Source organism: Nicotiana tomentosiformis, chromosome 9 (assembly GCF_000390325.3).
Source record: "Nicotiana tomentosiformis chromosome 9, ASM39032v3, whole genome shotgun sequence".
Lineage (NCBI taxonomy): Eukaryota > Viridiplantae > Streptophyta > Magnoliopsida > Solanales > Solanaceae > Nicotiana > Nicotiana tomentosiformis.
Genome location: NC_090820.1, coordinates 8,395,638 through 8,467,726, shown reverse-complemented (window position 1 = coordinate 8,467,726; position 72,089 = coordinate 8,395,638). Strand labels below are relative to the sequence as shown.

Here is a 72,089-nt window from a genome sequence, read left to right as displayed (position 1 = left end):
ACAAACCCGCAACCCGCAGCAGCTTAATCCACAAAACCGCAACAACTTCATCCACAAACCTGCAACCTGCCCCGCCCCACGATGAATTTTAAAAAGAATTATTTTAACCTGCCCCGCCCCGCATAAATATAAACTTGTCCCGCCCCGCACAGCACCATCATATTGCCATTCCTACCAATAACTAAAAAATATTATGCATAGCCATATATAGTTACTTAGCGTGAAAGATATGGTGATAATGTTGCAAGAATTTCAAGTTTCAATTACTAATGGCCGTGACCAATTTCATGAAGATATTGTAGACATATAAAATTTATTGGGTCTAATCCATATAAAATTTAGATTAAATTTAATTGGGTTAAATAATTAATTTGGGCTTTAGATGTTAAATTAGTCCATTTTATTATTTTCGAGCCCAAGGTTCATTTCATCTTAAGGCCGAGACTCATGCCATGTGTCAAGTGACATGGCATATCTAGTCAAACTGCAAGCCAAAAAAATGACGCCACGTGTTAAATGATGTGGCAATCCAAGTCAAAAAGCAAGAACCAACCACAGGTCGCCAAGTGGCTAAAATGACATGGCCCAATCAGAATCAAGCAAGAGAGTTCATATGTAACTAGATTGTCCATCCTATACAACTATAAATAGAGGGGTTACATAACTCTCTCAGGACATTCAGAATTGGGGAAGAACACTCTGCAATTGGTGAAGGCATCCACAGACAAAAAGATCAATCATCAAGTGCATAGCTCTTCAACAAAGGAGTGATCAACGGAGTTCTTCCCGGAGATCAACCCATAACAACAAAGTGTTGCTCGACGTTCTTGGCGATTAAATACATCGCAAGGAGGTCTGCATCGTCCTACATTCGAGAAAGACGTTTCTCAAGCCCTCGAATCACGGAGAATTTTAAAGAGGAGAATCAAGGGATAAATAGAATTGTACTCACAAATATTTATCAATAAAATCTTTTATTCTTCATATTATTTTTGTTGCAGTTTATTTTTCGGACCACGAAAATTTGTTGCGAATAAATTTTGGCACGCCCGGTGGGCATGCTCGGTGGGACTCATTCTGCCCTTCATCTCTTCTTCTTGCAAGTTGAAAACTACGAACTTCAGATCTACTGCTACAATGGCCTTCCGCAAATGTGATGTTTCATGCAAAGATATTACCGATGCCGCATCCGCTGAGCTCGATCATGTTGGCCCAATTACTCGAAGCAAATTCAAAGTTAGTGGCTTGGATGGATCTGAATACCTCGCTTCCTTGGAGATGGCAAAGAAGAGCAGATCTCACATGACGTCTGCAACCACAATCTTTGGGAGCAACACCCCATTCTCGCTATTTGACGAACTTTCTCAAACAACCTCCAACCTTGATGAACTTGAGGATCTGGTGGATTCTCCGGTTTCAACGAAAGTCAACGCCTTAATGACTGACACAACTAACGTGGACGAAAAGTTTGCCATGATGGAACAAACTATAGAAGTCTTGAAGAAATCTGTTGAAGACAAAGACCTTCAAATCGCTCAACTCATGAATAAACTGGAGGCCTATGCACCTGGAGAGTCAAGCCACGTCCCTCCTCGTTCACCTGTCTTCACCTCGCAAAAAACGGCTATTGAGGAATCGCTTGCCAAGATCAGCATTCATAGGGAACAGCAGTCCACTTCGGTTGCAGCATTATCTGTCCAACAATTGCAAGACATGATAACAAACACCATCAGAGCTCAATACGGCGGACCATCACAAAGTTCACTGTACTACTCTAAGCCTTATACTAAGAGGATTGATTGTCTAACTATGCCAACCAATTATCAACCACCAAAGCTGCATCAATTTGATGTCAAAGGAAACCACGACAACATATTGCCCACTTTGTCGAGACTTGTAGCAATGCTGGACCGCATGGTGACCTTTTGGTAAAGCAGTTTGTTTGTTCGCTGAAAGGGAACACATTTGACTGGTATATTGACTTGGAGCCTGAGTCTATCGATAGTTGGGAGCAACTTGAGAAGGAATTCCTCAATCGTTTTTACAGTACCCGAAGAACTATAAGCATGATAGTGTTGACAGGCACCTAGCAAATGAAGGACGAGCACGTGGTGGATTACATCAATCATTGGAGGGCATTAAGTTTGGACTGCAAGGATCACCTTTCAGAAATATCTGCTGTGGAGATGTGCATTCAGGAAATGCACTAGGGACTTTTGTACATCCTACAAGGGATCAAACTGCGAACTTTTGAAGAACTTGCAACGCGAGCTCACGACATGGAGTTAAGCATCGCAAGCCATGGAAATGCATCTCCATTCGCTGATCAGAAAGAGTTCAAGAAAAATGTTGCATCAAAGAACCAAACCAAAGAATCTATGGCGGTGAAAGCAACTTCTGTGAAAGTCACGACTAAGCAAAAGGTTAAGGAGGATAAGACCCCGAGTCAATATCCCAAAGAGGAGAAAATAGTCCAACCTTGAAGAAATTGGAGGCGAAAGTTTATCCGTTTCCAGATTCAGACGTACCCACGATCCTCGATGAATTGTTGACCAAGAAATTCATCAATCTCCCTGAATCAAAAAGGCCTGAGGAAATTGGCAAATTTGACGATCCGAAATACTGCAAGTTTCATCGCGTCATTAGCCATCCTACAAAGAAATGCTTCGTCCAAAAGGATAAAATCATGGCTCTTATAAGTGAAGGAAAAATCATCATAGATATGGATGAAATAGCAGAAGCAAATCATGTAAGTACCGCGCTCAAGGGAAAAAACTGTTCAAGGTTGTAGAACGTGTTAAGCACCGCCTTCTTACATTTTGGAAGTTTCGAGCTCGTTGAAGTTGGTCTTCCAGGGAAAAATCTTGAAGATTCACTAGAGCTGGACACTTAGTCCAACGACAATGACGATGCGGGTTGGACTCTAGTCACTCATAAGAAATGAAGACATCAAGAAGTTTTGAGGCTACCACTTCCTAAGACAAGAGCAAAAATAAGCGATGTGGATAAGCTACAACCACCAGGAATTATCAAATCTTCTATTAGCAAGAAGATTAACGGTGCCTTATCGCCGAAATTCCGAAAGCCCATCACATTGCATGAATTCTTTCCTGGAAAATTACTTCATGGAGGTCATGTTGGTGCAACTCATGTAGTTTCTAGTACTAACGAAATAAAGAAAAGCAACGATGAGCTCGCTCCAATGAAAACACAAGAATATCATGATAACGGAAAAGTTGTCACATGTTGTGCAACAATTTCCTTCACAGATGATGACTTGTTGCTAGGGTCTAGGCTACATAACAGACCTTTGTTCGTTATAGGGGACATTCGGGAACAACATCTCAATCGCACACTTGTTGATGATGGGTTGACTGTCAACATCATGCCAAAGATAGTGCTAAAAAAGCTTGGGATTTCTATCGATGAGCTATCCAAAAGTAACCTAACAATCCAAGGTTTCAGCCAAGGAGGACAACGAGCCATATGTATTGTTACACCCCATGTTTTCGTACGTGGAAGTACGCCATAAGTAAATTGATATAAGCTCCGAAATGAGATGTTACATCCGTACGTTAAAGTTTCGTCGTAAATTAAGCGACATAAGTTCGGGAATGAGATTATTTTGGGATTATAAGTATTACGTTATTTCAAACAAGTGATAAGTAAATTCGTGAATGTGAGAGGGTAAGCAAATCGAAGAAGGTGAGTTTCATCGAAGTTTGGCAATTTGAGATAAAATACGGTCCAAGTTATAATACCCGATATTTATGGACTAGTGCCATACAAGGTACCACATGACCGTGACTATAAGGTGTATAAAGTGTGTTAAAAGTATGTGATATTTTAAGTAATTTGAGATAATTTCTAATAATGTGAATAATTGGATAATTATTGGTTAATGGGGATTAACAAATTAATAAAGTAACTAAGTGGATGAGAATTGTGATAAGGATAAACCCCCTTGTGGCAACCACCACATACCTTAATTTGCCACCTTTTCTAATGACTTAATGAGTCATGATTATCTTATTTTCTCCAGATCATTTGACACAATACAATTCAAAGAGCATTTGGCATATTATTTTGTTTAACGTTTAGATGGGTGTAATGGTTATAGTATTTTTGTCTAAGATCGGTCAATTGAAACTCAAGAAAATTGCCTATGTTGCATCATTTTTTCAGGTTTCAGTCGTATTTCATTTTTTTGCAATTGGTTTCGTTGCTTGCTTTAACGCATGAAAAGAGAATCAGAAGATGCTGGTTTAGCCTTCTATACATTGCAAATTCCTGAAAAATGGTAGGCAACTTAGTAACGTGACATTTCTGCTTCAACAAGAATTCGAGCAAGAATATCATACGGATTTTTTCCTACTCCAGGTATGTTAAGGCTAAGCACTTCCTTCATTTTGGCATGATCCAGTAACTACATGTGTTTGATAACGAGACATAAAGAGAAGTTCTTACTCCCGATTTTATATACATTATCCTAAGTCTCATAAGTTATAGTATTCTCCCTTATCGGGACTTTATATTCAATTGAGTATTGTCCCCTTCCAGTTAAGAGAGAAGAGGTTCTACATACATATATATATATATATATATATATATATATATATATATATATACACACAGACACACACACACAAAATATTTACAGTATTTTCACCACAATCGAGCTATAATCGGTGGGCAGGCCCCTATTGGGCAACCTCTGGTCAGATGGTAAGTTATATACCGAGCGTACTGTGGTCGAACGCCTATGAGCGAGCCTAGCATGGCCGAGATACAGAGCCTAGTATGGCCGAGCGCCTATGAGAGAGCCTACTACGGCAGAGCAGTTGTATATATACCGAGCCTTATAGGGCCGGACAACTATTTTACTTACTATATTGAGAGAGTTGAGTCAGTATCAACAGGTAAGCATATCTTCAGATTATGTTTGACTCCCAGTTACTTTAAGTTATTATATTATCAGTTTAGTTTCAGCTTTCAGTATATTGCCTTACATACTCAGTACATTATTTCGTACTGACGTCCATTTTCTGGGGGCGCTGCATTTCATGCGTGCAGGTTCAGACAGACAGATGGGTAGACCTCCTCATTAGGTGTTGCCCGAGTTTAACTTGATCGGTAAGCTCCATGCCCTTCGGAGTTGTCGGGTCTAGAGCTTTGTGTACATCTTATATATATGTATATATGTTATGAGTAGGTCGGGGTCCTGTTCCGATCACAGTATATCCATCAGTAGAGGCTTGTAGACATATCCTGTCAGTTAGTGCAGTATGTTGGGCTTGTAGGCCTTGTATGTATATTTGGTTGGTTTGTCAGCTGTAGTAGTTATGACGGCCTTGCCGGCCCAACTTTATATTGATGTTTAGTCCGCGTTGGTTTCCATTCAGTTTTATATCTTGCTTCGCAAATTGTCTTGCAATGGCCCATGGCCAAAGTATGACATTATATGTTCAGAGCCCCTTAGTCGCAAGTTGGTACGCAAGGATAAATAAGGCACCGGGTGCCGGTCTCACCCCCCAGGCTCGGGGTGTGACAGAAGTGGTATCAGAGCAGTTCTGTCCTAGGGAGTCTACAAGCCGTGTCTAGTAGAGTCTTGTTTATGGGTGTGTTGTGCACCACACTTATAAGCATGAGGCTACATGGCATTTAGGATTGTCACTCTTTCTTCTTACTCTAGAACGTGTGGTAGAGCTTAGTTGTAAGAACTCAATTTCCTAAACTCTATCTTATTCATAATACGATGATGCCTACATTAGAAAGACAGTTGGTAAGAGATTACATGTGGCTGTGGAAGAGTTAAGCCAGAGGCACTCGATTTTCATCATGCTTATGATGAGTAAATGTAAGGCCTTCAGCAGATCATGTGTGTACTAAGACATGTAAGTCTCTTGATAAGGAGCCTTAAGGGAAGAATATCTATCCACCCATTCGGTAAAAATGAATAAGAGAATCAGAAAGTAGACATAAGTTCGAGTAAGTAAAAGACGCAAGGTGAAAAAGAGTACGAGGTACCCAGTTAATGAAGATTATTGGTATTTTCAACTCAGGCAGAGAGATATAAGCATTTTGAGTTACCTTCAATAGTAACAGAGGTATGTACAATTGGTCATACCCATTCCAGTTATGCCCTATGGGGGTTAACATAAGTAGTTTAAAAAAAAGGACGGGATATTAGGATCCGGCTGGGGATAGAGTAACCCAAAATGGTGGATGAATTATTTGTGTTAGTTGACATTTTCAAAAGATAGTGCAAATATTCTAATATATCTCCTTGTGAGACATCGAGGTGGTGCACTCTAAAATAGTACAGCTAGATATGAGTACTACAAAAATGGGCACTGGAAGCCTGGAAGGGATAAATATTACCTTAGTATGGCTCCCGTCCCTAGTAGAGAGAGAATGTTAGGCAGCTCGAAGAGCCAATGGATGGAGTAAGGGGGCTAAGAGCAGAAGAATATATTGTTCGCATTTTCAGAATAAAGTGATAGACATAAATATTAGTGGGAAATAAGAAAAGAGTTAATGAAGCATTATGAGTAAGATGTGATACATGGATGACAACGGTGAAAAAAAAATGAAATGATACTATTACATAGTCTATAATCGAGGGTAGGAAAGGATGAGAGGTGTCAGGCCTGGAGGCAACAAAAGAGTATATGCCATAAAGTTGTATCCTCATTTCAAAAAATAGGTTCGTGACTATAACGCGATTACCAAGAGGAAAAGTTAGACCCTAGAGTAATAGAAATCAGTATGGGCTGATGAACAAGATAAACTAAACATGAATTAGGGATTGGATGATTTGATAATGGTCGATATCATGAGAATTTCAGATTTCGTTCCGGCGATAATAGAATGGACAACAGGAGAAGATTCATGAGAAACTCAGAGAATGGTCATTCATGAAAACGCTTCTCTAAAGCAAGCAATGTGAGTAAAGTTCAGCTTAAGGGACGGTATGTGCCGGTTACACTAAGTGTCACCCTCGCGAGTAAGGAATTTTGTTATCCTTGGTAAAAAAGGATTACCGTAAAGCGAGTAAGGATCATCAATGATGTGAAAAGACAACAAAGATAAAGAGATAAAACATCTATAGGTAGATCATCGTAGCTCTAGATTTTAGTACTCCCCTAAAGGGGGGAATATGGAGTGACGTGGCATGAAGTCACAATTAAGTGGTTCTAGTAACTACGGAATGGTAAAAGAAGAATGTGATAAAAATGAGAAAGGGATGAGATTGCACGTATTCAAAGCCTACAGATATGCTACGATTCCAGAACATTATGCAGACACGGCGTTAAAGAGAGAAAGTAAGGGTTCCGGCCTAGGATGTTTTTGATAAATAAGGAGCCAGTGCGAATGGTAAGTTAAGACAAAAGAAATAACCCAAGAATGATTACGCGAAATACTGATATGAGATTGGGCCAATGAGTAGTCAGCAGTGGGAAAGGCCTAGTTATGGCTAGACAAGAGGATACAGACAAATCAACGAATCGTGCAAGATAAACATAATGAACCCCAACATGAGGCATTCAGTCTCGCAGATATGACATCATAAACTTGAGAAATATTAAGATAGAAGTTGGGGTAGTAAAGGTACCGTGTGAGGGTTATGAAGATAAAAGAGAGTGCCACTGGGAAGACAATCAAAATATCAGCTCAGAAGCAACCATACGAGCATAAGGGCATGAAGGTAAGTAAGTAAGGATAATTACAAGTAAGAAAGAACATCAAAAAATCTGTCGGATAAAGATGTAATAAGCTCGCAGCCTTACAAGAATCAGAGGGTCCTCACTAAGTACTACAATGAAAGACTAGCTGAGGAAATAAGGAAGAAGGCTTCAACCTAAGCACAATGACCTAAAGAGGAAATGGTCATGTAACAACAGTCTCACAACAAAATTATATACACTCCAAAAGAAAGTGGCACATACCATGGCTAATGAACGAGGAGTAAAAATCAAAAGTAATATTCGAGACCATATGAGTTGCACAAAAATTTTGGCATGTGTGGGAACTAAGATAAGCTAAGTATGTACGCAACAAGGGGGCAGAAAGACCAGGAAAAGTAATTGCCTATGTTTAAAGAAAGCTGAGATGGAACGGAAGGAATTATTCGATCAATGATCCAGAGCTAGTTACATTATGAACGCACTTAAGATTTCAAAGTATTATCCATGCAGCATATATGTTGACAATCATACGGCCGTAGAAGGTTTCGGTATAAGTTAGAAGGAAGAATTGAGCCCGGGTCATAGATAAAGTATTGAATTATTAAAGGATTGTATCATGGATATTCCATAGCGCCCATGAAAGGCTAAAGTAATCACTAATACCAGGAGCCACAGATCGGAAGATAGCTTAAGCCTACATAAAGGCTGATCAGAAGGAAGAGGAAACTAAAGAGTTACGTCAACTAAGTAAATCACGAGTCTGATTATTGGACCTAGAAAATTATAGACATCATGATTGAGAACATTATAGAATCACTTTTAATATCAGATGTACAAGAGAGATAGCACACCAATTATATTCTATAACGGCTCTACGATAGATCCAGTTAGAAAAGTACGAGCCTCATAAGAAGTCAGTATAAATCCCCCACCGGATTGTGCATGCACCAGAGGTGTAAGTATTGTAATAGAGCTTCAAGTCGTGGATGTGAATTATACCTATGTGGAAGAGAAGTCATGAAAGATATAAAAGATGTGATGTAAGACTTTAAGGTAAGTAAGGTAAATGTGGATAACATACGAGATACTCAAAAGCAGAAGGTTGTGAATAATCCATACTTCAGATAGAGAACTAGAAGCGTCGGGATTCAGTATCCAGGAATAATAGCAGTATCATTAGTGACATACCTTCCAGCCCATGGTTTCTAAGTATCTAGAGGTCTAGTTAAGAGAGTAAAGAAGAGTTAGAGACGATACGGATGTTCCAAAATAACATAAGGAAATTTATGGGGCAACCAAGTTGAAAGAAGGTTACGAGTAGTATATATAGATATGTATAGGTCGCAAGCTAAAGTATGGAAAAACGATAAGGTTTTAAGAGGATAGGAGTAAGGATAAGAAAGGGAAAGTAAGAAGGTGACTAGAATGGATAAGTCCTCAGGATTGAGCCTATGTAAAAAAGAGAGCTGATGGTTTCTCTAAGTTGTAGAAAGCTCAGTATAGCCGAATGAACTCAAAGGAGTCTAAGACTAGTAGCATTTAGAAGAGATGGAATGCTGCCCTAGTAATAGAATGAGGGTGTAATTGTGATAAATAAAGGGATTTCAAAAATTGTACAAGATTAAAATACCCACGTAAGTGAATCACATTGGGATGCTATGAAATACGGTTATGGAAGTATAGTATCGTATCGCCCTAGGTGGATCAGAAAAATCACTTCAAATGTTCCATGATGCAACGTTAGCCCTAATGATTACGTAAGAGGTTTCAAGTTATTAGTGGTGGATTGTAGATTAATATTGAGGTGAATCAACAATGGATGGACAAAAGTCACAAAGTATGAGATGAGATTAGGCTATCATTCTTAAGGTGAACAATAATAAGAAAGCATTAAAGGACTTAGACTTATACATATAGGATAAGCAATGAGAGAAACTTGGAGTTTGGAAGCACACCTCAGTAATGATAAATCAAAGTAAGAGTTATGGTATAATATACCCTATCTAGATGCAGTAAAGTCATAGAGATAGATAATTGTGTTTATGAAACAAGATATAGCAACATTCGTGGGTTCAACAAAGTATCGAGCGAAGAACTTCAGTATACCTATAGATGCCCAGAGAGACATCTTGTCAAGATCTATATATGTTTACAAAGTGAGGCCTAAAGATTGGCTAAAAACTGGAGGAAAAAGCTGGAGGGAAGAGTCGCATAGGCGCACATACAAGGAAAAAGTGGTACATGCTTCATGATAGAAGGTAGCAAAAGTTACGAGATTGGGAGAATTCCGACCACAAGTCGTGGTGTGAGAAAGAGGCCTAAAGGGGGGAATGCCCTAGCCTTTGGAGTTATGTGCCGTGCAGTTGCCTAGATGGCAAGAAAGTACTAAAGTATTCGGAAGACATAAGTTATGAAAATAATAATTGCATCAGTCAACATTCGAGGACGAATGTTCCAAAGGGGGGGAATAATGTTACACCCCATATTTTCGTATGTGGAAGTACGCCATAAGTAAATTGATATAAGCTCGGAAATGAGATGTTACATCCGTACGTTAAAGTTTTGTCGTAAGTTAGCGACATAAGTTCAGGAATGAGATTATTTTGGGATTATAAGTATTACATTATTTCAAACAAGTAATAAGTAAATTCGCGAAGGTGGGAGGGTAAGCAAATCGAAGAAGATGAGTTTCGTCGAAGTTTGGCAATTTGAGATAAAATACGGTCCAAGTTATAATACCCGGTATTTATGGACTAGTGCCATACAAGATACCACATGACCGTGACTATAAGGTGTATAAAGTGTGTTAAAAGTATGTGGTATTTTAAGTAATTTGAGATAATTCCTAATAATATGAATAATTGGGTAATTATTGATTAATGGGGATTAACAAATGAATTAAGTAACTAAGTGGATAAGAATTATGATAAGGATAAACCCCCCTTGTGGCAACCACCACATACCTTAATTTGCTACCTTTTCTAATGACTTAATGAGTCATGATTATCTTGTTTTCTCCAGATCATTTGACACAATACAATTCAAAGAGCATTTGGAATATTAATTTGTTTAATGTTTAGATGGGTGTAATGGTTATAGTATTTTTGTCTAAGATCGGTCAATTGAAACTCAAGAAAATTGCCTATGGTGCATCATTTTTCCAGGTTTCAGTCGTATTTCATTTTTTTTGCAATTGGTTTCGTTGCTTGCTTAAACGCATGAAAGAGAATCAGAAGATGCTGGTTTAGCCTTCTATACATTGCAAATTCCTGAAAAATGGTAGGCAACTTAGTAACATGACATTTCTGCTTCAACAAAAATTCGAGCAAGAATATCAAACGGATTTTTTCCTACTCCAGGTATGTTAAGGCTAAGCACTTTCTTCATTTTGGCGTGATCCAGTAACCACATGTGTTTGATAATGAGACATAAAGAGAAGTTCATACTCCCGAATTTATATACATTATCCTAAGTCTCATAAATTACAGTATTCTCCCTTATCGGGACTTTATATTCGATTGAGTATTGTCCCCTTCTAGTCAAGAGAGAAAAAGTTCTCTCTCTCTCTCTCTCTCTCTCTCTATATATATATATATATATATATATATATATATATATATATATACAGTATTACAGTATTTTCACCACCATCGAGCTATAATCGGTGGGCAGGCCCCTATTGGGAAACCTCTAATCAGATGATAAGTTATATACCATGCCTAATGTGGTCGAGCGCCTATGAGCGAGCCTAGCATGGTCGAGATACAGAGCCTAGTATGGCTGAGTGCCTATGAGCGAGCCTACTACGGCAGAGCAGTTGTATATATACCGAGCCTTATAGGGTCGGACAACTATTTTACTTACTATATTGAGAGAGTTGGATCAGTATCAGTAGGTAAGCATATCTTCAGATTATCTTTGACTCCTAGTTGCTTTCAGTTATTATATTATCAGTTCAGTTTCAACTTTCAGTATATTGCCTTACATACTCGGTACATTATTTCGTACTGACGTCATTTTTCTGGAGGCGCTGCCTTTCATGCGTGCAGGATCAGACAGACAGACGGGTAGACCTCCTCATTAGGTGTTGCCCGAGTTCAGATTGATCGGTAAGCTCCATGCCCTTCAGAGTTGTCGGGTCTAGAGCTTTGTGTACATTATATATATATGTTCTGAGTAGGTCGGGGTCCTGTTCCGATCACAGTATATCCATCAGTAGAGGCTTGTAGTCATATCATGTCAGTTAGTGCAGTATGTTGGGCTTGTAGGCCTTGTATGTATATTTGGTTGGTTTGTCAGTTGTAGTACTTATGACGGCCTTGCCGACCCAACTTTATATTGATGTTTAGTCTGTGTTAGTTTCCATTCAGTTTTATATCTTGCTTCGCAAATTGTCTTGCAATGTGGCCCATGGAAAAAGTATGACATTATATGTTCAGAGCCCCTTAGTCGCAAGTTGGTACGCAAGGATAGATGAGGCACCGGGTACCGGTATCGCCACTCCCCCAGGCTCGGGGCGTGACAGGTATGATCTGCGTGGAATTATCCATTGGTGAGATGAAGTCAAATACCCTGATTCACGTCATAGATGCTTAAACATCATACAACCTACTGCTCGGACGTCCTTGGATTCATGAGAATGAATTGGTATCGTCTACTTTGCATCAATGTCTGAAGTACATAAAGGATGGAGAGATAGTCAAAATTGATGCAGACATCAATCATTTCTCTAAGACGGAGTCATACTTTGCAGATGCAAAATTCTACATAGATTCTTGTGAACCGAGTGTGAGAAACCATCATCAGTCGACGAAGTTGATGTCAAGTCAGAAGAAAAAAATGAGGCTCAATGGACTACCACCAAGTTGCCTAAGAAGAGAACTGAAGAAGTCTCCATTTAGCTATCATCATCTGAAGGTGACATATAAACAAAGACTGATAATGAGCATCTAGTTTTTCGCTATGTTCCACGTGAGCGTCGAACGAAAGGGAAAGCTTTGCTACAGGAATGTACTCCAAAGAAGCAAATGAGTCACAAAAATATCCAACATTTGAAGGAGCATATGTCTGTCCCAGTTGCACAAATCCCATACGTGACTTGTGGGTCTACTAAAGGCAATCTCCAAGCTGATAAAATAAAATGGCACTATGATCCTAAGGCATTCATACTACTTGAAAAGTCTGGTTATGACTTCTCCAATCCATCAAGACTAGGAAAACTCGAAGACGTAGTCACTGGTGAAAAGATACATGGGCTCAATGTGTCCCAAATGAAGTTGAGAAAGCAAGGGCACTACGTCGCCACTCCAAAGTTTGGGTTGGGATTGAGTTTGGCAGAGCCTCTTCGAATTTCATCTAAGAGAAGCAAAGAGATAGCTTTATCACAACACACCTCGGTAAAGGAGATGAAGAAAGCTAAGGGCAAGAAAATAAAACAACAGGCTTCAGTGTTTGATCGCATTGGAGTCTCAACCCCTCTGGTCTCGGTGTTTGAAAGGCTAAGTCACAAAGGTGAATGTGTGTCTTCCAAACATCTAAAAAAAGTTTACACTACCTCAAAGACCTCCGTCTTTTGTCGCTTGGGAACCACAAGGAAGTCACTATCTAGAAAGATACTGTCAAAACATAAGGAGCAAGTCCATGATGAACAGGATCATTTTGAAGTTGTTGTTGACAAAGAAATCTGTAGTGCTTTCCCATCACGTATGAAGAGGAAGTCTATTTTGTCAATATCCACACATGGTCTACTGAAGGTGCAAAGGAGAACCATTGTTTACACTTGCCAGCCTTGTAAAGAAGCAGAGAAAGAGAAAGAAGCCAGGCCGACCATCCAAGGAAGTCGAAGAGAAAAGTCAGACTTTGTGGAAACATCCTATCACATAACTGTGGAAGATAGCCCATGCCTTGATGTTGATGATGAAGTCCACGAGGCTCCCCCTCAAATAGAAGATGGCGGTCAATCAACTGTGGATGAGCTTAAGGAACTCAATTTAGGCACTCCGGAAGATCCACGCCCCACCTTCATTAGTGCGCTTCTTACGCCTCAGGAGGAAGAGGAATACTCCAAGTTATTGACCGAGTACAAAGATGTCTTCGCTTGGTCATATAAAGAAATGCTTGGTCTTAGTCCTAAGGTAGTCGTTCATAATTTAGGGATCAAAAATGTAGCATGCCCTGTGAAGCAGTCACAACGCATGTTTCGACCCGAGCTAGTACCATAAATTAAAGTCGAATTCAACAAGCTCATCGAGGCAGGATTTATTCGAGAGGTGAAGTACCCATCATGGATATCGAATATTGTACATGTCAAGAAGAAGAATGGTCAAATACGTGTTTGTGTTGACTTTCGAGACCTAAACAAGGCATGTCCGAAAGATGACTTTCTGCTACCAATTATTGAACTCATGGTTGATGCTACAACAGTGAATGAAGCTATGTCATTCATGGATGGGTCCTCCAGATACAATCAAATCAGAATGTCTCCAAAAGATGAAGAGTGTACTGCTTTCCAAACTCCAAAAGGGATATATTGCTACAAAGTGATGCCCTTCAGTCTGAAGAATGCTGGTGCCACCTACCGACGCGCGATGCAAAACATCTTTAATAACATGCTTCATCAGAAGGTTGAATGCTACGTTGATGACTTAGTGGTGAAGACGAAGAGTAAGCGTTACCACCTTGAATACCTTCGAATTGGTTTTGAAAGTTAAGAAAATTTGACAATCCACTCAAGTGTGCATTTGGAGTTACCTCAGGAAAGCTTCTTGGCTTCATTGTGCGTCATCGTGGAATTGAAGTTGATACCACAAAGATTGATGCCATTTAGAAAATGCCCAAGCCAAAGAACTTGAGGGATCTTCGAAGTCTACAGTAAAACTTAGCATTCATCCGGAGGCTCATCTCTAATATGGCCGGACGATGTCAACCTTTCAATTATCTATTGAGGAAGGATATCCCTTTTCATTGGGATCAGTCATGTCAAAATGCTTTTGAAAGCATCAAAATATACTTGCTGAATCCACCTGTGTTATGGGCACCAATGCTTGGGAAGCCATTGATACTCTACATTGCGGCACAAGAACGCTCACTCGGGGCACTACTTGCTCAAGAAAATGATGAAGGAAAGGAACAAGCCTTGTACTACTTCAGTCGAACTCTGATAGGAGCTGAGTTGAACTACACGCCTGTTGAGAAAATATGCTTAACGTTACTTTATGCAATAAAGAAACTAAGGCATTATTTTGAAGCATACACCATCAAACTCATCTCTCGAGCAGATCCTGTGAACTTCGTGATGACTCGGCATGTTCTTCTGGACGCCTAGCAAGATGTTCCATATTGTTTAACCAATATGAGATCACATACACACGTCAAAAGGATGTGAAAGGACAATACTCGCCGATTTTCTAGCTGATCACCCTCTTCCCATAGAATGGGAGCTTTTTGATGAGCTTCCAGATGAAGACGTTTTGTTCGTTGAAGAATTACCACCATGGACAATTTTCTTTGATGGATACGCACGTCGGAACGGTGCGAGGGCAGGTGTTATGTTGGTCTCTCTAGATAGACAAGTCTTGCCATTCTCCTTTGTTTTAGGTGAAACATGCTCCAACAATGCTGCATAGTACCAAGCTTTGATCATCGGTCTTGAAATGGCATTAGACATGATGATTCTACAGTTGGATATATACGGCGATTCTAAGTTGATCATGAACCAACTTTTGGGGATTTACGATGTAAAGAAGGAAGATCTTTTGCCATACTACCAATATACTTCTTGTTTACTCGAAAGATTCGACCAAGTGTTCTTGAACCACATCCTAAGATAAGAAAATCACATAGTTGATGCTTTGGCTAACTTGGCCATGACGATGGCACTTGGAGAGAATGAGTCAACAAAGGTACATGTGTGTCATCGATGGGTCATTCCTAGACTTTCTTGATCTTCAAATCAAAGAAAGTCATCATACGTCCATTGGGGTGATTGAAGAAGAGGATTGGAGGCAATAATTGATAGAGTACCTTGAACATGGAAAGTTACCCAAGGATCCGCGACAAATAACAGACATCAAGCGAAGGGCAGCACGATTCATCTTCTACAAGGGGACATTATTTCTCCGCTCTTTTGAAGGGCTATTCTTGCGATATCTTGACAAAGAAGAAGCCCACCAAGCGATGGAGGAAGCACATTCTAGCTCATGTAGAGCACACCAATCTAGTCCTAAACTCCATTTTCGCATCAAGAGGATGGGTTACTACTGGTTGACAATGGTGAAGGATTGCATGAAACATGCCAAAATATGTCAAATGTGTCAATTCCACGCCAACTATATCCACCAACCTTCGCAGCCTCTTCATCCAACTGTAGCTTCATGGCCTTTTGATGCATGGGGACTTGACGTTGTTGGACCGCTTCCAAAGTCATGAAAGGGACATATGTACATATTGGCTGCCATAGACTACTTCTCTAGGTGGGCTGATGTTGTTTCACTCAAGAAAGTAAAAAAGGAAATTATTGCCGATTTTATCAAGTCGAACATAATTTTTAGGTACGGCATACCAAGATACATAAGCACTGACAATGGAACGCCATTCGACAACAAGCACGTGAGGAGCCTATGCGAGAAATTTGGTTTCAAGCAACATAAGTCATTCAATGTATAATGCACCCGCCAATGGCCTTGTTGAAGCATTTAATAAGACGCTTGGTAACCTTTTGAAGAAAGTTGTTGCAAAGAACAAGAAAGACTGGCATGAGAAAATTGGTGAAGCTTTGTGGGCATACCGGAAAACCTTCAGAACTGCTACACAAGCAACTCCTTACTCTTTGGTGTATGGTGTAGAAGCAGTCCTTCTGTTGGAGCGACAAATTTCATCATTGCGGATCGCAATCCAAGAAGGACTCACGTTCGAAGAGAATGCTCAACTTCGCCTAGCAGAGTTAGAGGCATATGATGAGAAAAGATTGGAAGCACAACAAAAATTGGAGTGCTATCAAGCTCGACTAGCTAGAGCCTTCAACAAGAAAGTGCGGCCACGATCATTCCAAGTGGGAGATTTAGTCCTAGATGTTTGACAACCCATAATCCTCAACAAACGTATAGGCGATAAGTTTATCTCAAAATAGGATGGGCTATTGTGAAGAAAGCCTATTCAAGTGGCGCATACAAAATTGTTGATAAGGATGATCTCAGAGTTGGTCCAATCAATGGCAAATTTCTGAAGTAGTACTTCCCATGAAAGTGAGCTACGCTCCTCGCCGTACGAGCCTAAACTGCAAGCCATGACGCTCCTCGATGCACGAGCCTAAATTGCAACTCATGACGTTCCTTGATGCATGAGCCTAAACTGTACGTTGCTACACTCCTGGCCCGCATGAGTTTAAACTTTGTACGGTCAAAAACAAAAGTCAGCTAGGTTGAAAACCTCACGAGAGGCAGCCTAGGCAAAAATTAGGACATAAAAAAAATAAAAATAAAGAACTCTTCCCTCTGAACTACGTTATGACTTGATCCTCTTTATCGAGGTACGTAGGCAGCTTAGAGTTTCATTTTAAGTTCAGTCGCATGAGTTTTTAAAAAATAAAAGTTTGGCATCATCGGATCATCACACTAACTCATCCAAATGTGAAGGCATATCTATGAGGAAAACAAGATGATTTGCATTGAATTATAAGAGATATTTTTATTGCTTCTATAGTACAAAAGTTGATACATCCAAAAAATGTAGAGACAAAAAGAACTAGACATGTTTCTATACAAAAGCTTAAATCATGAAGATGATCGTAAACTAAGATTTGTTGTTAACGCGTCTTAAATGCTTTTTCAAGTTTGTATGATGTCTCCACATTTAATGTCATTCTCGATGTATGCCTCTCGCGTTCGGTAGTTGTGATGATCTCTTGACTACTTATCTTGTTGTTAGACATCGAGCATGATAGTTTGCTTCTCTTGTGCAAGTGTTAGTTGAAGGTCCCATATATGAGAAGTCGTCTCTGTTGAAAAAATCTTCAATCACTATGGGAGCCGCCGTTGATGAACTTCAAGACTATCAACAATTCAAGTGCAACAATTGGTGAAGGAGTGGCTTCGCATGACGATCTACTATAATAATTCTTTCTTTCTCATAGACATTTTTGCGTGCTCAAAACTTCAACATATCTGCATCCTGTATGACATCTCAGTCTGATATCCGGACCCTTTGAGCTCCTTTGCGAGTCTGCAAAAGAAAACAAAGAGATAAGATTTGTGAAGCATAATAGTCAAAGTTACTACATGCAAGATTGTAAAGTCAATTTCAAGAAAAAAAATAACATTCGAAGGATAACTGAGAGAGCATAGAGATGGAAAGCGAGTTCAATCGACAACGGGGTCTACTTTGAAAAAACTATTGCGGCCCATCTGGAAGATGTTATGCCCCTAACATTTTATATATTGTATATTTGGATGTCTATTTTCCAAAAACATAAACCGTTTGCAATTTGGAGGCCCCTAGCCCAAGATACTATGTCTTTCGCCAGAATTACACGAATGTGAAAGTTACTGCAGCTAGGTGGACTTTGAGAATTTTCTGTTTCTAGCTCGAAAGGATTTCTGCCATGAAATTCATATGTATTGCAGCTATATGAGTTTACTTTCTAACAGCACAAACGGATTACAATTTGGAGTCACCTAACTCGAGATATGAAGTTTTTTGACAGAAGTGTGCAAAGATAGATTGCAAGTATGACAGACATTAGGAGCGACTTCAGAATATTATTGAAGTCATTCTGATAAGAATCTTGCTATGAAATTTTTAGTTGTGATAGGTGTCATAGTTTCTTTCTAATGGCACAAACGGATCACGATTCAGACACTCCTAGCTTGAGATATCAATATTTTGGCGAGACTGTACAATGCTGTAAAGTTAAAACGCTGGACACGTGTATCAGCTTCAAAAGAATATTGAGGCTAATCCTAAAGGAATTTGATGCTGAATTTTTTATATGTTCCATCCCCTCGAGTTATGATTCTTTAGGAAGAAGCGTCTTGTGATTTCATTAATCCTGCATTAAGAAATAAATATTTTTGTAGGGACGCGCTAAGTGTTTGCTCGCCGAAGTTGGAAAGGTCTACTCCAGTTGTCTTCCTCGTCAACCTGCAATGATGCTATGTGGTACATGCCAATGATGAAATATTGTCTCTCCAAGCTTCAAAGAGTAGGTATTTTATCGCCAAGGTTGAACAGACACTTCATGTGTCTCTCTCGCCAAGCCGCGACAAAGAGACGAGAGGTTCGCTAGCAATGCATCTTCTTAGGGATATCAAGATCACTGAAACTCTCGCAAAATCCTGCAAAAGAAAATATCTTGAAAGTCCTCGGTGCCAATAGCATGATGTTTCAGCAACACGATACTTCAATTTCACAATATCAAAGTAGACGACATGAAGCTTTTGATTTCACATGATTGATTGGTGTCGACGGTGCAAAACTCAGTTCAGAAACCAATGCTTCATGGGCTATAGCTGATTTCGTTTAGTGGTTCTGCTATTTCATGAATACTTCTCCACAGCCCCACGTTCTAAGAAAAGAAAAGAAGAAAAAACGTTAGCATAAGTAACAAAAAATTTGATTAAAACTAATCAGCATGGAAATGGAAGTTAAAATTTGGGAGCCTCATTAATCTCTAGCCTCGACCATGGGTTAGGTCGTTAAGTATCCGAAACCAGAAGTTCCACCAGCCACGCAAAATCAATAAAGACAATGGCACGGAGCTTTCACTCAGAAACAAGAACCGGTGTCAATGACACGATGCTTCAATGCGGATAGTGAGCATTGCGACGTGCACTTTTCTGTCAAATCTCGATGGATCGTACGCTTTAAGAACATCTTCCCTACAAAAAAGGAGTGGTGATCATCCACTTCTTCTCATTACGCATATTAGAGAACTCGCCATGTACATCTTCTCCAAGCCTGCAACAAGGGGGGGGGGGAGTATGCTGCCCAAATAATCCTCTCGATTTTGGCGCTTGTTTGATCAAGGATTTGTTACGTCTGGATCAAAAAGGCTGGAGCTTCGACTTTTATAGATGTTGTATCTCACCGAGTCTTCTTACCAACGGTGTAAACAGCTCGTAGTTCGGATGTTCCTATCTTGAGATATGCATTTTTTTAACAAGAGCATGTAAAGCTGAAAAATCGAGCCAGCATGTCGGAACTCGTGTTTCAGATTTAGAAAATTATCTGGGAAAACCTAGGTATATCCTGAATATGATTTCTATATATGTTGCATCTCCAGGAGTCTAATTTTTAGTGCCATAAATGGCTTGTGATTTGGATGCTCCTATCTCGAGATACGAATTTTTCGCCGAGAGTGCGCAGAGCTATGAGATCAACAGGCCAGACGCGTATGCCAATTTCAAAAATTAATTCCAGACAATACAGAAGGAATTTGGCTCGGAATTTTTGATATGTTGGATTTCTTTGAGTCTAAAATTATTAAAATCAAGCGCTCACGATTTGGACTCTCCGATCTCAAGATATGAATCTTTTGTCGAGAGTGCGCAAAGCTATGAGATCAACTCAGGCCAGACGTGTAGATCAATTTCAAAAATTAATTTCAGACAATACAGAAGGAATTTGGCTCTTAATTTTTTATATGTTGGATTTATTTGAGTTTAGAATCAGTTGAATTAAGCGGCTCACAATTTAGACTCTCCGATCTCAAGATATGAATCTTTTGACGAGAGTGCGCAAAGCTGTGAGATTAACACGGGTCAGACGTGTAGATCAACTTCAAAAATTAATTCTAGCTGATACAAAAGGAGATTCATACTGATTTTTTGATATGTTTTAGTCCTATAAGTCTACTTTTGGTAGAAACAAACATCTCATGATTTGAAGCCTCTTATATTAAAATATGAATTCTTTTTCACAAAGATGCAAAACTGGTTGACTGGTACTGCAATTGAAAAAAAAGTATGACTAATATTCTTTCTGTTTTAGAGGGAAAAATAAATGAAGAAAGAAGTGAAAGTAGACTACGAGCAACCGCGTTCAGCGTGAAAGAAACCCTATGTTCACGAGTCTCATATATCAAGGTAAAGGAAATAAAGATCCCTTATATATATTGTTTAAGGTGGTGGAACTTTCCTTATAGAAAAAGAATTCTTCTTAAAGTAAAATAGGAAATTCTTGTTTGACTTGAAAGTTTTAAATGACAAATATTTATTAGAAGGTAACTTCTGAGAAGTATTTGAATAAGCCAAAGAAAACGAAAAATTTCCCGTTGTAAAGTCGGGGAATAAGAAGTTGATCGAGATTGAAAATTCCAAAGGAATCCTTTTTTCACATAAAAAGGATGAGGCCAAGTAGTTAAGTAATACAAGGAAGGAGTCCAACAATTTAGCATTTTTTTAAAAATACTCGAAGAGTTGTTTCCAGCTTAGGTTGGCCAAATGCATGGGAGAAGTCAAGTTCCTTACCTTCTCACGTCAATCCAAGAGAGGTGATCAAGTTCCCTACAAAGACTCCTATGTGGTATTTGAACCTTTAGCTAAGTGAATGTACTTGGATCGATCATACAAATTAATTTGTTGCACACATGGAATGTAATTTGATTCTTCTGAGCTTACTCATTGTTTGAACATACTAATCCTCTCCCAATGGGTACGTTATTTAATTAAGGATCATTTAATTAAATTAAGTACTTATTCTGTCAAAGAAGGGAGTAGTTGGACGTGAGTACAAATTCGGCAATTTGTTTCATATGAGAATGGTATCGAACAAATTGTCTTCACCTAAAACGATGACATGCACAGGTACTTCAAGTCTCGTCTCTATGGTTCGTCAAGTCTACACCTCGACAAATCTTGATGTAGGGGGCATCTGTAGACATATAAAATTTATTGTGTCTAATCCACAAAAAATTTGGATTAAATTCAATTGGGTTAAATAATTTATTTGGGCTCTACATGTTAAATTAGTCCCTTTTAATATTTTCGAGCCCAATGTTCATTTCATCTTAAGGCCCAGACTCATGCTATGTGTCAAGTGACATGGCATATCTAGTCAAACTGCAAGCCAAAAATATGACGTCACGTGTTAAATGATGTGCATTCCAAGTCAAAAAGCAAGAACCAACCACAGGTCGCCAAGTGGCTAAAATGACATGGGCGAATCAGAATCAAGCAAGAGAGTTCATATGTAGCTGGACTATCTATCCTATATAACTATAAATAGAGGGGTTACATAACTCTCTGAGGACATTTAGAATTAGGGAAGTACACTCCGCAATTGGTGAAGGCATCCACAAACAGAGAGATCAATCATAGAGTGCATAGTTCTTCAACAAATGAGTGATCAACAGAGTTCTTCCCGGAGATCAACCCGTAAAAATAAAGTGTTGCTCGACGTTCTTGGCGATTAAATACATCGCAAGGAGGTTTGCATCGTCTTACATTCGAGAAAGACGCTTCTCAGGCCCTCGAATCACAGAGAATTTTAGAGAGGAGAATCAAGGGATACATAGAATTGTACTCACAAATATTTAACAATAAAATCTCTTTTTCTTCATATTATTTTTATTGCAGTTTATTTTCTGAACCATGAAAATTTGTTGCGAACAGATATGTATCGTTTTGGTCCCAAATATGTAAGAAAATTATATCAAATTGGTCAAAGCTGAAATTTTAACTACACAATTCAATCTTAATGACATGGAAGAAAAAAAAAGATATATTCACAAAAAGGGTTTTATATCAAGGGTCACGCAAAGAGTTAACCAATTGACTACCTAAAAGAAAAGACAAAAATGATACATTCAATTTGTGACAAACAAAATGCAAATTAAATCATTTGAATATTCACACTATTAAGTAAAAAACAAAAGATCATCGTCATAATATTGTTTCAAAAAATTGAAAGGCTTGTTTTACAATTTTTATTAATCTTTAGAACAAAAACAAATTTTATTAACCAAATATGAAAAACAAAATTGAAAAGAATTAAAGCCTTTTATTTCTTGATGTTTGTTCGAAATAAAGTTATTGTAAAAATTGAAAAACAGTTACTTATAATTTAACTCTTTTGTGTTATGAAAATATTATGTTGTGGATATCCATTTATTACTCCGCTATAATCTTTCTGAAGAAGATTATCCATTTAGTACTCTATTGAACTTTATCTACAAGCAGTTGATGCAAGCAGATTGCAAGCAACTCAATGAAATGATTTGCAGCAGTTTCTTATTAAACAAGCAGGTTGCGAGCAGCTCATGCAGACAACTTACAAGCAGCTCAAGAAAAGTCTCGCAGCTGTTTCCTGAAAAGCCTTGCATCTGCTTCCGGAAAAGCCTCGCAACTGCTTCATTTCTTCTATAAATAGAGGAGTTTTCAGTTCATTATGTACATTAGTTTGAAGTTGAATGATGTATCGGTGTCTCTCTATACTTGTCTTTACTTTACAGTCTTTATTTTATAACATGCTATCAGCACGAAACTCTGCCGTCTCGAGCAAATACTTTGAAAGTATCAGAGGTACGAACTTTATTTTTCTAAATAATATCAAATCTTTCTAGACTTGAATTTGTAGCCTTGGATATATCGGGCAAAAGGTACATGTCTTGGGTGATTGATGCTGAAATTCATCTTGATGCGATGGGTTTGGCAGACACCATCAAGGACAAAAATCAGGCATCAAACCAAGACCGTGCCAAAGCAATGATATTCCTATGCCATAACCTTGATGATGGCTTGAAAATGGAATATCTTACTGTTAAAGATCCAGTCATATTGTGGAATAATTTGAACGATAGATATGACCACATGAAGATCGTCGTTCTTCCACAGGCACGATATGATTGGACTCATTTAAGGCTACAAGATTTTAAATCTATCAGTGAGTATAATTCTGTTGTGTTCAGAATTATTTCCCAATTAAAATTATGTGTTGATAATATTACTGATCGTGATATGTTGGAGAAAACTTTCACCAATTTTCATGCCTTGAATATTCTCCTGCAGCAACAATATCAAGATATGAGATCCAAAAAATATTCTGAACTTATCTCACATCTTCTTGTAGCCGAGCAACATAATGGGCTATTAATCAAAAACCATAAAAATCGACCTACTGTTCTTGTCCATTCCCTTAAGTGAATGAGACGAACTTCCACCAAGCTAAGCGTGGAAGAGGTCGTGGCCCCACTCATGGTCATAGCTGTGGTCGGGGGAGAAACTCTAATCATGGTAATAATAATGCACCAAAAAATCATCCTCACCACCAGCAATGGAAAAGGAAGGACAAAAGCATGAAGCGATGCAAGCAACAAATGCAAAAAATACATGCTATAGACATGGAGGAAAATGGCACTGGCCACGTATATGTCGTACACCAAAGCACCTGGTTGAGCTTTATCAAGCCTCCCTTAAGAAGACAGAGAAAAATGATCAAGCAAATTTTATTTATGAAGATAATTTTGACTTCATGCATTTGGATGTAGCTGATTACTTTGCACTCCCAGAAGGAGAAACAAATCATGTGATCGGTGAAGAATCTGTAGAAATGTAAATATTTTAATTTTTATTGTTTGTAGTAGATAGTATGGTTATGTAATTGTTGTACATAAATAAAAAGTTATGCTTTGATAATGATGTTTACTGTAATATATTTTGTTTATGTCATTTTGAAGAATATGGATAATCCTAAAATTATTTTTGTATCAAAGACCAATCATGAAGATATTTGTGTAATTGATAGTGGAACAACTCATGCCATGTTCAAATATGGGAAATACTTTTCTTATTTGCATACGGAAAAAGCAAATATTTCTATAATTTCTCGTAATATAAGTTTGATAGAAGGCTCCAGAAGAGCCACTATATTTATGTCTAAGGGAATACAACTTATTATAAATAATGTATTATTCTCCTCCAAGTCACGAAGAAACTTGTTGAGTTTTATAGATATCCACCAAAATGGGTATCATGTTGAGACGATAGATGAAATGAATATAGAATATCTTTGTATTACAAAGAATATTTCTGCAAGAAGTGCATTGTAGAAAAGTTACCAACTTTATCTTATAGCTTGTTTTATTCAAAGATTAGTACAGTTGAAGCACACTCTATCGTAAATCAGAAGTTTACTAATTCAAATATTTTTGTGCTTTGGCATGGCCATTTGGATCATCCTGGATCAATAATGATGAGACGAATTACTGAAAATTCGAGTGGGCATCCATTAAAGAACCTTAAGATTCTTACAAATGATGAATTTTCTTGTGATGCTTGTTATTAAGGAAAAATAATCACTAGACCATCATCAATGAAGGTTGGCATCAAATCTGTTTGGGGCCATGCTATCTTGTATGCATCATCACTTATCCGTCTCAGACCGACACATTATAATGCATATTCTCTGTCACAATTAGTTTTTGGTCATGAACCAAATATTGCCATCTACGAATATTTGGATGTGCCATATATGTGCCAGTAGCACCACCACAGCATAGTAAGATGGTCCCCCATAGAAGGTTAGGAATATATGTTGGGTTTGAATCACCCTTTATTATTCGTTACCTTGAACCATTGACAAGAGATTTATTTACTGTTCGATTTGCAGATTGTCGGTTTGATGAAACTAACTTACCACAATTAGGGGTAGAGAAAAAGGAAATCAAACGAGAAATTATGTGAAAAGTTTCATCATTATCCAATTTTGATCCACGTACCCCTATATGTAATCAGGAGGTCCGGAAGATCATCAACATACAGAATATAGCAAATCAAATGCCAGATGCATTTACTGATTTAAAAAGTTTAACTAAGTCACATATCCCTGCAAAGCCGAATTGATGTGCTAGCAAGACCATCTACTAGCATGAGAGCTAATAAACCCAAAGCACGCTTGAAGCGTGGTAGGCCTTTGGGTTCTAAGGATCGAAATCCTCGAAAAAGAAAATCGACAAATGATCAAAACGATACTATAAAAGGGATCTCCTAAAGAGACCCAATATCTGATTAGTTCTGAGATTCATGAAGAATTCAATGAACCCGAGACTCAAGTGAGTGAGGAACTTTTAATAAGTTCTAATACTGATGGGATTAATTTAAATCGATCTGAAATAGTGGTGGATAATATATTTGCATATAATATTGCACTTAACATTATGCAAGATAGTGAGGATTTTGAGCACTGATATGTCGAAGAATGTTGACAAAGATCTGACTGGCCAAAATGGCAAGGGGCAATTCAATCAGAATTGAACGCACTTGCTAAAAGAGAGGTCTTTGGACCAGTAGTCCAAACACCTGCTGGTATAAAATCAATTGATCATAAATGGGCTTTTGTGCGAAAAAAGAAATGATAAAAATGAAGTTGAAAGATACAAGGCTCGCCTTGTCGCACAAGGATTCTCACAACGACCTGGAGTTGATAATGAAGAAATATATTCACCCGTTATGGATGCCATATCATTTTGATAGCTCATTAGTTTAACCTTACGTGAAAAGCTTGAAATACAGCTGATGGATGTGGTTACAACTTATCTATACGGGTCACTTGATAATGAGAGTTACATGAAAATACCTGAAGGATTTAAAATGCCTGAGGCAAATTCAAAATCTCGGGAAATGTATTCATTGAGATTACAAAGATCCTTGTACGGTTTAAAGCAATATGGCGCATGTGGTGTAATCGCCTTAGTGAATATTTGTTGAAAGAGGGTTACATAAATGATGTTATTTGTCCATGTATTTTTATAAAGAAAATGACATCAAATTTTTTTTATACTTGCTGTTTATGTTGATCACATAAATCTTGTTGGAACTCTAGAAGTGCTCCAAAAGTCAATTGAATATCTTAAGAAAGAATTTGAGATGAAATATCTTGGAAAGACAAAACTTTGTCTTGGTCAGCAAATTGAACATTTAGCAGATGAGATTTTTATACATCAATCTGCCTATACAAAAAGGTTCTTAAAATGCTTTTACATGGACAAAGCGCACCCATTGAGTACGCCAGTGGTTGTTCAATCATTTAAAGCGAATAAGGACCCGCTCCGACCTCCAGAAGAGGACGAGGAACTCCTTGGTCCTGAAACACCTTATCTTAGTGTAATTGGTACACTTATGTATCTTGCTAATGCTACAAGGACTCACATAGCATTTTCTGTTAATTACTGGCAAGATATAGTTTTCTCTTACATGGAGACATTGGAATGGGATACATATTTTGCGATATTTAAAGGGAACTCTTAATATGAGTTTATTTTATGCTAACAAAGGTAGTGCATATCTTGTTGGTTATGCAGATGCATGTTATTTATATGATCCATATAAATCTTGATCTCAAACCGGGTACGTGTTTACATGTGGAAGTACTGTCATATCATGGCGCTCCACAAAGCAACCTATTGCTGCTACTTCTTCAAATCATGCTGAGATAATAGCTATTCATGAAGCAAGTAGGGAATGCGTATAGTTGAGATCAGTGATTCATTTTATTCAAGAAAAATGTGGTTTGGAATGTGTTAAAAGATCCACAATTTTATACGAAGACAATATTGTATGCATAGCCCAATTAAAGGGTGGATTTATAAAAGGAGATAGAACGAAGCACATTTCACCAAAATTATTCTACACACATGATCTTTAGAAAAATGGTGACATCGATGTTCAACAAATCCGTTCAAGTGACAATCCAGCAGATTTGTTTACTAAATCTTTGCCAACTTCAACTTTTGAGAATATAGTATACAAGATTGGAATGCAGAGACTCAAATATTCAAGACAAGGTTTTCATTAGGGGGAGTGAAATACGCGTTGTACTCTTTTTTTCTTGCTAAGGTTTTTTCCATGAGTTTTTTCTTGTAAGGTTTTTAATGAGGCAGCTAGAAATGCATATTACTAAAATATGTGTACTCTTTTTCCTTCACTAGGATTTTTTCACTGAGTTTTTTCTAGTAAGATTTTAACGAGGCACATTATCTTTTAATGAACATCAAAGGAGGAGTGTTATGAAAATATTATATTGTGGATGTCCATTTATTACTCCGCTATAGATAATATTTCTGAAGAAGATTATCCGTTTAGTACTCTATTGAAATTTATCTACAAGCAGCTGATGCAGGCAGGTTGCAAGCAACTAAATGAAATGATTTGCAACAACTTCTTATTAAACAAGCAGGTTGCGAGCAGCTCATGCAGACAACTTACAAACAACTCAAGAAAAGCCTCGTAGTTGCTTCCTGGAAAGCCTCACAGCTGCTTCCGAAAAAGCCTCGCAACCTCTTCCTTTCTTCTATAAATAGATGAGTTTTCAGTTCATTATATATACATTAGTTTGAAGTTTAATCATATATCAGTGTCTCTCTATACTTGTCTTTACTTTACATACTTTATTTTATAACATTTTGTAAATTTTAGTTATATTTTAATATACTTAGTTACAGATATACCTGAAACGGGATTGTAAGTGCAAACGTTTCATTGGATAAGGGGTGTAACTGTTTAACTTTAAAACACAGGGATGTGTCTGAAGTAAGTACTTTTTGGCAATTTATAGTACCTCGTATAAATTTTATACGAGGTACCGGTTTAAAATTTTTCCTCTCTCTCATACGAGAAAAATCCCTAATTCCCATTCTGATTTCAGGTAATTCTATAAACAAGGTTTCCATTTTCTGAAAAATAGATTTTGCTCAATTTGAATTGATTTTTCAATTTTTTTCTCTTCATAATCCGAATGGATTTTTCTGTTGATTATGATCTTGTGGTGTTAATAGTTGTTTTAAGTTTTCAATTTTTGTTTTTATTTTGTGGTTTTGAATTTGTACTTGGTTTGGACTGTAAAATTTCCTTACTCGAATTATAATAGAGAACTAAAAATTTCAAAGTGTAAATGTATCAGTTATAATTAGCATTTTCCAGTATAAGGAATGTGTTTAGCTTATCAAAATCCTATCAAAGATAAATATATGAATTAAGTGGTTGGTTTTAGCAGTATTGTCTAAGGCTCAATTGATGCGCGCTTAAGCCTTAAGCTCAGAGAAGCTCAGGCTACGATTCACATCACTTAGGATATGCTTCAATGTAGGCAAGGCACTACGGCGAGCGCCTCATTCGCCATTAGTTATATCTTGGACAGAACAGTACTAAACATTAGATATAATTTGCAAATACATATATTATTTGTTGAGAAAATCATTATGAATGAAGCTATTACTTTTTTCTTGTGCTACATATGTATTTCTATTTTAATTAAAGCCCACACTTTAATTGCACTTTGCACTTAAAGCCCCGATAGACTTGGAGCGCTTTCTAACGCTTTTTGCCTTTGGCAACACTGGGTTTTAGGAGAATTGGTAGCTATTTTGATTTTCTGAAAATTTTCTTGGAGTTTAGGATGATAATTTGAAAGGCTTCAAATTTTATTCATAACAAGTACGAAACCGTTATGTGGCTTTTTGGTGTTGTCCCTTCTTGTCTATATTTTCATTAATGTGGTGCTTATACTTTCCTGAGCCGAGGGTCTATTGGAAACAACCTCTCTATCCTCACAAGGCAGAGGTAAGGTCTGTGTGCACACTAACCTCCCAGACCCCACAGTGTGGGATAATACTGGGTATGTTGTTGTTGTTGTAACAAGTACGAAACCTTAATGAAACAACATAATAGATCTATGTGTTAGTTGCAGCTTTGAAGTGCTTATAAGATATCAAAATGGGTGAGACGGGTGGTACTGTGAAGGAGAAGAAAGTAGTTTTTGTGACGGTCGGGACAACTTGCTTTGATGCTCTAGTAAGAGCTGTGGACACTCCAGAACTTAAGAATGAATTGTTCAGGAAAGGCTACACCAATATTCTGATCCAAATTGGTCGTGGATCATACATCCCCACCAAGGTAACATGACATTTCACTCGGCATCATTTCTCTTTGAACTGAGTACTAAAATTTCCAACGTTTGGTTTCTATTCTTGTTTCTGTATGCAAAATCTTGTTTGTTTTTTATCTGAAGAAAAAGAGAGAGAAACAAGAATTCAGAACTGAAGCCGAGTTGGCTGATTAAGGGTACAGACTTCGAGTTAGCGACACTTTAGAAGTGCTAATTTGCTAGTAGTTTCTGGAAATAACTACCCTTTGTTTTATAGATGATGCTCTTGCCAACAGAATATGGATTCATCTCACAAGTCAAACTTAAATTAGACCAATAATATTTGAGAACCTGCTTGGATACATGGGTAACTTGATGAAAACAAATTGTAGAGCATATACTCAGTTGGAAATTCCAAGCTCAGGGATCTCTGTCTACCTTCAGTTTAGTTTTGCATAACTGAAGAAATTACCTTTATTCAAATTACAGACGTCCTTTTAGAAAAGATACCACTGCTTAAACCAAATCAAAATGCGCCTTTGAGTTTATGAGAAGATACGCTGATTTGTTGCTTTAGCCTGTGTGGAAAATGTAGGTTTATCCCATGAATCTCAGGTCATTTTACACGGGTGAATGAGTCTCATCTTCTGTTTGATGTTCAATACAAGGGATAGATTGGCCCAGTATTATTACAAGGCACTACGTTTTGGTTCTTATGGGTGCTAATATCGTGGCCCAGTATTATGAGACACTATGTTTTGGTTCTTGTGGGTGCTAGCATCTCATTATACACAAGGACCAGATTAGTTGTCTATGGTAAGAATTTAGGATGTGTTTTCTGCACATTTGATGTTAGGGCTCGAACTTGTCGAATGCATATAGAAATACTAGGTTAGTAACTGCAAAATGTTTGTTTACTCGATTTTCATTGTTCATTACTTTATTTTGATGGCCAAGTTTTCCTTCCCCAATGGACTGGTTATCTATGTTAAGCATTCTAATGCAATGTGCAAAATGTCTTTTGCCTTCTTTTAGATCTCTCTGTTGCAAAACACACTCATAGATATCATTGTTTTTAACATTTTCAGCCCGATGTAACAACTCTTCTTGCCTGCCAATGACTCTTCCTCTATCTCCCCATTGTTTAAATCTTACTGTAATCTTTTCAGTCGACCGTGGAAAATGGGTCTGCAGTTCTGGAGTATTTTACATTTTCATCAAGCATAGCTGACTACTTGAAGGAAGCATCGCTTGTTATTAGTCATGCAGGTATATTTAGGATGACGGCTAATTCTGCTTTATCTAGTCAATTTATTCTTTTGGTACTTTTCCTATGGCCAGACCCCACTTTGTGGGATTACACTGGGTTTGTTGTTGTTGTTGGTACTTTTCCTATGCCTTTAAGTCCTCTGACTTTTCATCCTCTCCTTTCCTCTCTCCCTTTGTCAACACAATTAGCCTCTTGTATATCGCCAACGCTTTACAAATTGGAAGCTATTATGCTATATTTTCTCTAATTGAGAAATTTAGCCTACATTCAGAAAATATGATTGCATGATGGCAGAAACATGAGTATGTCTAAATTCTAGATGCCCTTTGTGGTTTTATATGTAAAAATAACAAAAACCTATGTAAACATTCTATCTCATAAGAAGCTTTTATACTTTTTCATTTTTGTTTTAATGTTCATGGTGACTTGCTCAGTGTTCAGATATCTACTCCAGCGGAATGAAGCTGATATTTTGTAATTTGATAAGTTTCCTCTATTCTTATATGTAATTGTATTTGAATTCAACCTTGCTCATCCTTCTCAAATGTTAGCATGCTTCATGAAAAAATGCTGGCCGCCTCATTGGTGAAACTTCTAGAAGTTCTTCCTGAGGTGGCATCAGGCGTGTACCACTTTGAAGATTCATCATCGACTAGTTTATGTTGGTTGTCAACCCACCGCAATCTTCATCCTTTATCCGGGCTTGGAACCGATAGAGTGAGCAAGCTCATGGCAGAGTTTTTTAACCTGCTTCCACTCTGAAAAATAATTAGAGTAACTCTCTCAATGCTTGCTCAATTTGAAGTCTTATTGTTGAAAGTGGATTAAAAGACCATGTAATTACACGTTTGAAGGTGCCTGCAGGTTCAGGGAGCATATTTGAGACATTGCGACTGGGCAAACCATTGATAGTTGTAGTCAATGAGGACCTAATGGACAACCATCAAAGTGAACTAGCAGAGGAACTGGCCGAGAGAAAGCATTTGTTCTGTGCTCGTCCCCAAACTTTATACCAGACTATCGCGGACATGGATACAGGATCTCTCATCCCTTACCAACCAGGTGATGCAGAACCAGTTGCTAAACTTATCAACAGATATCTAGGTTTCCCTGATGATTAACGGACCTTTGTCGAATGACAAATGTAAGACTGTCTTATACTTGTGGTGAGCTGAAACAATTTATGGCCTAGTCTTTTCCATTCAAATGATCTGTTAATTATATTTCTTCTGTTTCTGATAACCTGTTGTGTGATTGCAGAATTGTCTCATAAGAGAATTTCAAAATGATGTTATGTCCTCGAGACCATCAGGACGTGAGATTGTAGATGAGCATAGGCCGATGATGCTGTGCAAGGAGTTAAAGTATTAGTCTAGAGGAATGGCAACTCATCATCGACTGATCGATGGTTGTCCCACGACAAATCTTAACGCAGCTAATCTCTTCTCTAAATGGCTGTATGATGGTTGTCACAACCACTTGAGACCTCTTTGTTCTGTTTTTTCTCTTTGTCCAAAATTAAGTTAAATGAAGAACTGTGACTCTTTTACAGTACACAAAGCTATGAACCATTCTGGCATGTTGAAACCAATTGATGTGTAGTTTAATTCGTTATAGTACCTTTTTTTTAAGGTTATCATTCATTCTGACTATAAACAATTACATGTAATTTGCTTTTAAAACCCTTTTATTGTAAAAGAAATATACTCAATATTTAAACTTAAAAGTATTTCTGCAATGATTTCCAAATTTCGATCGGGTGAGAGAATTAGGGACACAAGTTCCATTGTTTTATTCTTGCATAGCACGAATTGCTTTCGTTTAACCTTTGATAGTTCAGCATTCTTTTAAAACATGGTTTTCCACTAGTCAAATTAGTGATCATTCTCTCTTACTAGATGCATCTTCTATATGGGAAATTGTGTATTTTCACACCATGTAGTTGAAATCACGAGTATGCTTTTGTGAGGAATGCATTTGAACATACCATAAAATTTTTCAAGCCAAACCGACAGCTTTGAACTCTCACTGCAAACTCAAATAGCAAATGACATTTATTTTACCCATCAACCCAAAAGAACAAACCATCATTCTATTCAATCTACCGACAACAAAATCCAAGGTGAACGATCAGGACAGAAGGGAAGAAGACCTTTTTTTTTTTTGGGGGGGGGGGGGGGTGCTGCAGATGTCTACAACTGATTCTAACAGACATTTACATTCTAACATTACAATTTCATGAAATACAAAGAATTAGACTGGATAACCAAAACTTCTTTTCCGCTTGACAGTTTCAGCCAGCTGATTTAACACGCAGTTTATTGGCTACATAGAGCAGGTGGCTGATATTTGAAGATGGATAATTTTGCAGTAGCTTCAGATTAGAGGTGAAATCACCAGCAAGCAGACGCCTCCGCACGATAATTAACATAGCACAGCAGACTCGAAGCAACGTTTCCTGCAAGTTCAAAAGAAATTTGATTATTCCTACTTTTAATAACTGCAAAAACCCCCGAGGGTCGGTGGTGCACGGTTCAGATCTTCGATGGACCCACCCCTTTGTCCTACTTGAGAACGATATCATTGCTTCCCATTGCACCATAAATATTCCCCATGAATAGGTGATAAAAATGTGAAGAAAATGGATCTCTAGTTAGACCCCCAATCCAAATTGATAGAACCTTCAGAAAATAACATGCTGCAAAAGAAACCAATGATGGAGTTGTAATAAAAAAGCTTTAACCAAATTTACTCGCTAATAACTACCAATACTCTGGTTAAATTTCCCACGCGAGGGCTTTGTTATACTAGAGAGCTACCAAATTAAGCCAAGTACACTTACTATATCAATAAAAAAACACGTAGTGTCAAGTACACATAATCCTTTGTGTTTTTATTGATGAGGACAGGCTACAAAAGCAGTGAGGGACATGATCTGGTATCCCTTCCCATACATTCCACCCCCAAGGAAATGGTCTCTAATCCCCAACTTGCATAACCTCCTCTAACTCTTTCCTTGCAGTATTTTTCCTCCTGTGTACAATTCAAGCAAACCACCCCGCACACACTGCACCCATCTGACGAGTAGTAGGTTCTTTTACCACAAATCACGACCGCAAACCCCATAGAAGTAGCAATCACTAGCAATTTTGTCATGATAAAAATCACCAGGCAAAACCCCTAATAGCAAGTAGCATATACAAAAGTGCTCTTAAACCCAGACATAACTTTTCCCATAAAACAAGTGTGGTAAACAGACATGAAGCATTGATCTTTTATGATACATACAGCAGGCATGAAAGTCCCATGAATTCTGGAATCACCAGCTTTGCAAATGCAATAATAGGGAGCAGATTCCTTACAAGTTGAAACCTTTTTATTTTGATAAGGTCCTTGCAAGTTGAAACCTTTTGTTTGAAAATTAGAAACTGCCCCCAAGAAGCTCTCTCCCATCCCAACCCTGCATTGCACCATGTGGATATGGACCCAACCTGCACTGCCCCATCACCATCTTTTTGAGTCCAACAACTGAGAGATAACCCATCAAATCCAGGATTTTTGAACTCCTCTTCTCTCCAAAGGACATGTTCACACATTACAAAGGAAATAATCCAAAAAATATACTAGCAGACAACAATAACCCTGCCTCAATCACAAACTAGGTGGAGTTGGTTGTATAATCATCAATATCCATTTTGCTTCATTTGATCCGTTTCATTCCAGAAGGGGAGCCTTGGAGCACCAGTAAAGTTGTCTCCGTGTATCCTATAGGTCACGGGTTCGAGTCGTGGAAGCAGCCACTAATGCTTGCATTAGGGTAGGTTGTCTACATCACATCCCTTGGGTGTGGCCCTTACGTGAACGCGGGATACCTTTTGCACCGGGTTGCCCTTTAATCCGTTTCATTCCAATACAAAATAATTCATCTTTAAGAAAAATATAGGGTACTCAAACTCTAAAAATTCTCTACATTTTCTACTTACCTACAAATCTTAACAAACTCGGCAAGAGGGCCTAAGGTATTCATACCAACATGAATAAGCCTTAATCCTAGCTAGTTGCAATAAAGTTGTTTCCGTGTGTCCTGTAGGTCACGGGTTCGAGCCGTGGAAGCAGACACTAATGCTTGCATTAGTGTCTGCTTCCACATCACATCCCTTGGGGTGCGGCCCTTCCCTGGACCCTACGTGAACGCGGGATGCCTTGTGCATCGGGCTGCCCTTTGATCCATTTCATTCCAATACAAAATAATTCGTCTTTAAGAAAAATATAGGGTACTCAAACTCTAAAAATTCTCTACATTTTCTACTTGCCTACAAATCTTAACAAACTAGGCAAGAGGGTCTAAGGTATTCATACCAACATGAATAAGCCTTAATCCTAGCTAGTTGTTATCGCCTTAGTCCCACTTAGTAGAAAGGAAAATAATTAACAAGATATTAGTTAATGCAAACAACTTTTAGAAGCTATATAGATACGAAAGTGCATCACTTCCATGATGTCTTACCTGAGGTCCTTCAGGATCACTTAGTAGTGTGTCCCATATAAGCAGACTGTCCGCGAAGTTGAATTCTTGTGTTAGAAGGAGTGTTATCCATCTGAATGCATAAAACTGTGGATTCACCTGTTACATCCAACATCGCACATAAAGACCACCGATACACCCACAATATAAATAATGTACCATGGCATCAGAATAAGGCAAAAAACAAGAGAAGTCAAAAGTCATTCTATCACTCATATGCCAGTACAAGAGTAAAAGCTGCAATTTCCAAAGGAACTACAGACAGACAGAAATGTCATAATCACACGCACAGGCACACATCAAAAAAATATAAAACAGTTGCCTAAAAATCATAGCCAATAGGACATACAAATTAAAACTAGACATGCATGCGATCACTTAGGCTGCAGCGAAGTACTTTTAGATAGCAACGCCAGAAAAATTCTATTAATAGGTGTAAAGCTACTAGCTGCCTCAATCTTCAATAAAGAATACAGGGCAAGCTACAGAGATACAATTGAAACAATTTTTCTTATGTCAAGTCAGCAATATCGAGAAGGTGCAACAAAATGAAGCACTTTTTTTCTTTGATAGAGCAGAATGAAGCATTGGATTAATTTTGAAGGAAATGTTTACTAGTGAACTAGGTTAACATGTGTTCATGGAAATGTTGAACTTATAAGTGACTTCTCCAAGGTTTAGGCAGTCACCTGCAGCCGAAACTAAGGCGCCGTAAACAAGTAAACCATTAGGTTGACAAGTCCCTAACTGCTTCATCTTCTTTTAATAACTAACAATCAATGTTGAAATCCAAACGCTCAGCCTGATGTACTTATTTTGTTGGCATTGAAGCTTCTAACAATAAGTTAGCATACCATTCATCATCTTTTAAACAATCCAATTGGTATATATGTCAGTAGCTGGTGTAAACTTGCAGATTGGACAATTCGAATCAGACAGTAATAAAGCAGACATTTTTAGCGGTATTACAGGTGCAGCTTCTAAAGTTAAGCATCAAAGAGACTTACTTTAGTTGTCATTTCAAGATGCCGCCAGAGCTCTTCATCATGTTCTTTCAGAAGTTGCGATAACTTTGTAATTGTAGAACGAATTCCAACAACACTATTGTCAAGTTGCTGACAGAAATGATCACGAAATCCACTTAATAGCTCCACGAAGCAGAAGAAAGTGTCTGCTTCTGCAGAAGCCTGCATAGCTTGCAAATAGAAAATGATAAACAGAGCTGAACCGAGAGAAATATTGAAGCTTGAATCCAGAAAAAAACTGAAAGAATAACTTCTAACGATGTGATTTTTTTTTAATGAATGTAACTTCTAGCGATGTGATCATCCCCATGCGTGATTTTTCTCCCATTTTGCAACTAAGGCAGTCCATATATGGACTAAAGTAATAGAATTACATAAAGTTACAAGAGGTACTTTTGGGCATGCCTCTCAAATGACATGTTTTTGGTATTTCAGGAAAGTGTAACTTTCTCATGTTCACATAAGTCCTCACATGAAACAAATATGAATATCTGATACAAAGGTTTTGACAAACTGGAAATCAGTGTTACTAACCAAAGTATTGCTACAGTAAAGCCCTCATCGGGAAAAAAAGAAGACAGACAAACAAACAACAAAAAATGAAAGAAATGTGCTCAAAATTGATTGTTGACATCAAGAATGGAAAAGTATAACAGAGTTCAGAGCATTGTCTTTAACTTATTTAGGAAAACTTCGGTCACTAATTTGTTATGTTCTCTTGAGATCTACAAGATATAACTAATGCAAATTGCAAATTTTCTTATCATCAAAAAAAGAAATTAATGCAAATTTAATCCAACATCAAAGCAGTACAAGACATCAATTTTTTTTTTTAATCAAAGCAGTACAAGGCATCACTTACTGCGTTTTCCTCATTGGGATCATTCCTGAATACATAGAACAATGGAGCCAACAATTCATTCATCCCTTGCACATATCTTATACCAGGATTCAGTTTGGCAAAAACAATGAGTATATTCCTCAGAGCATCCTGATAACACAAGATGTACTATTAGCTGATCTACAGAGGTTTGTACCAAATTCTCAAGCCAGAAAGGCTAGAATTACCTGGTTAGATTTTGCAAATGGGGTGTCCCCAGAGAAAAAGTGCAGGTCTGGATGTGTGCGCTTGACATCCCGATCAATCTGTTCAATGATTTCCGTGTCCTAGAAACAAGTAGTATTGTAGTCACTTTCAACGTTATAAACTGTCAGATAATTGGAGGTATAGACTTTCGTGTAGGAAGTGATAATTGTGACACCAAATATCCAGTGTAATGCACCAGCAGTACTTGAGAACAGCTTCAAGACACAAACAAATAATGAAACAAAAAGATAAGGATGTTCCCAGAAGCAATTGATACACTTCCCTCATTTGAGCTCATCATGACCACAATACTAATGAATTCTATATTCAATGAGAGTGATAACACTTAGGAAGAATGTCTACAGAAATAAATAAGAAGAAGGATGTATGAATCCGCTTTTATAAACGCAACCACCTTGCGATGACATACACACCTCAGTTATGATCCAAAAGAACCTCCACATAAGAAGAATAAAAGTTCTACCTGGAAGAACTGATTCCAAATGCTATTCTGCCCGAGACTTAAAGGATGCTCTCCATGAGATATCTCTGATCTTGGGAGTACACCCTTGTCCTCTATCTCCGTTCCTTCATCGTCAATAATTACCGACTTCTCCAACTTCCTCGTAATCTCCGACTGCCTAGCCATATTAGCATTCAGAATCCGAACACTTGAAAACAAGCAATGCTCAAGTTCATGTAGTTCATCCGATGTTTATTTTGATACAAATTCACCAGATATATAGCATCTTTTATACTCCCCCGTTTCAAATTAGATGAGGTACTTTCCTTTTTAGTTTGTCCCAAAATAAATGACACATTTCTAAATTTGAAAATAATTCAACTTTAAACTCTTCATTTTACCCTTAATGAGAAGCTTTTATAACCACACAAATGTCATGACCCCACAAAGCTTTTTACCCCTTAAGCTTTTAAGACCACAAGTTTCAAAAGTCTTCTTTTTTTTTTCTTCTTAAACTCCGTGGCGAATCAAACTACCTAATCTAAATTGAAACGGAGGGAGTAATAAGTAAGCCTTCACAAAAAAACAAAGAAAGTGCTGAAGATACAAAGAAGTACACTATAACACCCAAATACCATACATGACTTTTGATCCATGAGAGTGCATATGTAATCCTTTCTTTTCCAAATTATCCCCCAGCTCAATATCACGGGGGCATTTTTTTTTATAAGGACCTCCAACTCAGAATCACGGGAGCAATAAGCACAATCAATTGCAAGGGTTCAAAGACCCAAAAAGGAAAAAGAGCACTAAAATAATTCATTCACAAAGTTGTTTCAACCCAGAACATTATTTTTGTTCAGTAGGCATATATATTTTCTCTTTTCACCAAGTTGTTACAGTACCAAAAAACTCGTCAAACTTGCAAGAAATAGCAAGTGTGCAAGCTTTACCGAATAACAAGCATGACTTTCATCCTTATCCAAAAAAAAAAAAACAAGCATGACTTTCATTTATAAAATCATGCCAAAGATAAATTTTGCGGCCATAATATCAACTATACAGAATATTGTAACTGTTCCAATGAGCTAAAAGAATCTTCTTCAACTACAAATAACAGGATCACCCAACATTATATAAAGAGGTAAAATAACTTTAATGTGTTTGACTGCATGAATTAGCCAATAATCACTGCATTAGTAACGAAAACTTACAGGATTCATCAAAAGCTCCTCTTTAAAATGTTTGTACTGAGACCTCTTTTTAGCCAACTCTGTTGGCCAGAGCGCTTTCTCAGTTGGCAAATAGCCCAACAGTAGCTGCACAAAATACATGTGATTAGGAGGAACATACACATTGAGAGCCATCCAAACTAAGACCTTTCTCTATCAGCAGTGTTTGGATATGAAATTACACCACTTGCAGGCAGAAACATTCCACAGAAATAACTCTCGCTAATAATCCCTCAAATTAATTTTACTGGGTCGTCGTTGTTGTTGTTGTTGTTTGTGCTTTGGAAGAGTCAAAAAGCGATCTTTGACCAAACTATCAAATGCATTACATCAATATTTAAAACGAGAAATGTTGCATCTTGTAGTAACTTTTGTATAGTTTCTACCATCTAACTTTTATTTTAAAAAACTGAAATAACATATGCCTGATTTAAGTGCAAGAATAAGGAACGGAGGAGGGTTAAGTCTGGAAAAATGGGTCAGAGTAAGCAATAACTATTAAGTCTCATCAAGCAATCGTATACCTTCCATACAGTAGCACGAATGCCAGCTCCATCAGGTATCCCTTGTGATGCTAGCCTCCTGACTTCTCCCATATTTATAATCTTTCTTGACAACTAAGTTAAGGAAAATGAGAAAATGCTGATTAATACTCTATTCAACAAGAATGCAAAAACACCACACAACGGAACTTCAATATCCTGAAATGAGCTGCTTATGGCAGGATTAAAGCCTGTCTGGTTGGATCGTTTTTCTCTTATTAAATCAATAGTTCCAAATAAATCAGTCTCATTAATCACTATCAGTGTCTGGTTATCATATGACAAAAATTAATTTTTCAAGTAGTATCCACATATTTCTCAAACAAAAATGATTACCTATCCTTTCCTAAAGCAACAGCAGCAACAACATCTATGCTACAATGCCAAGCTAACTGGATAGGGATTGTCTATATGAATTTTTATTATCTATTCGACTGCAGTTAGCCTTGTCTTGCTCAAATATTCAATAATTTGGGGGTTCTCTAACACTAGAGGTTCTCGACATTCTCTTTCTGAGTATAGGTTTTACGCAATGGCAGTGTAAAGATTTTTTACACCATCAGGACACTTAAAAGGTAATTTGCAAGTAAATTATATAATAAACATTAATTGGTAACCTATAATAAATGGCAAGTAACCTGTTATAACAGGTTAAATTGCACGGATGGTGTACAAAGTCTTTACTCTATCAATGTATAGAACTTAAACTCTTTCTAGAATCCGCAAGCTTCTTAGCACTCAAGCAACAATAGAACATTAATTCACAGCATAGTAGTAAGATGTATTTATCATAGAACACATGCACTAATCAATGCAATAGATAAGTATAAACCAATTGATATGCAACATATAAAAAGATGTTGAATTGACCTCTTGAAAAAGCTGAGCTTGACGAGAAATATCCTCAGCTGAAGAAATAGCGGCGGCAGCAGCAGCAGCGGATGCAGATGTCGTAGTACTACTAGCGGAACTTCCATTTTCATCATCACTATGGTATAAATTACTACTACTATTCAAAGGATCTCTAATTTCCGCTTTAGCGCGTGCAGGCACGTGCCGAGTCTCCGCTCTGATCACCGGCGGAGCCTCCGTCCTTTCCACCGGAAACTCTCCGCCACTTGCAGAACCAAGAGATTTAACGGCGGATGATTTAGTAGCTGAGCGTGTAGACGACCGGTTAGAAGTAGCGTCGTCGTCGTCGTCATTTAACGGCGCCGGAGATGGAGACGGAGATTGAACTGAGGGTTGTTGTGGTGAAGGAGAAGACCATAGAGAGCTATTGAGCCAATCGGGGACGCGTTTGTTAACCATAGCGTAAAATTTAGAGAGAGAAATTATTTAATAATTATACAATTTGAAATGAACAATTGGAGTGACGGCGGAGGAGATGGCGGTGAATACGGCGGAGACGGTGGGATTTATTGATGCTCCGACGAGGCGTCATTTTGTAGTAGGAGTCGTGGGAGCATTTTAGATGATCAGTGTTTTTGGAGAGAGAGAGAGAGAGAGAAAAAGGAGAAGTTGCCAGGTAGATAGGTAATGATCACGTGAGAGTCACGTGGAGAAATGAACCTTTTGGCATTGGGAATTACTTTTAGGCAATTAAGAGGAAATTAGTATGAAAAGCCTAATAAGAACATTGTTCAATGATTAAGGTTTCAATGTACTAGTAATTTTTTTTGAGTATTGAAATTATTAAGCAAAAAAAGGTTCTAGTTTTTCTTTTAAATTTGTTTGAAACTTTTTTTTATAAATGTTAGGCAAAAATGCATAAGTACCCCCTGAATTTTACCCAAAGTTCCAACGACATATTTTATTTTTACGGGAGTCCCATTACCCTCTTGAACTTATTTTAAAGTATAAAAAATATCACCCTAAGTGCTGATGTGGCATGGATAATCACATGAGTGTATTACACGCGCTTCACATACTTTTTAGCACTAAATTCTTGTTCTTTTATTAAAATTCTTTTCTCTTTTCTAATTTCTCAATCATTTTTTATTTCAATGGCCATAACTTGTTAAATGATGAATGTCCCTCCCGATCTCTATTTTTATCACGACTTGTTGTGTACGACGAGATCTTTATTCTTCGGTGAACTGAGTTTTTGATGGATTTTATATAATACTTGTTTGATATTATCAGATCTGCCCGGAGAATGAACCGTCGACGAAGACCCTTGCTCCGGCGAAGCTTCATTGTTGTTGACTATTTTGATTGTTAGTACATTCTTCACCGAAGCTTGCTCGTTGCTCCCTCTAGTTGTAGCTCTGTTTCTATTATTAAACATATATGATTTTGATTTCTGGGTTGATTTTGCATTGTGTTTAATTTTCGCTCCGACATTTCACTGTTGAAGCGACGTCCTCCCTTCTGCGCGCGAGAAGAGGTTTAGAAGGCGAAGGAGACTAATTAAATAGATGTAATTAATTGTGTAATGTCCAATCAAAATATGACACTTGTACCTTTTACTCAATTTTGAAATTATATTTGTAACTTTCACTTGCCTTTAAGAGAGTTTGCACACTCTCTATGCCACGTCATCACTTAGGGTGGTGCTTATTACACTTTAAAATAGTTCAAGGGGTAATATGACCCCCGTAAAGTAAAGTGTATCGCTCGAACTTTGAGTATAGTTTAGGTGAGTATTTATGCATTTTACCTAAATGTTATCTGAGCTATACGATTTTTTTACTAGTAAAAATAATATAAGAGATATGTAAATAAAACATTGAAGATATTTATAGGATCACTTTCTTTTATTTAAATTATATGTGACTATAAGAGATAATTTCCCTGCGTTGTCACACGAGATATGATGACAAATTATTTTGGCATAATTGTATTATTGATATTTCATCATATTTTACTCATGTGTTAAAGTCTCTTAATTCGGTATCTGGTCAAATTATTTCGAAGAAAATAGGATGAAGGGGATATTATTAAACCTTTTTTAAAGTTGTAGCCCCTCTTAGCTTAATTCTCTAGACAACAGTATTCTAAACTTTCTAAACAATGATCATAGTAATAAGAAATAATGATGATAATTTTTAAAATATTTTTTTTCCTTTTCTCCCTAATAATTCAACTCCAAATCCAATTGTTTCTTATATGAATGTGCAAAGTCCAAACTACCAGTCTTATGTTATCATATTCACAACATTATCTATCTGTCATTCAATTTAACTTTTTTTAGCAGTCATACAGTTTTGCTTTCTTTTTTGACAATTTTATTTGAGAAATAATGAACTTTTCCTTTTTTTGATTTAACTTAATAATAGCTCATATACATTTGCCAAATTTAATAGAAATAGAAGTCTTTCCCTTAATAGAATTACCAATTTAATATGGAGCAAGAACTAAGTTCCTCTTTTTGGTAGATCATGCTAAAATATGAGACTTTTTATGATAGAGTTTAGGTTATATACGTACATGATTAGTGAACAAAACGTGTATCTCTTATTTCCTTTCCGTTTTGTTAGTCTTTTTCTTAGTTTATTTGGTTAATTGTGGCGAATGTCTGTTTACTTCTTCAAAATCCCATAAATGAACTTCAAAAATTCAAGAATGCATTATATTTCCTTTACTTCCATACAGTTAATAATTTGTTATACTGTATAAGCTGAAGTTGCTTAAAATTATATATTAATCTCGTGTATCTATACACATTCCTTCTTCAGCACTTTGTGCATCTTAATAAAAAAGTAGACATTGAAATCATAGAGTATCCTTTTTTTTCTTCCTTTTTTTTTAATTTATTGAAACTCAAGATATTAAATATGTGTACGGGTAAAATCGAGCTCGATGTTCGATCGAGCTTGTGAAACGAAGGGCCAAGGTCGGTACATCTGTAATAGGGTAAAAATCGAAGTCCGAGGTTCGATCTGATATCCAACATGGTCAGCCGAAGGCGGAATATAATATTCAAGATCAGGCTCAAAGCATCATCAAAACTAGCATCGAGATTATCAGATTTACCCTCGAGTCTACCGAAGGTGTAACCGGTCTTGTTTCTGACGGTCTCGGAGAAAGCTCTGCCAACGCATCCGACAGGGGTCCGTGATTCTTGCCATTAACCAATCATTATGGCAGAAATCACGGAATTAGTCAAAAAGGGAACCAACGGTCTTCAAAATCAAGGACCTATATTTTTTATAGTTCAATAAAATAATGCCCTAAAGGGTAGGTCTCCCTCGATATATAAATGTGAGTTAACAATTCATTAATGACATTATAACATATACTAATAAACAATACATTCTCCAAGTTCTTACTCTTTTGTCACGGCCCAAAATCTCATCAGTCGTGACGGCGCCTATCTCAATATTAGGCAAGCCCACAATCTTAATAAACCACTATATCTTTTAAGTTTAAAAATATAATGATTAAATTCAGTAGAAGAAAATTCACAAATACATATATAAACATTCCCAAAACTCGGTGTCACTAAGTACATGAGCATCTAATATGAATACAAGTCTGAAAAATACGGTCTATAATAGTCTGAGACCAAATACAGTAAACAAGGAGATAGGGAAGGAGAGGCAAGGTCTGCAAAACACGGCAGCTACCTCAGAATCTCCGAAAATCAACTGCGCGAACGAATCAACACCCGCTATGTCCGGGAACCCCTGGATCTACACACGAAGTGCAGGGTGTAGTATGAGTACAACCAACTCAGCAAGTAACAATAATAAATAAGGAACTGAAGATAGTGACGAGCTACACAGTTATAGTTCACTTCCAGTAATTCCAGCAAAGAATAGACATGTTTTCAAATCTAGCATTTTAAGTCAAATTAATTTTATATAATTCAAGTTCATGTAATCCGGATATAAAATCTTTCAGAGAATTTCACAATAATGACATATAGCAACTAAGTGCAACAACAAAAGAAAAGTAAGTACAACCTCTCAGGACAACAATCACTCACTGGGCTCCCAGCCCTCAACACTCACACTCAATGGGTACTCGCGCTCACTGGGGGTGTATAGACTCCGGAGGGGCTCTTACAGCCCAAGCGCTATAATCTGCACTGACAACTCACGTGCTATAATATCCTGAACGGACTGCCATAATATCCTTACCTCACCGACAGGCCCTCGGCCTTACTCAATCCTCAACCTCTCTAGTCTCTCGGCTCTCAAAAATTACAAAAATCAATCCAAACAAAGATAACATAGTGTATAAAAAAAAATCAAGAAAGACTGAGGTATGATACGCAAGTAAAATCATGACTGAGTACAAGACATTAATTAACAAATAATTCAACAAGTACGCGACCTCTGTGGGTCCCAATAATACTATCACATAGCCTAAGCATGATTTCTAACATGATTTACAGTCAAATTTCTTTAACACATAGAGAGCATATAGCTAACAATAAATTATTCAACTATACAATGTCCACGGGACAAACCAAGTCACAATTTTCTCGGTGCATGCCCACACGCCCATCACCTAGCATGTGCATCACCTCCAAAATAATCACATGACACAAAATCTGGAGTTTCTAACCCTTAGGACCAGATTTAAAACGGTTACTTATCTTAAACCGTGAAATTCTTTACTCTGCAATATCTTTTCCTCGTGAATTGGCCTTCAAACGCCTCGAATCTAGCCACAAATAATTAGATTCAGTCAATAAAATTTATTGGAATCAATTCCATAAGAAAATACTAATTTTTCATAAAAATCCTAAAATTAGCTCAAAAATCATCTGTGGCCCCATGTCTCAGAACCCGATAAAAATTACGAAATATGAATGCCCATTCAACCATGAGTCCAACCACACAAATTTTACTCAAATCCGACATCAACTCGACCCTCAAATCTCCAAATTAAACCAAGAGGGTTTTCACAATTTTCCAACTTAATTCACCGATTATATGTTAAAAATAACCATCGATTTGGGTAATTTAACCAATATCGAGTTAAGAACACTTACCTCATTGTTTCCTCTGAAAATCTCCCAAGAATCGCCTCTTCCCGAGCTCCAACCCGTCAGAAATGGAAAATGGGATGAAGTCCCATTTTCAGAACTTAAACTCTCTGCCCAGAACTTTGCTCTACGCGATCGCGAACATTCCCACGCGATTGCGAAGAACAGTTTTCCACTGCCCAGATTTAACCCTACGCGATCGTGGACTTTCTCACATGATCACGATGCACAACATCACAGACCTACGTGATCGCGGACTAGTCCACGCGATCGTGAAGCACAAAACTCGTGACTTCTATTTCCGCTCCACTTACTCTACGCGAACGCGACCTGTTTCATGTGTTCACGAGTTACAAAATCCTAGAGCTACGCGATCGCGGATATCCCCACGCGACCGCATAGAACAAAACTCCACTTCCCAACTAAGCCTACGCGATCGCGTCCCAATCTTTGCGATCGCGAAGAAGATTTGAAACACTAGAAATCAGTAGCTACCAGCAGTGCAAAAATGAAGGAAAATAATCTGAATACTATTCAAAATACGCCCACGCCCCTCGGGACCTCAACAAAATATACAAACAAGTCCTAAACATCATACGAACTTAGTCGAGTCTTCAAATCACATCCAACAACACTAAAAACATGAATCACACATCGATTCAAGCCTAATGAACTTTGAAACTTTCCACTTCTACAAACAATGCCGAAACCTATCAAATCACATCCGATTGACCTCAAATTTTGCACACAAGTCTTAAAAGACATAACAGACCTATTAAAATTTTCAGAATCAGATTTCGACCCCCATATCGAAAAGTCAACCCCCCGGTCAAACTTCCCAAAAATTTAACTTTCGGCATTTCAAGCCTAATTCCTCTACGGACCTCCAAATAATTTTTCGGATACGCTCCTAAGTCCAAAATCACCATACGGGGCTATCATAATTATCAAAATTCAAATCTGAGGTCATTTACATATAAGTCCACATACGGTCAACTTTTCTAACCTAAATTTTCAATTATGAGACTAAGTGTCTTGTATCATTCTGAATTCCTTCCGGACCCGAACCAAAGAATCTGCTAAGTAATAGATCAACTATAAAGCATAAATTGAGCAGTAAATGGGGAAACAAAATTATAATACTCAAAACGACCGGCAGGATCGTTACATTCTCCCCCTCTTAAACAAACGTTCGTCCTCGAATCATACCTGGAGTCTCAAATAGGTGTGGATATTTGTTCCACATCTCATGCTCAATCTCCCAAGTGGCTTCTCCGACTGGCTAGCCTCTCCACTGTACCTTCACTGATGTTATGTTCTTTGACCTCAGCTTTCGAACCTATCGGTTTAAAATAGCCACCGACTCCATATCATAAGTCAAATTACCGTCCAATTATACTGTACTGAAATCCAGAATATGAGACGGATCCCCGACATACTTTCGGAGCATGGATACATGGAACACTGGATGAACACCTGATAGACTAGGTGGCAAAGCAAGTTCATAAGCCACATCTCCAATCTTCTTAAGTATCTCAAAAGGCCCAATATACCGAGGGCTCAACTTGCCCTTCTTCCTGAACCTCAACACACCCTTCATGGGTGAATTCTTGAGTAGAACCTTCTCTCCAACCATGTGAACAACATCACGAACCTTCCTGTCAGCATAACTCTTTTGTATAGACTGCGCCGTGTGAAGCTATTCCTGAATCACTTTGACCTTCTCTAAAGCATCCTGAACCAAGTCAGTACCTAAGAGCCTAGCCTCATTCGGCTCAAACCAACCCACCAAAGAACGGCACCGTCTCCCATACAAAGCCTCATAGAGAGCCATATGAATACTCGACTGGTAGTTGTTATTGTAAGCAAACTCTGCCAGTGGCAGAAATTGATCCCAAGAACCCCCAAAATCAATGACACAAGCACGTAGCATATCCTCTAATATCTGAATAGTGCGCTCGGACTGTCCGTCCGTCTAAGGGTAAAATGATGTACTCAACTAAACCCGTGTGCCCAATTCTCGCTGCATTGCTCTCCAAAACTGTGATGTAAACTACATGCCCTGATCTGAAATGATGGACACTGGCACACCGTGTAGGCGAACAATCTCGCGAATATAAATCCCAGCCAACCGCTCTGAAGAATAATTAGTACCAACTGGAATAAAATACGCAGATTTGGTCAACTGATCTACACCCAAACCGCATCGAACTTCTTCAAAGTCCGTGGAAGCCCAACTACGAAGTCCATGGTAATACGCTCCCATTTCCACTCCAGAATTTCAACTTTCTGAAGTAATCCTCCCGGTCTATGATGCTAGTACTTTACCTGTTGACAATTTAAACATCGAGCTACAAACCCAAAAATATCTTTCTTTATTCGCCTCCACCAATAATGCTGCCTCAAATCCTGATACATCTTCGCGGCACCTGGATGAATGGAGTACCGCGAACTGTGAGCTTCCTGGAGAATCAACTCACTCAACCCATCTACATTAGGCACACATAGCCAGCCCTGCATCCGTAATACACCGTCATCTCCAATAGTGACTTTCTTGGCATCACCGTGCTGAACCATGTCCTTAAGGACAATCAGATGTGGATTATCATACTGGCGCTCTCTGATGCGATCATATAAAGGAGACCGATAAACCACATAATCCAAAACTCGATTCGGCTCATAAACATCAAATCTAAGAAACTGGTTGGCCAAGGCCTGAAAATCTAAGGCTAAAGGCCTCTCTGTTACCGGTAAGTATGCTAAGCTGCCCAAACTCTCCGCCTTACGACTCAAGGCATCGGCCACTACATTGGCCTTTCCGGGATGATAAAGAATGGTGATATCATAATCCTTAAGCAACTCCAACCACCTTCTCTGCCGCAAATTAAGATTCTTCTGTTTAAATAAATGTTGTAGACTCCGATGATCGGTATATACCTCACACTAGACACCGTACAAGTTATGCCGCCAAATTTTTAAGGCATGAACAATAGCTACTAACTCAAGATCATGGACCGAATAATTCTTCTCATGTACCTTTAACTGCCTGGACGCATAGGAAATCACCCTACCGTTTTGCATAAGCACTGCGCCGAGACCAATACGCGACGCGTCACAATCCACAGTATAAGACTCTGAACCTGTAGGCAACACCAGTACTGGAGCTGTAGTCAAAGCTGTCTTGAGTTTCTGAAAGCTCTCTTCACACTCATCCGACCACCTGAACGGAGCATCTTCCCGTTGTTTCCTCTGAAAATCTCCCAAAAATTGCCTCTTCCCGAGCTCCTATCCGTCAAGAATGGAAAATGGGACGAAGTTCCATTTTCAGAACATAAACTCTCTACCTAGACATTTGCTCTACGCGATCGCGAAGAACAATTTTCCACTGCCCAGATTTAACCCTACGCGATCGCGAACATTCCCACGCGATCGTGATGCACAACATCACAGACCTTTGCGATCGCGAACATTCCCACGCGATCGCGATGCACAAAACGCGTGACTTCTATGTTCCCCTCGACTTACTCTACGCGAATGCGACCTTCTTCACGCGTTCGCGAGTCACAAAATCCCAGAGCTACGCGATCGCATCCACCTTCACGCGATCGCGAAGCACAAAACTCAACAGCCCCAATTACCAATATGCGATCGCGGATATCCCCACGCGATCACATAGAACAAAACTCCACTGCCTAACTAAGCCTATGCGATCGCGTCCCAATCTTTAAGATCGCGAAGAAGGTTTGAAACCCCCGGTCAAACTTTCCAAAAATTTAACTTTAGGCATTTCAAGCCTAATTCCTCTACGGATCTTCAAATATTTTTCCGGACACGCTCCTAAGTCCAAAATCACCATACGGAACTATCGAAATCATCAAAATTCAAATCCGAGGTTTTTTACACATAAGTCCACATCCGGTCAACTTTTCTAACTTAAATTTTCAATTATGAGACTAAGTATCTTGTTTCACTACGAATTCTTTCCGGACCCGAACCAACTAATCCGGTAAGTCATAAATCAATTGTAAGCATAAATTGAGCAGTAAATAGGGAAATAGGGTTATAATACTCAAAACGACCGACAAGATCGTTACATCTTTGATACTTTTGTGTCAACAAAAGTGTATTCAACTCAAGGGTGGCTAGCTTCCTTACATTGAAATCATCCAACTCACATGGTTTGCAGTTAATTTATCATTATTTATTTCAATTTCAAATCTAATTTATCGCTTTGTATCAAGTTTATTCGCATATCCTTAAAACCACTAACAAATTCAATTGTTATCCGATTTTGAGGGTAAACAATTTGGCTCCCACCGTGGGGCTAAGGATAATAGTGGTTATTCGATATAAATTTCCATAACACACACTACTTTACACTTGCTCTTTAATGTGTCTTTGATTTCAGGCTAAAAATGTCAAACTCTTAATTAGCACCCCTACATATCGATAACGAGTCCGGTTATCAGGGTGAGAATAACAACATGGCGCCCGGTAATATAGGGCCACCTGTTGGTCCCGTTGGGATGCAGATCACAGAGCCGATTAATGTTAATTCACATGTGGCCATCGACGCAAACCTGTATACCGACCCCTAAAATAGCGTCTGTGACGAGGCCCGATCGGCAGTTCAAAACATACTAAATAATGAAGAAGACGGAATCAGCCTACGGATGATCTTCGAAATGCTGCAAGCTCAACAGTTGACGATAGCTCAGTTGCAGGGCCAAAGCTCACCGTGAAGTCACCCGCATAAATGAACCGGTCGTAGTAAGGTCAAATGAGCAAGAATCAGGTACTAACCCAGAGATTATAAAGATGCTCGAGGAGCTGTCAAAACATATAGAATCAGGGGAGAAGAAAATCGAAGTGAATAACAAAAAATGTGGAAACCTACAATTCCAGGGTATATCAAATTCCAAGAGCACCTCTAATACTGAAAGGACTGGATTATAGGAAGTTCTTGAAGAAACCTTTTCCTCCAAGCGCGACTACGAAGCCAATCCCCAAGAAGTTCCGTATGCCCGAAATACCTAAGTATAACGGAACGACCTATCCAAATGAGCATGTAACCTCTTACACAGACGCCATCAAAGGGAACAACTTGGAAGACGACAAGATCGAGTCTGTTCTACTGAAAAAATTTGGGGAGACCATGTCATAGGGAACTATGATATGGTATCACAACTTACCTCCTAATTCTATTGACTCATTTGCTATGCTTGCAGACTCTTTCGTAAAAGCACATGTCGGTGCCATCAAGGTCGAAACCAGGAAATCGTACCTTTTCAAAGTCAAACAAATGGACAACGAGATGCTTAGGGAATTTGTGTCCCGTTTTCAAATGGAAAGAATGGATCTACCGCCGGTCGCTGATGATTGGGTCGTTCAAGCTTTCACTCGGGGACTCAATATTCGAAGCTTGATGGCTTCACAATAATTGAAGCAGAATCTGATAGAGTACCTTGCAGTTACCTAGGCCGATGTACATAACCAGCATCAATCAAAAATCAGAGTCGAAGATGATCAATTTCGGACCCTTCGAAGTCTGTTTATCCCGTCAAAATCCTCGACAAAGTCAAGAAAGACATCGATCGTGAACTATCAAGGATCGATATCTGCTATATAATGGAGATCGGAGGAGTAGTGGGTCCGGACGTAACCCCATAAGAAACGAAAGGAGAAATGACCCAGGTCGAAGCAATCGTGGACTCATGACTAAAAACAGCTTCGACAGGTCCATTGGGGCAAAAGAAGAGACGAGGCTATCGGAATACAACTTTAGTGTCGATGTTGCAGCCATCGTACCAGCTATCGGGCGCATCAATAATACCAAATGGCCTCAGCCTCTATAATCCGATCCAGCTCAAAAGGACCCTAACTAGACGTGCAAATATCATGGCACTCATGACCATAGAATGGAAGATTGTCGACACCTAAGAGAAGAAGTAGCATGTTTATTCAACAATGGACACCTTCGAGAATTCTTGAGCGACCATGCCAAGAACCACTTTAGGAAAAGGGATTCTAACAAACAGACAGAACAAGAGGATGCCGAACCTCAACACGTCATAAATATGATTATCGGTGGAATCGATATCCCACTGGGGACGATGTTAAAACGCACCAAAGTACCCATTACTAAGGAAAAACGAACTCGAGACTACATACCAGATGGAATTTTATCTTTCAGCAACGAGGATATAGAAGGGATCGTACAACCTCACAATGATGCACTGGTAATATCTGTACTCATAAATAAAACTCGAATTTAACATGTGTTGATTAATCCAGGTAGCTCGTCTAACATCATTCGGTCGAGGGTTGTAGAACAACTCGATCTACAAGACAAAATCATGCCTGCAGTTCGAATCCTAAACGGGTTCAACATGGCATGTGAAACCACCAAGGGAGAGATAACATTACCGGTAAATACCACCGGAACCATACGAGAGGCCAAGCTTTATGTGATTGAAGGAGGCATGAGGTACAACGTACTTCTCGGAAGGCCATATATCCACAACATGAGGCGGTGCCCTCAACTCTTCATCAAGTGTTAAAATTCCCAACTCCAGGAGGGATTAAGATAGTCTACAAGGAACAACCAGCTATAAAAGAGGTGTTTGCAGTCGAAGAAGTGATTCTGATATCAACATCCACAACATATAAGGAACCAAATTCAGGTGCAAATCAAGAGGCCAAATAGCAGTCACTGATACCGGCCACAACCTAACCGGGTAAGCAGGGGACTTATGAAGACGATGATTTTGGGGTTCCCCGGTCTTTTATAATCCCCGATGACTTCGACGCAACAAAATCGATGGTCGAAAAGCTGGAATAAGTTATATTGGTCGAGTATCTACCCAATCGGAAGGTATACCTGGGCATGGGGTTAACTCCCGAGCTCAGGAAAAAACTTATTCAATTTATTGTAGCAAATATAGATTGTTTCGCTTGGTCCCATCTTGATATGATAGGGATCCCACCTGAGATAACCACTCACAAACTAAGTTTGGACTCGAAAATCAATTCGGTCAAGCAGAATAGGAGGCCCCAGCTCGAGGTCAAACATGTTTTCATTAAGGGCGAGGTATCTAAACTCCTTAAAATAGGGTTCATTCGGGAGGTTAAATACCCTGATTGGTAAACAAACGTAGTGGTAGTCCCATAAAAAGGGAATAAACTTAGGTGAGGCTGAAACTAGGTACTCCCACCTGGAAAAACTGGCGCTCGCTTCGCTAACCGCCTCTAGGAATCTAAAACCATACTTCCAATGTTACCTCATATGTGTCGTAACTACTTACCCGTTAAGGAACGTTATGCATAAGCCTGAACTCTCGGGCCGATTGACCAAATGGGCCGTAGAAATAAGTGGTTACGATATCGAGTACCGACCTCGGACCGCCATCGAGTCTCAAATTTTGGCAGACTTTATGGCTAACTTTACGCCGCCCCTAATACCCGAGGTCAAAAAAGAGTTATTGATTAACTCAGGGACTTCCTCAGGAATCTGGACCCTCTTTACGGACGTCGCCTCAAATACAAAAGGGCCCGGGCTTGGCATCGTACTAAAATAGCCAACAGGTAATAATTAGGCAATCTGTTAAGACTGTAAAATTGGCTAACATCGAGGCCGAATATGAATCCATGATTGCAGGACTTGAACTAGCCAAGAGCTTGGGGCAGAGGTGATCGAAGCCAAGAGAGACTCCCTCTTTGTGGTAAACCAAGTTAATGGGACATTCGAGGTCAGAGAAGAACAAATGCAGAGATACTTGGACAAGTTATAGGTGACATTGCATCGGTTCAAAGAATGGACTTTGCAACATGTGCCCCGGGATCAAAATAGCGAGGCCGATGCCCTCGCTAACTTGGGATCGTCGATCGAAGACAAAGAGATCAACTCGTGAAATATATTCGTTCAAGAAGGGCTCCAAAAGATATTGATCGTAAATGAGAAGATTGGTTCCGTAGGCTTCGAGCCAACAAAGACTGAGAAGATTGACTCAAGAACCAATTTTATTCTGAGCTCCATTATAGAATTCAGACCTAACCACTAAGTAAGAAGTGATGGGAACGACGGAACTTGTGAATGCAAAAGATTCTATTGAAAGGCCAAGCCTTTAGGTTGTTTAAGTAGGTTGGGTGACAGATCGGCTATAGGAGTACTCTGGGATATAAACCAGGGCAACAAAAGTGGAGCATACAACGATGCTGCCCGTCGAGGTTCGAACAAAAAGCCCACTAGCCTGAACCCCCTTTCCATATCTCGGAGAAGGTATGCAAGCAAGTCATCTGTGCTAATAAGTTCCTGCCTTTTTTTTTATAGGTAAGACTTAAAATTGAGACTATTACGATGTGAACTCCTTATATTCATTTATAATGAAAACTTTTCCGATGCCAGGCGAACGAGGCTCCCAGGCCGGGACCTTTTTCACATACACCGGGAGAAAAGGTTACGATAGCAAGCCCCTCCCCGGCCGTAGAGCCTCCAGGACAGATCAAAGAGCGACGTAATTCCCCATTCATCCGAAATAGTATTTTAGTAAAGAAGAGAGGCATTCTGGGCCGACTACTACGACTACATGCCCATCTAGAAAGCTTATTAGCTTATTATGAACCTTTCTTTTCCTCTTCTTCGATAGCTTTGCAGAGGAGAAAGACTCTTCCTTCTCTGCTTCACTGTTAATTGATTAGCGCATGAACGAAGCTGTAACGGAGCATGTACGCGACGATCAAACACGGCTTTGCCAGCTGGCTAGTCTAAAGGCCTTGCCTTATGAAAGAAAGGAAGGATAAGAGGAGGGGAGCGAAGAGAGTAGGCTGCACGTGACAGACTCTTTTTTTGGTATACTGCTCCGCTCGCAGAGCGAATGAACATAAGTCAAACCGAATATGAGGAGGAAAGTGAGATCGTTGTCCGATGGCACCGGGCGTGGCTGAACCATCTACGATGGGGGGAGGTAAGCAACCGCTACTTATCGATTAATAGAGCCAGCTCCACGTCCGAGCCTTAGAATAGAACAAGACATTTGAATTCTAGCGCACTAGCCTTAGCTAGACTCTCCGGTTCAACAATTTCAACAAGTATAGGCTGGAGGACTGTTTTCTCATATGAATCTTTTGTCTCCGGCTATTGGGGATCCCATTTCCGTACCAACGCAAGATATGCTTATTGGACTCTATGTATTAACCCCAAAAATGGTTTTCAAAAAATGGGTGATCAAAAGATCGAATTACTATGCCTATCTTGGTGGTCGTTACTTTTGGTGGCCAGCTCTCGCAAGAATTGTATGGGAGTCGCCCTCGGAGGGACTTCCCGAATGACAACCCGCAATGAATAGGAAAGTATAGTAATGGAAACCCTTCTTATTGGACGATCATGATACTTCCCAAAAATTGAAATTCTTGATCAATGGACTCTTGAGTAGATTGCCCATGGAAAGGAGCTTACTCCAAGATCTGACTCCGCCCGTGTAGGAGTTCGGGAAGGCCAGAAGTAAACAAAGAGTTTCCCCCGAGCTACTTTATTAAAGCAGACTTCTTTGGTTAGGCCGGCTACTAGAGGCTAGCTACTTCTAGCTTCTATACTGGCCCTTCAATCTCTATACTCTTGATGCAATGGACTCCCCAAAGCCACTAAATTTTAATTCTTTGAATTGGAATGGCGTCGATAGAAATTCAGTATTTTGCAACGAAAACAATGTAAAAAACTGGAGTCAATTTTTGGATGAAAGGAAACCTCTTTATAAAGAGACGAGTTAACCCTATAAATGAAATAGGGATTGAAAGAGTCAATATTCGCCCGCGAATATTGATAAAATATTTATTTTGAAACCACCTCTATATTAACATAGTGGTAGAAAGAGCACCATACTGCGTCTACGGCGGGGAGCACCTCAGTATACGATCGCGCGCAGTAACTGAGAGTCCTATTACACAGCTTACTTTGATGTTTTCAATTTCCCATAGAATCTCCATTTTTCGGGGTCTCAAAGGGGCGTGGAAACGCATAAGAACTCTTGAATGGAAAAGAGATGTAACTCCAATTCCTTCGGAATCGGTAGTCAATCCTATTTCCGATAGGGGCAGTTGACAATTGAATCCGATTTTGACCATTATTTTCATATCCGTAATAGTGCGAAAAGAAGGATCTTTTAGCCCCTTATCGCCGTGGAGGAAAAATCGGACTATTCGAGGGAGCTGGAGTGGGTAAAACATCTTTCTTTCTATTTCAAAGCTTGTGCTTTGGTTCAGATCACTGCTTACTTACTTGACTTGCCCCCTTTTTTTAAGCAAAGAGGAAGTCGTGCAAGCAAGAGAAATGGAATCTATTAGAATAGAAAATAGTGCAGCTCGATCAGTATAAGAATAAAGCCGGGAGAAGTCGTCCAACTCATGAGATCGGTAGTGGAAGAGGGCCACGTCGAGATTAACTCGACGAGCCTAACTTGGGACTGGAGGAATAAGTACGTGGAATATCTCAGGACCGGAAAATTGCCCTTGAGCTCGAAAGAATCGAGAGCTCTGCGTACGAAGGCATCCCAATTTAACATGTACAAAGACGAAACCTTGTTAAGAAGAACATTTGATGGCTCGCTGTCAATATGTCTTGGACCGGGGGATAATGAGTACATTCTAAGGGAAATACACGAAGGTACTTGTGGAAATCATTTGGGCGCCGAATCACTGTTTCGAAAAATAATCATAGCCGGTTACTACTGGATCGACATGGAAAAAGATGCAAAAGAGTTCGTTCAAAAATGTGATGAATGCCAAAGACACACTTCGATGATTCATCAACCTGGGGAGCTACTGCATTCGGTTTTGTCACCATGGCCTTTCATGAAATGGGGTATGGACATCGTCGGCCCCCTCCCACGAGCACCCGGTAAGGCTCAATTCATTTTATTTATGACTGACTATTTCTCTAAATGGGTGAATGAACATGTATATGAGAAGTCCAAGGAAAAATAAATCATCGATTTTATCTAGGACCACATCATATGTCTGTTCGGAATACCGGCCGAGATCGTGAGCGACAAGGGAAAATAATTTATTGGCGGCAAAGTAAGTAAGTTTCTCGAAGACCATAAGATCAAAATGATCTTATCCACTCCCTATCACCCTAGTGGGAATGGACAAGCTAAATCTACCAATAAAACCATACTCCAAAGCCTTAAAAAGAGGTTAACTGACGCAAAAGGAAAATGGAAGGAAATACTACCTGAGGTCCTATGGGGGTACCGTAAGACCTCGAAGTCCAGTACCGGGGCCACCCCATTTTCTTTGGTGTATGGCACCAAAGCTTTAATACCAGTCAAGGTCGAGGAGCAAAGAATCAGACTCTGATATGCAATGAAGGAATCAAACGACGAAGCTATAAGTACGAGCCTGGAGCTATTAGATGAAAGGCGCGAAGCCACCCTTGTCCGACTGGCCGCCTAAAAACAGTGGATCGAAAGGTATTACAATCTAAGGACCAACCTTTGACACTTCAATACCGGGGACTTGGCACTAAGAAAGGTCACACTAAGCCACCAAAACCCGAACGAAGGGAAATTGGGGCCGAATTGGGAAGGACTGTACCGAGTTATCGAGATCACCGGAAAAGGATCCTACAAGCTTGGAACAATTAACGGTGAGCAACTACCAAAAAATTGGAATATAACTCACTTAAAGCGATATTACTGTTAAGGTGCGGTCCAGTTCTTTCTTTTATTTACATTTTAAACTAACACTTACATGTAACCAACAAAGGATGATTCGAGACACTAGGTCTGAAAGCACGCGTTGCACTCTTTTTACCTTGAATCGGCTTTATCCCAAAAGGGTTTTCCGGCAAGTTTTAACGAGGCAACAAGTAAATCGTGCTAACTTAGAATCGAAGGCCGGCTACGAACCGGTGACAATGATCACAACAACATTCGAGGCCTCTCTTTGGTCAACCTCAAACACTGAGGGGCAATATCCTCGGATATCGGATTTAACAAGGCATTTTGACTTCGTGATTGAAGGGCCTCAATCAATAGGATTTATTGTAAGGGCCAAACAGTTAAATGAACCGTGCCCGCTCAAATCACTCGAGCCCTGGCATAAAATATGTATATATGTACAGCTATTATGCACAAGAATAATAAAGAAGACTCTTCTTTGCATATAAACATCTTGTCCTAAAAAACATTTCTTGAATTTTCAAGGAATTTGCTACACATGATATCCTAAAGATATCAAGCCCAAGGGCCACCTTAATCCGAGTTCGAATATTCACTTTACTCGGGGACTATAGGCATTGCTTAAATTAAAAGGCTACAGCCATTCCGGGTGAACAAAACTCAAGGGCACAAAGCTTATTTGGCGGTCCCCGAATTTAAAGCCTAAGGCCATTCCGGGTCAGCAAAACCCGAGGGAGCAAAGCTTATTTGGCAATGCCCGAATTAAAAGGCTACGACCATTCCGGGTTAACGAAACCCGAGGGCACAAAGCTTATTTGGCAGTGCCCGAATTTGAAGGCTAAGGCCATTCCGAGTCAGCAAAACCCGAGGGCACAAAGCTTATTTGGCAATGCCCGAGTTAAAAGTCTATGACCATTCTGGGTTAACAAAACCCGATGGCACAAAGCTTATTTAGCAGTGCCCGAATTTGAAGGCTAAGTCCATTTCCAGGTTAACAAAACCCGAGATTACAAAAGCATACGAAAACACACTCTCGGCATATCATACCCTAAAAAGTATAAGTGTTTTGGGGATAAGATTTTTGGTAACATCGATAAACTTTTGAATGCAAATAAAAGGAGAAATTCAAAAGCTGTGAAAGGGACAAGCCTTATATATATATATCAAAATTCTTTACAAGGGCTGAATAGCCACAATACATATTTTTTACAAAAGACCGAACGACCTCAACAAAAAGATAGTACAAAAAGCAAAAAGATCCTAAATGGCCTAATCTTTATCGGGGGCTACATCATCGCCTACGGGGCCTTCGACACTATCGGACCCACCGACTCTTCATACCTCTCGGAATACTTTTCGGGATAAGCCAGCTTCCGGGCCTTGGCTTCGCATATCTTGGCATTCTCAATTTCAGCCAATATGTCAAAATTTTGAGCATGGACTCCCTTCGGGATTGCCACCTCGCATGCTTCACCATGTTTCTTGCTTGTTCCTGAATGGCCTCGATATCGGCCTTGAACTGGGCCACTTTATCATCGGCCTTGGTCTTGGCCACGACGACCTCTAACTTAGTTGCCTCAAGCTCTTTGACCAGGTTCTCTTGACCAAAAACAACCGAGTTCAACTGAGATTGGAGTCCCTCGATCGTATTGACCTTCACTGAGTATTTATCCCTTATAGACCGAAGCTGAACCACAGCCGAAGACAACTGCGCCTGGGTAGTCTATTTTTTCGAGGCCAGGCGGTCCATATTTTTCTTCCATTCTTTGGCCTCTGCATTCATTGTGTCCACCTCCACCTGGAGCTGCTCGATCTGGTCAAGTCTATTTTGAACCTGTGGGTTCGGGTCGTTAGCCAATATGTCTGAATCATCCTCACTAAGTTCGAATATTCGTCTTACCTGCTCGACCAGAGCAGCATGCTCCTTCCGAGCCGCTTCTAACTCGACCTGGAGCTTCTCACTAAGAAGCTTGTAAGAATCCTTCTTCTCAGCAAGCTCCCGAGTCACGACCTCGTGATACTTGAACTTCTCCCGATATTGGAGAAAGGCCTCGTGATGAAGCACCGAGGCCTGCAAGCACAAAGGAAAATGTTACGATTGTTCATGATTAGATCTAAGTACATAATGAAGGGACGTTCGAAATTACCCGATTCAGAGCATGTTGAGCTTCGTTGAACAGGCATGGCGCTTCCACCTCGTTCATTCTAGCTTGATCCTCTTCGGTCACCAAGCACTGAAGGTAACTAGCAATCCCCACCGGGGAAGAGAGAACTCTGGCGTCCTCCGGAATTGACATATAAATTGCTCGTCTCTGAGTAGGATCAACACTCGGAACTGGGAACTAATTCACTATTTTTGGGCTTGAAGAAGACTCGCCAGCTCCCGGGGACGGTATTTTCTTTGGTACCGGTAAGTCACCCAACCTGGTGACATCCTCCGAAGCAATAGAATCCAGGTCATCGAAGAAATTGTAGAAAGAATCGACTGCTCCTTGAGCCCCTTACCCGAGGTTACCTTTCAACGTTTGAGCCTCGTTTATCGTAAAATCGGTAAACGAAGGCGATCCAGAGAGATCAATCACCCCAAGCGCCTCCTTAGGCACATTACCTTCTGACCGAGAAGTACCGGTCACAGTCTTTTTTTATCTCCCTATCTCGGGGCAAAATAATCTTGACCCTCCCTGGTTCGGAGACTTTAGCCACTGCTTCTTCTACGAACTCTATGGCTTGAGGCAGTTCGGAACCGCTTCTCACGTGGGTCACCAATTCAGAATCTTCTTCTTCTTTGGACTCATCCTTCAACCGATGGAGTGAGTCCGATGAGAGTTCTTGGGTCGTGGCATTCTTAGGTTTGCACGCCAGCCGCTTCCTCAGTCTATTCTCTTCAGGGCTCGAGGAAATCAGAGCTTTTCTTATTTTCTTCTCTTTATACTGCTTTGGAGCAGGGGGATCGACATATATTTCGTCATCGGCTGATGGGGGTCTCATTTCGACATCTTTTGGTAAACCTGCAAAAAGAAAGTAAAATGATTCAGAGATCGATGATGTGAAAGTAAGATCAAATATAACTTAGAGAAAACATTCTCACCATGGTTACGGGCCTCCCATCGGCCCTTCGAGAGCTCACTCCATAAGCGCTCGGAATAAGGTATTTGTGTCACAATGCCCTCGATCCACTCCTTGAGTCAAGGAACGACATCCGACATCTGGGCAACAACTTCATCATCACGTAACATCGATGAGAAGGGAGGGAAAACAAAAGCAATAAAAGAAATCTTGAAGACAAAGTTATACTTATGTTTCATGTTCCATTTATCAAGAAATGGCATATCCGCAGCTGGGATTAAGTCAGAGGTCCTCACTCGAACGAATCGGCCCAACCAGCCCCAACTCCAATCCTCGCCGATGCTTGAGAATAAGGCCTTAGTGGCTCGACGTGCGAGCTTGATTAATCCCCCTCGGTAAAGCCGAGGTCTATACAAGGGCGTGAGGTGGTCGATGCTAAATGGACATCCCTCGAGCTTGCTCACAAATAAACGAAGCAGAATAATAATCCTCCAAAATAAAGGATGAATCTGCCCGAGCGTCACTTCATAACTTTTGCAAAAGGGTATGATAATTGGGTCCAAAGGACCCAGCGTGAAAGGGCAAGTGTAAACACTTAAAAAACTCTCCACGTAGGTGATGATCGATTCCTCAGGGGTAGGGACCACTACGAGCTTATTTTCACAGTTGCAGTCCTCTTTGGCCTTATCGAGGACACTAGCAGTAATCGTACATATGTACCTCGAGACCGGCTCACACCAACCCGGTACCAAGGGGTTTTTCTCGATCTTCAAGTTGGCCCGATTGGGCACCTCGCAGAGACATACGACTTTAGAGGGGGTTCCAATATAGGTTCCTCAGTAGCAGCAGGCGTAATATTTTTAGGTGGTTTCGAGAAAGAAAGGTTTTCTTTTTGAGGAATAGATTTTGATTTTTTTATTAACAATGGAGAAGAAAGTGTTGGTAAAAGAGGAGGCGTGCTTAGTGAAATAATTTATGTAAATTTTCAGAAGAACTAGAAGAGAAGGTATAATTATGAGATAACTTATAAGAACTCTCAGAAAACCAGAAGGGAAGAAGCTTGAACTTAAGCTTTCAGAAAATCAGTAGATGAGAGTGATGAAGTTTTCTCAAAACACAAGAGCAAATATTTAAATGTAAAAAGTTCTAATGAATGAATGAAAGGGGTATTTATAGTTTTCTCAAATGGTGGTTCCCTTCCTGTAGCGGCCGACAATCAACTGACACCCATTTAATGCCTTGAAGACTAGATCGACGGGACATTTTCAACTGTTCTTATCACTTACATCATGAATCTGTCGTCATGATTTATCGGAGTGAGAATCGGGAGCCCATATCATTTCTCATCATTTACTCTCCGAAAAATAAGGGGATTTGACATCGTATTTTTTCTCTTATGTCATGATATATCGAAATGAGAATTTGAGGCTCATATCGTTTTCCGTCATCTACTCTCCGAAAAATGAGGGGACTATTTATGTACGGGTAAAACCGAGCTCGATGTTCGATCGAGCTTGTGAAACGGAGGGCCTAGGTCGGTACATTTGTAATAGGGTAAAAATCAAAATCCGAGATTCGATCTGACATCCAACATGGTCAGCCGAGAGCGGAATATAATATTCAAGATCGGGCCCAAAGCATCATCAAAACTAGCCATCGAGATTATCAGATTTGCCCTCGAGTCTGCCGAAGGCGTAATCGCTCATGTTTCTGACGGTTTAGAGAAAGATCTGCCAACTCATCCGACAGGGGTCCGTGATTCTTGCCATTAACCAACTATTATGGCAGAAATCATAGAATTAGTCAAAAAGGGAACCAACGGTCTTCAAAATCAAGAACCTATATTTTTTATAGTACAATAAAATAATACCCTAAAGGGTAGGTCTCCCTCAATATATAAAGAGGACTTGACAATTCATTAATGACATTATAACATATACTGATAAATAATACATTCTCCAAGTTCTTACTCTTTGATATTTTTGTGTCAACAAAAGTGTATTCAACTCAAGGGTGGCTAGCTTCCTTATGTTGAAATCATTCAACTCACGTGGTTTGCGGTTAATTTATCATTATTTATTTCAATTTCAAATCTAATTTATCGCTTTGTAACAAATTCAATTGTTATCCGATTTTGAGGGTAAACAAAATAATAATCAAATTTTCATATAAAGAGCTTCTTTAATGTAATTTTACCTCTTCTTAATGTAACATGTCTTAACCAAAACCTTAAACAGATTAATAAGGTAAAATAGCATGGGCCAGTCAATTTTCGGACTACTAACTAAAAAATAACCAATATTTGCAAAGTCATTGAAACCACTATTTTACGTGGAGATAAAATCTGGACAAAAATACCCTACTCGAAACACGAAAAGTTCCAACATAATATGCTCCTGCGTATAAACTTCCAGCATATTATGTTGGAACTCCAGAATATTATGAAATTCCAACACATTATGTTGGAATCTCATATGTAAAAAATTCGAACTCGAGCATATTATGCTAGAATTCCAATACTTTACTATCTTGTTATTTTATTCTTCTTTTATATGGCTTTTTGTTACTGTCCTTTCTTGTCTATATTTTCATTAATGTGGTGCTTATACTTTCCTGAGCCGATGGTCTATTAGAAACAATCTCTCTATCCTCACAAGGTAAGGGTAAGGTCTGCGCACACTACCCTCCCCAGACCTCACGGGTGTGGGATAATACTGGGTATGTTGTTGTTGTTGTTGTTGTATTTCAGATTTTTAACGGTTGTTTTTGTTGAGCTTTTATTTTTATATGAAAAATTAGTTAAATTTAAATTAGTTTTAAAACTGTAACTAATTTTCAATTAACAGTTGTAAACTAGGTTAGTTCTGATTCTTTTTCCCATTAAGAAGTTGCATATAGTCATGATATAGCTTTCAAGTCAAACGGCTAGTTTATTAAAATATAAGTGATGAGAGAGACTAATCGGTTGCCATATACTACTTCAGTATTTGTATAAACTAAAGTTCAATATTTGCAAATAGGGAAATTTTCATAAACACAATATCTACAAAAGTTAATTATATATATTACAACCAAATTAGATATTACATAATGTACAACTAAACAAGTTACACGTCAAATTATTTCAATAATGAAAAGCTGAAAAGTAGGGAGAATCCCTATATAATTGGGCATAACCAAAATTAATGTATACGGATAACTTCCATCCAAAGCAGTAGGGATAATCTTACTGGAACTTGTAATATATTTATTCTCTCTTCATTAAACTCTACCTCATTCAGAGAGTAATTTGTCCAGATATAACTCTCTTGCTCTTTGCCATAATACTCCTCATTTTTTGAAAGTTCAAAAAAGATAACTTAATGTTACTTATAGCATATACCATTGAACTTTTCTTAAAACTTACAGTATATTGAATTATACAACTCATTGTTCTGTATATTTAGTGAAGAAATAATGAAATATGTGTGTGAGCAATATATATATACACACATATATTATATAAAGATAATATTATATAAGTGTATAAGTAATATTTTATATAGTTCGGACAGTATATACCATATATTAAATATATTATACAACATATTATTATATATTTTAATTATATAAAATATACAATTTTGTATAAGAAAATATGTAGTATACAATATATTAATGGAGAAATTGGGGAAAAATTGATATGATAGATACTTTTAGGTGAGAGAGAATCTTAAGAGAGATGTTAGGGTACATTTTAGGCGAGAGAATGTTAGAAGAGATATATTAGGGACATAAAACATTGTAAATTTTAAAATAAACTGTATTTTATGTAATTTTGTGAAAATAGTTGTAGAAAATTTAAATAAGTGTTAAAAAGGTTATATACTATATAAATTCCTCTTGCGGAATACTGGCTAGACCATCAGTTTACAAATATTAAACTTCAGTGTTTAAAATACTGGGGAAAAAATGAAAATCATATTTGAGAAGTATCATAAATAACGAGTTTCACTTACAAATCTTCAGAACTTTTGTTTTCAAGTGAAGTTTATGTACAAGCACAACTCAACTTGAATATTCTTTTAAACGTCAAACAAATATTGGCCTATTAAATTACAACAACAATAAACTTCTCTTCTCTTTCAACAGCCTCGTAGGCCGGCTGAAGACCGAATAAAGCAGTTCAAAGCTCGCTTGAGATCTATCCAAGACCTGGCCGATCGCTACTTCCAATTAGCATTGACAAAATACATTCTCATTTCTTAGGGGTCATTTAGTACCCCTAAGAATTCAGTATCACCCTATTCCTTTGTTTGGTTATTAATCTTGGGATAAATTATTCCAGGATTAAAATTTAGTACCGGGATAATTTATACATGTCAGAGGGTGAAATAATAATCCCAAGATAAGTTAACTCAGATAAAAGCAGTAAAATTGACAATCACAGAATTAATACAACATATCAAACAACTCCAACATAACTAATCGCAGTGTAACTTGTCTTCAAACCAAACTACCCCTTAGAGTTATGATTGCCAGCTTAGCCAACATACTATCCTGAAATGTCTCCCTTCTAATCGCATTTTCATTCTTATGAAAGAAGCAGATATTGAATAAACCAATTCAAAAATAAACAAAAAGCAAACGACAGAGTCAAGCCAATACATTTACCTAATGCCAATAACAGTCTATTCGTCCAAACTGTTTTCCACATAAGAAACAAGAGAAATGTAACAAACTAGCAAATCCAGCACATGATCACTGCCTCAGCTCTTTCACCAGCTCCAACCCCACCTGCACACCTGGAGGTTTGCTGAAAAAAATGGGGAAATAGAGAGGTGCCTCATACAAATAAGCACATAACCATTGTTGCTTCAACCAGAGGCGGAGCCGGGATTTTGAAACTTATGGATTTGGGATTCTAGTTCTTTTAAGTAACCTTCAAAATTAATAATTGTTTACATATTCAATCAATTTCACAAGACAAATACAAGTTTGAACCAAAGTTATTGGGTGTGGCCGTACCCGTAACCAACACACTAGCTCCACCATAGGCTTCAACTCTTAATAAACTTCATCTAACCGCGGTATTGGCCCGAGCAGTGTTGGGGTTTGCTTTGTTCTCTGTTCTTGGAGAAGTGCTCTAACAAGCAACTCTTATACCTGCTAAGCAGGTGCCACGGAGCCACCATTCCTGCTTGACAAGGGCACAAGATATGGGGAGGAATGTGCCCTTGAACAGAAGACTCTACTCCTTACCGTAGTTATTCAGGTTGCCACATACATGGCAGTTGAAGTCTATTTGAATCTTCACAAAAGTTGAAGACTATTTGGATCTTCACAAAATGCTCTCCAAGATTGATGATGCCAAGTGCCATTTCCGCCAGGAACTCTCATGTGCTTATTTGCAGTTGGAGCAACCGATCGCAAGAAAGCAGTAGATTCTCCACCACCTGGTGTCCTGATAACTTTTGCTCCTTCCAAACCTATGTGGACGCAGGAAAAATGCGCCAGATCTACCTGGGACAAGCAAGAATCAAATATTCAGTTGTTTTGCATCACCTAGAGAAAGCACCATGAACCACTTAAATTAATCAATGGTCAACACGTTATTAGAATATCAAGTGAATATGTGTCTAGAGTCATCCATGTCTAGATTCATTGCACATGAATAAGGAAAACTTTATAGAATATTCTATAGGCTACCTTTTTATGATAACCAATATTCTATAGGATACCTTAGCATATTCTATCTTCAATATTTACTTACCAAGTTAATGAGAAGCTTCTTTTCTATTTTCACACTCGTGTTACAAGAAGTCCACGGATATATTGACACCTGCACTGGATTTCTTGACACCTAGATTATCCATGTGTCATAAGATAGCATACTACTTATTCATGTAACATGGATTGATAAGATTGAGCATTGGTACAAAAACTATCGATTTGGCAACATGGACGATATGATCATCAAGGAGCCTACAATCAATGATGAATGAGCTAACCATGCACTACTACACAAAGCAAAACAGGAAAAAGGGAGAACTAAGGAAATAAAGAGAGATGGAACAGCAGGCAGAGCAGTCTTGTCCTAATACCTTTGCCCTTTCTTATTTCACTTTTGGAAGTAATGGATCTATTATGATCAAAGCAGTTACTCCCAAAAATTTAGGAAATGCATAACTGACTGCCGAAAGAAATTAAGCGAACCTAATAATTGATCGAGTATAAATTGTTTCCCTTCCATTCTTTAAAGGATGGACAGAGAGTGGTTGGGAAGCTGTACTCAAGACTTGCCTTGGTCACAAATTTTAGCTACTGTCTGCTGCAAATTTTCCCTGGATGCCATCAGTGTCAGCAATCGAGAACCCAATAGAAATTCAGTGTGCCCATGAAAAGAGTATCTACTTTGAGATGCATGCGCTGACGCACCATTCTGAACTGTGGACTACCACCTGCGAGGAACAAAGAGTAGTGGGAAGGAGACTGCAGAAACCACATCATCCAATCCTTCAGGTTTCCTGACCTTATCTTTCCCTGTTTGTCACAAAAAAATTTCCAAGGCTCACTCCTCTGCTTTAGGTAATGCTATCAATTATACAAGACATACATTACTGAGAGGAAAACCAAAAGATAATGGAGTTTGAGACAAACCACTTAATTCATTTTATTCCTCAATCAGCATCTCTCCAAGTAGCTCTTCGCCAACTTGTATTCTTTCCTGCATTAGCAGGAAAGCAATTTGACTAATAGTCTAAGACAGAAATGAAGCCAATAAAGAAGACAAGGATCATTAACTTCAGAACAGAAGGAAACTGGTGCACTATTTTTTAAAAAGAAAAAATAAGTCAACTTGGCTGTTTCGATTAATGCACCAACCTCGTCATAAATAAATCCAGATTGTGTAAGAGCTCCAACAGCACAAAGAAGTGGCTATCCCACTAGAGAAAACGAAAGGACAGCACATGGCTAAGCTCTAGGTATGCGCAATTTAGTATATTTGTGCACACAAGGCATGTTCAGATAAATCAGTAAATGAACTTGTCAATGACATTTCTTCCCCTTGGAATGTCCAATCATCACATTCCAGCTTTAAACTCCAAAAGAGACACTCGGGACCACTTCCATACCTTCTCTCTTCTTCTACAGAAGTCTAAAACAACCTCTGATAAAGGAAAGTATCACCGACGTATTTCCTCCAATCACGAAAATCAGAGACCAAAAAGTGACTGGGCATTTAAGGTTACTATTGTATTCATGCATAAATTTATTGGCAACATAAAAGATTGCCAGGAAAGGAAAGTTCCTATTTGTATCCTAGCAGCCTCGGTGCTTTTGTGAATAACACATACTTACATATTTATCAATAAAAGTTTCAGAGGACAAAAAACAGTAAACTTCAATAAATTGGCAATAATCCAATTGGTTTGGTTGGTCTATTTGTGTTTTCTGCCTGTTTAAAGAAACTATTGCATGAAATATATATACCGGATTCATGTAGTCAATCCCAATAGTTTGGCTTTAAGGTATAGTTGTTGATGTTCTCATATTACTTTAATGCTTAAGCTATTGAGTAGCGAAAACAGATTTTAGATGAGAAAAACTTTATCAATTTGCTATTCAACTCTTCATCAACATCAACTACAGGTTTCGGGACTGATGATATTGGACGTTTTGGCGACCCCTGGCTTGATAAAAGACTTGGAGATGTGTGGAACAGGCTTGGGGAGCGACCATATTTTCTCTTTCTGCTTTTTAGCCCTTTTTACATCCTTCTCTGTGGGCGTGAATCCCAAACCAAATGTACCAAAGTTTTTACGTGGGCACACTGGATGCACAATACCCTATAGAGCTGAACCCAGACCTTTACCCCGCACAAAACCATTCTTCAACATCTCATTTGCTACCATGACGGACGCGGAGGATAGCCTCGGCCCCGGAATGCATTCTCTTTCAGGAATCTTCTCAACAGACACTGTTTCGAAAATTTGGTAGACCCAAGGTCCTTTTTCATCTTCAGCTTCAATATATGGAACAATCGGGTCATTATAAGCAGATATGTCCTCATCACCATACACAACTATTTCCTTCCTGTCCCATTCAAACTTTACCATTTGATGCAGAGAAGACGGAACCGCCTTAGCCGCATGTATCCAGGGCCTGCCCAACAACAAATTGTAGGAGACGGGCCAGATATAGTACTTGAAATTCCATAGTGAACTCAACTGGCCCTATCGATAATTCGAGCATTATATCACGGTAGAATCTTTTCCTCCCCTATCAAAACCTCGAGCACATACACTATTCATGTGGATTCTTTCAGTGCCGAACTGCCGATCTTCAAATTTTGCAAAGTAGACAAAGGGAAAATAGTTTCACTAGAGCCGTTATCAACCAGTACCCTCGTGACAACAGAATCCTCGCACTTCACCGTGAGATAAAGAGCTCGGTTGTGTTCTGTACCCTCCATAGGAAGTTCATCACTTCACCGTGAGATAAAGAGCTCGGTTGTGTTCTGTACCCTCCATAGGAAGTTCATCATCTGAGAAAGTGATTGTATTTGCTTCGAAGATCTTGCTAGCAATCTTTTCCAAGTGATTCACTTTGTTCTTATCAGGAACATGTGCCTCATTCAAAATCTCCAACATGGTATTGCGGTGTTCATCTAAATGTATCAGTAAAGACAATAGAGAGATCTGAGCCGGTGTTTTTCTTAATTGCTCCGCAATGGAGTAGTCTTGCACTTTCATCTTTTTCAAGAACTCTTCAGCCTCTTCCTCGGTGACCGGCTTCTTTACTGGCATTTGGCTGTCCTGGAACGACTTGGCCTTCCTCAATTCTTCTGGGGTAAAATACCTCCCAAAACGAGTCATTCCTCCGGTCTCATTGACTTCTTCCTCCACTTCTTTCCCATTATATGTCACTATTACTCGTTTGTAGTTCCACGGGACAACCTTTGTATCAACCATTGGTAAATGGGTCACTGGCTTAATAACAACAGGGGTAATTGGAGTAGGAAACAAAATAAAAACAAGGCTCAATTAGTTTGGTTGGTCTGATAATTACTCCAAACCAAAGTAAAACTGCAAGCAACAAAAGGTTAGTTATAACTGCTTCCAGCAATTGCTAGAAGTCCAGAATGACATATATGAACAGATTAAAAGCTTAACTAGCAAATTTGAGACGAAATTGAAAGTCAGGAAGCACTTACTAGTTCACCAGTAATCTTTACAGGAGCAAACTCCATCTTTGAAATGGTGGAATCTCTTTATATCTCTTAACACAATCACCCTTTGACTCATCTTGCTGACATACTTCATTAGCGAATGGCAGTCGCCACACACTCTAAGATTCTTCACAATCATAATGATCGCACCAGGACCAGTACTAATGAGCCCAAAAGCAAGTGCTAACTTTTCACTATGGCTTCCCAAAGCTCCTTCCTTCTCTTCCTCATCAATGTTATGAAGCACCCACTCGGTTTCAGGCATGTAACCGTGTTGTTTAGCTCCCGTAATAATTTCCTCCAATTTCGAGTATATCTCCTGCTTACGTGTATGAGCATTATCACCAGCAACAAATGTATGCAATTGACCATCCACCTCCATCGAACTCCATCCAGGATCCTTATCAACATTTTTGTTCTTCATTGAACTTCTAACTCTTTCTACATCATCCCATCTCCCTGCTCCTGCATAAACATTAGACAGAAACACATGGCCCCCAGCATGATTTGGCTCAAGCTGCAGGAGCTTCTCTGATGCAATTTTTGCCATTTCAATGTTCTTGTGAGCTCTGCAAGCAGAAAAAAGTGCACCCCAAATGACATAATCTGGCTCCAAGGGCATAATTTCGATAAATTTAAAGGCATCATCCAATCGGCCAGCCCTGCCAAGTAGATCTACTACTACAGCATAATGTCTCATAGTAGGCTCAATCGACCACTCGTGCTGCATGCTATGAAAGATTTGAAGGCCCTGATCCACCCATCCAGCGTGAGAGCATCCAGTCAAAACAGCAAGGAAAGAAACTCCATCAGGTTTGATTCCTGCAACCATTAGGAAAATAAAAAAAAAATCAAAGAATTTTCTAGTTAATCCAAGTAACTTGATGGACAAAAGGATATATGTAAAGTACCAGCCAATTTCATCTGTTCAAAACACCTAAGAGCTTTATCTACATGTCCATGAATTGCCCAACCCCATATCATAATACTCCACGTACGAATATCCTTTTCCTTCAATCCACTAAAAACCAGGCTTGCAGACTCAATATACCCGCATTTCGCATACATATCAAGCAAAGCATTACCAACCGCTACGTTCAAATGGAGCCCATTGTTCGAAATATTTTCATGAATCTTTCTCCCTGCCTCTAGTGCCCCGGTTTTTGCACAAGCAGAAAGTGCAGATACAACAGTTAAACCATTCGGCTTCGTACCTTCTTCCACCATCTTGAAAAACAAATCTAGAGCCTTTTGGTGCAACCCATTTAGTGTTAATCCATGAATCATACTAGTCCAAGAAACCACATTCTTTTCCACCATCCCATCAAAAAGTTCCATCGCTTTATCCACCTCCCCATTCCTCAACAGCCCACTAAGCAAAGTATTCCAAGAACTTGCATTCCTCTCAGGCATTTCCTCAAACAACGCCAACGCCTTACTCACCTGTCCAGTCTTACAACACCCATTAATCGCGACGTTCCACAAAAGCACACTCTCAGCCTTATTTCTCTCAGGACTTTCATCAAACAGTTGGAGTGCAAACTCCACCAACTCAATTTTCACATACATTTCAACCAAACAAACCCTCACAAACACATCATACTCCAATCCCATCTTTAAAACACCACAATGCACACTCCCACCAACTCCTTTTTCACCTAATGCCGTTAATGATTTCAACACGAACGGGTACGTTAGCCTGTCAGGCTTAACGCCCATCTTAAGCATTAGCTTAAAATATCCAATTGATTTTTCAAAACAAGAGTTCTCCTTCAATCCTCTAATCAAAGCATTAAACAAATACAAATTCGGGCCACGAAAATAATTAAAAATAGACAATGCATAGTCAATGGATTTACGTAAAGAAGCTGAAGATATCAGCTGAGTAACGATTCTGCTATTTGATGATAAGTTTTGGCGAATGATTTGGGCATGGATTTTTTGGAGTTGAAGGGTGTTTTTACAAGTGTGAATTAGAGATATGAAATGGGTTTCATTCAAATTCTCATTATTATTATTCTTAGAGTATGATGATTTATTAGGTGGTGGGGGATTGAGGATTTTGGGAGATTTTTTTGGAAGTTTGAGTTTGGGAATTACTTTCATTTTTGAAGATTGGTTTGTAACATTAAAAAGCAACAGATTCAGAAATGAGAAGGAAAAATGGAAGTAATGCTACTGCAATGGTGGCGGAAAAAGAATACTAGTGTACAGTGGTGGACGGAGAGTGATGAAAGATTCTTCTTCTTCTTCTTCTTCTTCTTTTTTAAAAATATTCCCGGCATTAATAATTACAGTTTAAATTATTGAGTAATCGCGAATAAAAAATAAAAAATAAAAAAGAACGTGAATATAACTGCAGACTATAGGAGAACATGTTTTGGACCGAGTAAATTGTAATTGACCTATTAATTTTTCCATAAATATTTGCCCAATTTGTCAAATGATACTGAAACTGAAAGGAGTAGCTTTTTAAGAGAAAAAAATTAAATAGTATAAATTAAAAACATTA

General features: G+C 38.8%; 5 protein-coding genes across 18 annotated transcripts; 3 read left to right on the top strand and 2 right to left on the bottom strand.

Moving 5' to 3' along the window:
* The first annotated feature begins 15,559 nt into the window (after positions 1 to 15,559).
* LOC138898358 (uncharacterized) lies at positions 15,560 to 16,115 on the top strand. The gene is made up of 2 exons (XM_070184417.1): positions 15,560 to 15,589; positions 15,726 to 16,115. The coding sequence occupies exons 1-2, from the start codon at positions 15,560 to 15,562 to the stop codon at positions 16,113 to 16,115; spliced, it is 420 nt and encodes a 139-aa protein (XP_070040518.1).
* A 229-nt stretch (positions 16,116 to 16,344) lies between these two features.
* Positions 16,345 to 16,764, top strand: LOC138898357 (uncharacterized). The gene has a single exon (XM_070184416.1). It carries the CDS (start codon positions 16,345 to 16,347, stop codon positions 16,762 to 16,764), a length of 420 nt encoding a protein of 139 aa, XP_070040517.1.
* Positions 16,765 to 28,209: 11,445 nt separating this feature from the next.
* Positions 28,210 to 32,548, top strand: LOC104104205 (uncharacterized). 6 transcript variants are annotated; one of them, XM_018773438.3, is made up of 5 exons: positions 28,211 to 28,322; positions 29,358 to 29,569; positions 30,710 to 30,809; positions 31,675 to 31,954; positions 32,071 to 32,548. In XM_018773438.3, the coding sequence occupies exons 2-4, from the start codon at positions 29,390 to 29,392 to the stop codon at positions 31,929 to 31,931; spliced, it is 537 nt and encodes a 178-aa protein (XP_018628954.1). In that variant the 5' UTR covers positions 28,211 to 28,322; positions 29,358 to 29,389; the 3' UTR covers positions 31,932 to 31,954; positions 32,071 to 32,548. The 6 variants fall into 6 exon arrangements, with proteins under 6 accessions (XP_070042251.1, XP_018628954.1, XP_070042250.1 ...); XM_070186149.1 differs by having other exon boundaries at positions 31,675 to 31,976; XM_033658183.2 differs by having other exon boundaries at positions 28,218 to 28,322; positions 29,364 to 29,569; positions 31,675 to 31,976.
* A 291-nt stretch (positions 32,549 to 32,839) lies between these two features.
* Positions 32,840 to 41,145, bottom strand: LOC104104204 (uncharacterized). Its single transcript, XM_009612221.4, has 9 exons — positions 40,555 to 41,145; positions 39,667 to 39,759; positions 39,125 to 39,229; positions 37,932 to 38,084; positions 37,429 to 37,527; positions 37,223 to 37,351; positions 36,343 to 36,522; positions 35,318 to 35,434; positions 32,840 to 33,268 (listed from the first exon to the last, which is right to left on the bottom strand). The coding sequence occupies exons 1-9, from the start codon at positions 40,993 to 40,995 to the stop codon at positions 33,104 to 33,106; spliced, it is 1,482 nt and encodes a 493-aa protein (XP_009610516.1). The 5' UTR covers positions 40,996 to 41,145; the 3' UTR covers positions 32,840 to 33,103.
* A 23,833-nt stretch (positions 41,146 to 64,978) lies between these two features.
* Positions 64,979 to 71,850, bottom strand: LOC104104203 (pentatricopeptide repeat-containing protein At1g04840). Of its 9 annotated transcripts, none has more exons than XR_011411076.1 (6): positions 70,489 to 71,850; positions 69,563 to 70,399; positions 67,231 to 69,338; positions 67,006 to 67,072; positions 66,645 to 66,888; positions 64,979 to 65,864 (listed from the first exon to the last, which is right to left on the bottom strand). XR_011411076.1 is itself a non-coding variant. In XM_033658180.2 (3 exons), exons 1-2 carry the CDS (start codon positions 71,681 to 71,683, stop codon positions 69,567 to 69,569), a joined length of 2,028 nt encoding a protein of 675 aa, XP_033514071.1. In that variant the 5' UTR covers positions 71,684 to 71,850; the 3' UTR covers positions 64,979 to 65,864; positions 69,563 to 69,566. The 9 variants fall into 9 exon arrangements, 4 of the variants coding, with proteins under 4 accessions (XP_033514071.1, XP_009610515.1, XP_018628953.1 ...); XR_011411077.1 differs by having other exon boundaries at positions 67,231 to 69,334; XR_011411075.1 differs by lacking the exon at positions 67,231 to 69,338 and having other exon boundaries at positions 70,489 to 71,849.
* Between the last annotated feature and the right edge of the window lie 239 nt (positions 71,851 to 72,089).

What these genes read in the sequence shown, in the direction of transcription:
- LOC104104203 (XM_033658180.2), bottom strand. Translation starts at nt 71,683, where the DNA reads ATGAAAGTAATTCCCAAACTCAAACTTCCAAAAAAATCTCCCAAAATC. An exon ending in TGAACAGATGAAATTGGCTG is followed by an intron (nt 70,400 to 70,488) that starts GTACTTTACATA and finishes TAATGGTTGCAG; the next exon opens with GAATCAAACCTGATGGAGTT.
- LOC138898358 (XM_070184417.1), top strand. Translation starts at nt 15,560, where the DNA reads ATGGCACTTGGAGAGAATGAGTCAACAAAG. An exon ending in GAGAGAATGAGTCAACAAAG is followed by an intron (nt 15,590 to 15,725) that starts GTACATGTGTGT and finishes GAACATGGAAAG; the next exon opens with TTACCCAAGGATCCGCGACA.
- LOC104104205 (XM_018773438.3), top strand. Translation starts at nt 29,390, where the DNA reads ATGGGTGAGACGGGTGGTACTGTGAAGGAGAAGAAAGTAGTTTTTGTG. An exon ending in GATCATACATCCCCACCAAG is followed by an intron (nt 29,570 to 30,709) that starts GTAACATGACAT and finishes TAATCTTTTCAG; the next exon opens with TCGACCGTGGAAAATGGGTC. An exon ending in GCTTGTTATTAGTCATGCAG is followed by an intron (nt 30,810 to 31,674) that starts GTATATTTAGGA and finishes AGGTGCCTGCAG; the next exon opens with GTTCAGGGAGCATATTTGAG.
- LOC104104204 (XM_009612221.4), bottom strand. Translation starts at nt 40,995, where the DNA reads ATGGTTAACAAACGCGTCCCCGATTGGCTCAATAGCTCTCTATGGTCT. An exon ending in AAGCTCAGCTTTTTCAAGAG is followed by an intron (nt 39,760 to 40,554) that starts GTCAATTCAACA and finishes TCCTTAACTTAG; the next exon opens with TTGTCAAGAAAGATTATAAA. An exon ending in TTTGGAATCAGTTCTTCCAG is followed by an intron (nt 37,528 to 37,931) that starts GTAGAACTTTTA and finishes ACTTGTTTCTAG; the next exon opens with GACACGGAAATCATTGAACA.
- LOC138898357 (XM_070184416.1), top strand. Translation starts at nt 16,345, where the DNA reads ATGTATAATGCACCCGCCAATGGCCTTGTTGAAGCATTTAATAAGACG.